Here is a 57070-nt window from a genome sequence, read left to right on the forward strand (position 1 = left end):
CACACAACCAAATGAATGGCTGACTGACCGAGTGAAGAAAACAAATGTATGAGTCGTGAGTGGAAATAAGGGCAGTGAAATGATCAGCAGAGGCGGAAAACGTCAAGAAGAGAAGCTGCCTTCACCAGCGGAATCCCCTTTATGGATCTGGAGCCCCACTTAATGGTCCCAGAGAAGGAAACGGTGTTGCTGGGGGCCTGGACCATCACGCAGGGTGATCCTGAGTCTCCCTTCTCCCACTTCTTCTCATTGCCCTAATGTTTCTTGATCCTTTTCTAGAATAAAGCTTCAGCCAAAAGGCTTGCCTTAGACGGTATCCAGATGCTGAGAACATTGGAGAAATCCCAGAGGGGAAAGAAAGTCAAAGACAATATCATATGCTATCTCTTATACACAGAATTTATATGAGAATTTGTATAAGAGACGTCTAAACTTTCATCCCTGGATGTCACTGGGGCTGCCTTGCTGAGTGAATTTTGGCATTTTGGTGGGGATGGGAGGAGCCTGAGATCCAACATGTACAGGGTCCAGACCTTCCGCAGCTGCTGTCTGCTGGGATTTGATGGGAATCTTGAGACCTGGACCCCGAGTGACCAGCCTGAGAGCTGAGAACGCCTGGGTACCCAGGAGCTTACCCTGGATCTTCTCCTCTCCCACGCCTTCTGCTGTATCAGATCCAGGCTTTCCCATGCATTCCCATGTGGACCAGGACACCTACTTACACAGAACGTCTGCCAAGCCTGAAGCAGATGGACGTGCTCTGTGGATGGCGCCTGAGGAATTGTGTGCCCTTGGAAATTTCTCCAGGGAAAGCAGGGATGTCAGATGAGGACCTGAGGGTTGGGGAGCAGTTCCCTGAGGCCCAGGGGTTAGGATTTGCTGCTTTCATTGCTGCGGCCTGGGTTCAATCCCTGCTTGGGGAACTAGGATTCTGCAAGAGGCATGGTGTAACCACAACAAAATTAAAAAGCAAGCAGCGCAGACCCGGGACCGCCATGTAATTAATGGACATGTAGGTAAACGAGCCTCTCCAGTGGCTCACTGATGAAGAATCTGCCTGCCAGTGCAGGAGATGCAGGTTCCACGCCTGGGTCAGGAAGATCCCTTGGAGATCTCTTGGAGAAGGACGTGGCAACCCACTCAGGATTCTTGCCTGAGAAATCCCATGGATAGGAGAGCCTGGTGGGCTACACTCTTTGGGTCACAAAGAGCTGGACACGACTTAGCCACTACACGACAACATATAAGTAAATATGGAAGACACTAAACTTGCTTACTTGTGTTTCTAGAGCTCCTAGCCAGTGTTTCTCACATAGCCGGTGTTCAATAGATCTTCTCTAGTGAAAAATATTTAATTAAAAGAAATACTTGCTTAATGTAATTTAAGAACCCTCTAAGCACTGTGGATACATATAAAAACAGCATAAGCAGAGTACGTTGATTTCCTTGAACAAATAACATCTTGGGAACAAGATGGTGTGCAAGCTGTACTTAAGCCAAGATGAGATTAAAAACATCCCTGCAGGTGGAACCTGGGCCCCGGGGCCTCTGGGCCAGATAGATCGCTGTGTACCCCTGGGATGTTTCAACTGTGATCAGTAAGTATTGGTTGGAAGGAACTTTCATTTATCTCTTCTGGGAAGAAGACGGTGTGTTCTATGAGTCAGAAGAAAAATGAAATGGTTTGGTAACCAAAAAAATGATAGGTTATGACAGAGACGATGATCTATGTGCACATGATTTTCTCTTTTAATTGTGGCAAAAATATTATCTCCTTTTAAAATTTTTAACTAAAACAATGGTGAGATATTACATTTCCCAGTAACTCACATAGTTAAAGAGCCTGTGATTAATTACTTGCCAACGAGGGACTTCCCTGCTGGTCCAGTGGCTAAAACTCCACCCTCCCAATGAAGAGGTCCCGGTTCCATCCTTTGTCCAAGGAACTGAATCCCACATGTGGCAAGTAAGAGCTCTCGCTGTGCAATGAAGATCCGGCACAGGCAAATAAACAAATATTAAAAAGAATAAATAAAAACAGAGGAAGCAAGAAGAGCTAGAGAGAGGCTGTGGGCAAGACACAGCTCAGTTCAGTTCAGTTCAGTTCAGCTGCTCAGTCGTGTCTGACTCTTTGTGACCCCATGAACCGCAGCATGCCAGGCCTCCCTGTACACCATCAACTCCCAGAGTTCACTCAAACTCAAGCCCATTGAGTCGGTGATGCCATCCAACCATCTCATCCTCTGTCGTCCCCTTCTCCTGTCCTCAATCTTTCTCAGCATCAGGGTCTTTTCCAATGAGTCAACTCTTCACATGAGGTGGCCAAAGTACTGGAGTTTCAGCTTCAACATCAGTCCTTCCAATGAACACCCAGCACTGATCTCCTTTAGAATGGACTGGTTGGATCTCCTTGCAGTCCAAGAGACTCTCAAGAGTCTTCTCCAACACCACAGTTCAAAAGCATCAGTTCTTCAGCACTCAGCTTTCTTCACAGTCCAACTCTCAGATCCATACATGACCCCTGGAAAAACCATAGCCTTGACTAGACGGACCTGAGTTGGCAAAGTAATGTCTCTGCTTTTGAATATGCTGTCTAGGTTGGTCATAACTTTCCTTCCAAGGAGTAAGCGTCTTTTAATTTCATGGCTGCAGTCACCATCTGCAGTGATTTTGGAGCCCCCCAAAATTGTCACTGTTTCCCCGTCTGTTTGCTGTGAAGTGATGGGACCAGATGCAGTGGTCTAGACATAAGCCCTTACCTAGTCTTGGGAGGGACTTCCTTTCGCTCTTGCCGTGTCCTGTTCCAAAGGAATGAAGAAATGTTCACTGCGTGAAATGAACACATGAACAAATTGTCACAGTGAAAAGCAAGCTATAAAATCAATAGACTTTATTTTAAAGTCCTTGTCAATGGGAACAGTAACACAAGTGATGGGTCACTGTGCTGCCAAGCAGTTCAGAGTGGATGTAAAGTTTTCCACACTCTGTCTCCACTCACATGGCTGAAAAAAAAAAAAAAAAAAAAAAACAACCCTTTGCAGGAGGTGATGGCGAGCACTGTGGCTTCTGTTCCGAGTTGGAAAATGAGAAAGTCTCCGGCTCACCAAACAGCCTGCCAAGTGGTGTCGCTTGCTGTCTGCACTGCCCTCTGCTGGTCGATGGTGCCCATGGCATGGAGGAGCACTCCAGGCTTTCAGAATGGAATCCACTGGGCCATTTATTTCATTGTCACTGACTTTTAAACACCAGGAGGGGGTGGGGAGGGAAGGTGGGGCAGGAGAGGGCGGGATATTTACCATGTTGGGTGATAGCTCAGGATTCCCGTCAGATCCCAACATATGGAAGCTGGGAGGGCAGGATCCTGTCCGTCAGAAATCTCAGGCTCTCTAGCTCAGTTTGGTTCAGTCGCCCAATCATATCTGACTCTCTGTGACCCCGTGGACTGCAGCACGTCAGGCCTCCCTGTCCATCACCAACTCCTGGAGCTTGCTCAAACTCATGTCCATTGAGTCGGTGATCGGTGATGCCATCCAACCATCTCACCCTCTGTTGTCCCCTTCTCCTCCCGCCTTCAATCTTTCCCAGCATCAATCAGGGTCTTTTCAAATGAGTCAGTTCTTTGCATCAGGTGGCCAAAGCATTGGAGTTTCAGCATCAGTCCTTCAGGACTGATGCCCTTTAGGATGGACTGGTTGGATCTCCTTGCAGTCCAAGGGACTCTCAAGAGTCTGCTCCAACATCACAGATCAAAAGCATCAGTTCTTCAGTGCTCAGCTTTCTCTCCTTCCCACCAAAATGCCAACATTCACTCACCAAGGCAGCACAGGGATATCCAGGGATGAAAGTTTAGACACACATTATATGAATTCAGCATGTGAGAGCTAGCACACGATATTTGCCTGTCTCTGTCTGACTTACTTCATTTCGTGTAATCATCTCTAGGTCTACCCGTGTTGCTGCAAATGACGTTGTCTCATACTTTCTTTATGGCTGATAAACATTCCAAACTTTATGGCTGAGAAATGCTAATCTGCTTTAGCCATCCATTTGTTGTTGGACACTTAGGTTGGAGAAGCAAGATGTTTTCTTCGGCCCTGGGGCAGTTTTTAAAGGCCATTCCTGTTGACCCCTACCAAAACTCTCGAGTTCTGGGCAGGAAAAGAATGACAGCATTACCATCTTTGAGATGGAGACGCTAGATGATGAAGATGAAGAGTGATTTGGCCTAACTCCCATAATTAATAAGTGGCAGAATCAGTCCTTAAAAGACAGAATTATTGAACGCTACTCCTGGAAAAAGCGTGCAAATCATCTGACCCACACATTTCATAATATACAGAAACAGATCTCTGGAGAAAGGAAGTAACTCTTTGTGGTCTCAGATCTAGTTTTAGAATTATTTTTTAATGGCTATTTATAGAAAATAAAATGCTACCTCCTTAGCGCCTGGCACCGAGTCTGGCTATTAGCAGGCATTGAATGAGGAGCAACTGAGCACCGATGATTCTAAAGTCTCCTCCCACGACCCCCTTAGTCCAGAGAATATTGATCGTAGCTGATGTCCGTACAGATGTTGTTTGGGAAACGCTGGTATATGATTTGGCGTGTTATTTAGATAAATACCATGCCAGTATGCACCGTGTGCTGAGTCGCTTCAGTCCTGTCCGACTCTGCGATCCTGTGGACTGTAGCCCGCCAGTCTCCTCTGTCCATGGGACTCTCCAGACAAGAACGCTGGAATGGGTTGCCATGCCCTCCTCCAGGGGAACTTCCCGACCCAGGGATCAAACCAGCTTCTCTTACGTCTCCTTTGTTGGCAGGTGGGTTCTTTACCACTAGCACTTGCCCGGGAAGCCCTACCCTATCAGCATATCTTCCCTAATATCTGAGACAATAACCAAAGCTAACGTTGGACATAAGTTTGCACACTGGTTTGACTTGAGAACCTGTAAAAATCACCACTGACTTGAAATCTCATCTGAAAGAGAGGAGACTATTTCAGAGTCAGACACATGGGAATCAGGTGAGCCTCGGCTGTCCTATTTGCCAGCCTTTGCTCATCCTTTCTAGGCCTCTGTTCCTTTGTTCATAACCACTGAATATTGGCATCTCCTTCCAGGGACATTATGAGGGTAAGGCGAGTGGACGTGACCCAGGGGGTTCTGGCCCCATGGGCTGCATTAGAGGGTGAGTTTCACACTTGCCCACAGAAGGTCGCATCTCCACCTTCATGAACTCAGGATTTTTTTGGTTTGTTTTCACACTTGGATTTCTCCTGTGTCCTCAGCATCTGGATACCATCTAAAGCAAGCATTTTGGCTGAAGCTTTATAAAGGACCAAGGAACATTAGGGAAATGAGAAGAGCCGGGAGAAGGGAGACTCGGAACCACCCTGTGTCATCACGTCCTTCCCTGGGACCATTTAGCAGGTCTCCAGATCCATAAAGGGGATTCCACTGGCGAGTGACAGCTTTTTCCTCTTGAGGTTTTCTCCTTCGGCCGGTCACTTCACTGCCCTCATTTCCCTAGCGACTCACACATTTATTTTATTGCTTCACCTCGTCATGCTCTTCTTCGCCGCCTGCAGGGCCTTTAGCTGCAGCATGCGGAGTCTATCAGTTGCGTCCTGTGGGCTCTCGCTCTCCAACCAGGGATTGAACCTGAGCCCTCTGCTTTGGGATCCTGGAGTCTTTGGCACTGGACCACTAGGAAAGTCAACACTCATGCATTTGAAAGGTTAGAACTTTATTATTATTTTTTATATCAACGTTCCTTTCATTATCCCCAGATAAGCTATTCTGAAGGAATGTTCCGGGAGGAATTTGTAACTTTGCACACGCTTAGCAGAATGGGCGGCATAAAGACCCTGAGATCCTTGAGAGAAGCCTGAAGAGACGAGGAGGAGAGAGATGAGGGACTAAGGGTAAACTGCCTGCGGTTCCCGTATGATTGCAGCGCCACGAGTCTGGCCTGGGCAACGATTCACAGCATCACAGCCTCTGCAGAGGTTCTATGCACACCCCCCTCGCTCCGCTTCTCCTGAGGATCTCAGGTCACCACTCATGAAGGCGCCCTTTCTTTTGGCCGAGCGTCTTTTGGGCCACACTTGGCCCAGATTGTGTGAGGTGTGTGTATGCAGCTTTCCAGCTTTCGTAGACATTTTCCAAGTGAAAGGCATTTCACTGATGCACAGTGAGTCTGCAGAATCTGGTGAGCTGGGCCTTGTCTGACCCTGATTCAGGACAAATAAAACATGTTTTCCTGTAAAACCTGGTTTTGCAATCTGTTCTCTTGGAGAGCTGGGCATCGACCCCTGAGCCACAAACTCAGTAGGTCTTTCTTCAGTGCGTGCACGCTCAGTCATGTCTGACTCTTCGTGACCCCACGGACTGTAGCCCGCCAGGCTCCTCCGACCGTGGAATTCTCCAGGCAAGAATGCTGGAGTGGGTAGCCATTCTCTTCTCCAGGGGATCTTCCCCACCCACAGATCAAACCCGAGTCTCCCACATTGCAGACAGATTCTTTACCGTCTGAATCACTAGGGAAGTCCTCAGTAGGTCTGAGCTGGACTAATTGCTCCAGATCAGAAATGCAGGCATTATGCAGTCAGTGTAGGTCCCCTGACACCTCAGGAGTGTGAAGATGAATTAAAGAATGCTTACTCAAAGCTGGAGTCGGGAAGCCAAGAAGGGAGGGCGTTCAGGCCCGTGCTCGTCACTGCAGCTTTCGTGGATCAGCAGGGACAAGGAGGATTTGCTCTCTCACCCAGCAAGAGCAGGCTGCCCTGGTCTGCAGCCAGTTACGGAGAAGGCACTGGCGACCCCCTCCAGTGCTCTTGCCTGGAAAATCCTGTGAATGGAGGAGCCTGGTGGGCTGCAGTCCATGGGGTCGCAAAGAGCTGGACACGACTGAATGACTTCACTTTCACTTTTCCCTTTCATGCATTGGAGAAGGAAATGGCAACCCATTCCAGTGTTCTTGCCTGGAGAATCCCAGGGATGGGGGAGCCTGGTGGGCTGCCGTCTATGGGGTCGCACAGAGTCAGACACGACTGAAATGACTTAGCAGCAGCAGCCAGTTAGGGCCTCCGCTGCTTCCAACTCTCCTTTTCTCCAGTGAATTTCTATTCAGAGCACCCCTCCTAACTGTCCCCTTTCTTCCTCTGGGTTGTCCCTGTTTTAACCGGTTTGTTCCTCCTGAAATCCCTCCCTGTATGCGCAATCAGTCGCTCAGTCATTGCGACCCCGTGGACTGTAACCTCCCAGGCTCCTCTATCCACGGGATTTCCCAGGGAAGAATACTGGGAGTGGGTTGCCATTTCTTTCATCAGGGGATCTTCCCGACCCAGGGATTGAACCCACGTCTCTTGCGTCTTCTGCGTTGGCAGGCAGATTCTTTATTTCTGAGCCGCCTGGGAGGCCTCAGTTCCTCTGTTCTTCTGGAATAAACTCTCTTGCTCTCTCTTTTTTTACAACGTAAACTTGCCCTTTGCTATGTTTAAGGCTGATATTTCGAAAAGAAAAGCAAGTGAAAGAGCAAACTGCCCTTGTCTAGTGAGCAAATAGTCAAACAGGAATGTATAATGTATTGCAAAAATATCTTTACCAGGAGAAAACTGAACAGGGACAGAAAATTTAAAACGGTGGGGGGAGGCAAGTAAATTTAGAAAGCTCCACTGGACTCACGTCAGACTTTCCTCCAGGGCACAAGTGGAGGAAACTCACATTCCTCCTGGTGGCGGACAGGGGATGAATTACTAAGCAGTGGTGTGAGTGTGGTGGGCTCACCTCCACTCCATGGTGTTCAAGACAACACGTGACCCACCCGAGGGGCAGCAGCTTGCTGAGCTCTGGCTGATTATTGCCTCGTGGGCAGAAGGTCTGCTTTGGCCAGATCTGAGATTTCAAGAGGACTGTGAATGAAATTCTGCATCAAAAGGACCTATTTTAAAATGTTAGCATCTGAACCAACTGTTTCCAGAAACACTACACGGACCTCAGTCCACAGACTCGAGAGCCTTGGAGGACGGGCTTCCTTCCTCTCCACCACCTGCTCCTTTGTTGCTAAGCACCTTCTTGCATATTTCTGCTTGGTGTGTTAGTTGCTGGTGGTGTGGCTCTGCAGGAAGCGAAGAATAGGACAGCTTGTTGACCTCAAGGAGCTCACGGTGTGGTAGTACAATAGGATAAGGGCAACAACTTTAACAAGAGTGCAACAGATGTGGAACAACATTCAGCCATAAAGAGAGGGATCTTGCTAGTTACAACATGGACGGAGGGCCTTCCCTGATGGTTCAGTGTCTGGGATTCCTCCTTCCAACGCAGGGGCTGCAGCTTGGATCCCTGGTTGGGGAGCTAGGATCCCATGTGTCTCTGGGCCAAAAAATCCAAAATATAAAGCAGAAGCAATATTGTAACAAATTCAACAAAGACTTAAAAAAAAACTTTAAAAAGGCAGATGGAATTGGAGGGTATTACACTCAGTGACACAAGTCAGACAGAGAAAGACATACTGTATGCTATCTCTTATATGTCGTTCAGCTGCTCAGTCGTGTCCGACTCTTTGCAACACCATGAACCGCAGCACGCTAGGCTTCCCGGTCCTTCACAATCTCCCGAAGCTTGCTCAAACCCATGTCCATCGAGTCGATGATGCTATCCAGCCATCTCATCCTCTGTCATCCCCTTCTCCTGCCTTCAACCTTTCCCAGCATCAGGGTCTTTTCCAATGAGTTGGCTCTTCACATCAGCTGACCAAAGTATTGGAGTTTCAGCTTCAGCATCAGTCCTTCCAGTGAACACCCAGGACTGAGCTCCTTTAGGATGGACTGGTTGGATCTCCTTGCAGTCCAGGGGACTCTCAAGAGTCTTCTCCAACACCACAGTTCGAAAGCGTCAGCTCTTCAGCTCTCAGCCTTCTTTACATCTCAGAGAGAGAGAAAGCAAATTGTCCAAAGCCCCACAGCTTGTCCAAACCCCAAAGCCCCGTGAGTTTCAGGTGAAGCAGTCTGGCTCTGGAGGCCGTGCACTTACCCACCACACTTGACTCTCCAGGGCCACAAACATTTGGCTCACAAGTACCAAAAACTGGGTAGATTTAAACACCTTTATTCTCTCACAGTTCTGGACTCTAACAGGCCAAAATCAAGGTGTGGGCAGGATGATACTTCCTCTGAAAGCTTTAGGGGAGAAGCCTTCCTTGCCTCTTCCAAGCACCTGGCTGCCCAGCCCTCAGTGTTCCTGGGTGGGTTGATGCCTCGTTCCAGTCTCTGCACCTCCACGGAGCTCTCTCTGTTTTCCCTGTGTGTCCGCATGCCCATGTGGCCCCTCCCCTCTGTTTGTCTCTCCCCTGTTATGAAGAGACTAATCAGTTCAATCCAGTATCTCTCCAGCCTAACTTACTCACCGCCAAGGACTCTGCAGGTGTACCTTCCTTAATGCCCTATGTTTTCTCATTTTATTCTATCCCTTTCCCGCGTGTCCGTATGTGCAGGAGCTATGTAACATCATGGAGCTGCACCATAGTTGACATTTCCTTCCCTATTGCTGCACCCTGGGATTTTGTTCTGTTCTTGCTTATGTTTGTGTAGCTTTATCAAAATCTGCTGAGAGCTCTTTACGTTTTTGAATTGTTTTCTTTGGATGAATTTCCTCTTCTGGGAATAATTGGGTCAAAGACTCTGAGTTTCTCCCCGAAGGCATTGCCTGTTGCTCTCTTCTGCCAGCTCACAGTGAGTCTGCCCAATGTCATGAAGAATCTCAGTCTCAATTGTTTTCAATCTACCTTTTGTTTATGAGGCCCAATGCTTGGCTATTGGCTTGAGTGGGCATCCCTGGAGGGTGCTCCGAATCCTATACGTTTCAGGAAACTCATTACTAGCACACCCCGCAGATTTATTTGGAAGGTTATTGGAGTATAGATGATTTACAGTGTTGTGTTAGTTTCTGCCGTACAGCAGAATGGTTGATATATGTGCATGAATATGCCTTTTCCTACGCTTTTGTCTTGTGGTTTACCACAGCATGCTGACTGTCTTTCCATGTGCTGCATAGTAAGGTCTTGTTCGTTCACTCTGTATAGAGTAGGTTGCCTCTGCTAATCCCAGACTCCCAGTCCTTCCGTCTCCTCCTCCTCCTAGCAAGCGAAAGTCTGTTCTCGACGCGGGTGAGTCCTAGTTCATAGCTGCGTCCATCTGTGTCGTATTTCAGGCTCCACAGGTAAGTGATGTTCACTGTGTGTGCCTTTCTCTTCCTGCCTGACTCTGCTTCTCATGATGGTTTCGAGGTCCATCCGTGCTGCTGCAAACGGCTATTTCATTCCTTTTTATGACTGAGTGATGTTCCGTTACGTGTATATTCCCCACGTCATTTTTCTGCATTCATCTCTTGGTGGACATTTCGGTTGTCTGTGTCTTAACTGTGTAAATGGTGCTGCTATGCGCACAGGAGAGCATGTATCTTTTTGAATGATAACTTTGTTTGGGTGTATGCTCAGGAGTGAGATTGTTGGGTCAAATGAAATTGAAAGTGAGAGTGAAGTCACTCAGTCGTGACCGACTCTATGCGACCCCGTGGACTGTAGCCCACCAGGCTCCCCTGTCCATGGGATTCCAGGCTCGTCTGTCCATGGGATTCTCCAGGCAAGAATACTGGAGTGGGTTGCCATTTCCTTCTCCAGGGGATCTTCCCCACCCAGGGATCGAACTCAGGTCTCCCGCATTGCAGGCAGATGCTTTACTGTCTGAGCCACCAAATCACCCATTGGGTCAAACGGCAACTCTGTTTTCAGTTTTATGAGGAACCTCCATACTGTTGTCCAGAGGAGCTTCACCAATTACATTTCCCTTCCCACCAACAGTGCAGGAGGATTCCCTTTTCTCCACACCCTCTCCAGCATTTATTATTTGCAGACTTTTTAATGATGGATATTCTGACCTCCCAGATTTGACTTGCATCTCTGCATCTTATATTTATGTAACTTTCTTGTGAACTACCCTGAGATAAAAGATAAGATCAGCCTTCATGAATTCTACATTTTTTAATAGTCTTCAGTTCAGTTCAGTTGCTCAGTTGCGTCCAACTCTTTGTGACCCCATGAACCGCAGCATGCCAGGCCTCCCTGTCCGTCACCAACTCCCAGAGTCCACCCAAACCCATGTCTATTGATCTGGTGATGCCATCCAGCCATCTCATCCTCTGTTGTCCCCTTCTCCTCCTGCCCTCAATCTTTCCCAGCATCAGGATCTTTTCAAATGAGTCAGTTCTCTACATCAGGTGGCCAAAGTATTGGAGTTTCAGCTTCAACATCAGTCCCTCCAATGAACACCCAGCACTGATCTCCTTTAGGATGGACTGGTTGGACCTCTCTGCAGTCCAAGGGACTCTCAAGAGTCTTCTCCAACACCACAGTTCAAAAGCATCAATTCTTCTGCACTCAGCTTTCTTTATAGTCCAACTCTCACATCCATACATGACCCCTGGAAAAACCATAGCCTTGACTAGATGGACCTTTGTTGGCAAAGTAATGTCTCTGCTTTTGAATATGCTGTCTAGGTTGGTCATAACTTTCCTTCCAAGGAGTAAGCGTCTTTTAATTTCATGGCTGCAGTCACCATCTGCAGTGATTTTGGAGCCCAGAAAAATAAAGTCTGACACTCTTTCCCCATCGATCTGCCGTGAAGTGATGGGACCAGATGCCATGATCTTATTTTTCTGAATGCTGAGCTTTAAGCCAACTTTTTCACTCTCCTCTTTCACTTTCATCAAGAGGCTCTTTAGTTCTTCTTCACTTTCTGCCATAAGGGTGGTGTCATCTGCATATCTGAGGTTATTGATATTTCTCCTGGCAATCTTGATTCCAGCTTGTGCTTCCTCCAGCCCAGCATTTCTCATGATGTACTCTGCATATAAGTTAAATAAGCAGGCTGACAATATACAGCCTTGACATACTCCTTTTCCTATTCCAGTCTGTTGTTCCATGTCCAGTTCTAACTGTTGCTTCCTGACCTGCATACAGATTTCTCAAGAGGCAGGTCAGGTGCTCTGGTATTCCCATCTCTTCCAGAATTTTCCACAGTTGATTGTGATCCACACAGTCAAAGGCTTTGGCATAGTCAATAAAGCAGAAATAGATGTTTTTCTGGAACTCTCTTGCTTTTTCCATGATCCAGAGGATGTTGGCAATTTGATCTCTGGTTCCTCTGCCTTTTCTAAAACCAGCTTGAACATCAGGAAGTTCACAGTTCACGTATTGCTGAAGCCTGGCTTGGAGAATTTTGAGCATTACTTTACTAGTGTGTGAGATGAGTGCAGTTGTGTGGTAGTGTGAGCATTCTTTGGCATTACCTTTCTTTGGGATTGGAACGAAAACTGACCTTTTCCAGTCCTTGTGGCCACTGCTGAGTTTTCCAAATTTGCTGGCCTATTGAGTGCAGCACTTTCACAGCATCATCTTTCAGGATTTGAAACAGCTCAACTGAAATTCCATCACCTCCACTAGCTTTGTTTGTAGTGACGCTTCCTAAGGCCCACCTGACTTCACAGTCCAGGATGTCTGGCTCTAGGTGAGTGGGAGTGATCACACCATCATGATTATCTGAGTTGTGAGGATCTATTGAGGATGCAGCTGAGGGCAGGGTGGCACAGCGCACGTTTCTGCTGGTCCTCGTGACCTTGGCACCTCCCTTCAGGATGCCCAGTTCTGCACAGGCCAGACTGTTGTCTCAGGGGAGAGTCTGGTTGCTGGTGTGCCAAGCTTTTCCTCCTGGTCAGGACGGGTTAGGGGGAGAGCTTCCTGCCCCAGCCCTGCTATAGCCTGAGCACCAGAGCCGGCAGCAAACAGCACCTGCACGAGGGTGATCACCTGGTCAAGAACCTACTTCTGCTGGTCTGTCTAAGCTTGAAATTTGGCTCTGCAATTGGAGGTTAAGGCCCCAACTCACACACACACACACACACACACACACACACACACACACACACGACTGAGATTTAATTTCTTAAGTAGTCAAGAGAGCTTGGTTTTTATATTGGGTGGCTTTTGTGTGAGAGTTGGTTTTTTATATTGGGTGAGGGCAGAGTTGTGTGCAGGGGTTGGGCGGCAGGAGTGGCTTAGGTGGTCTTGCCCAACTCTTTGGTTTTGTTGTATGAAGGGGCATGCTCAGGACCCTGCTTTGCCTCCCGACACCCTGGTCTTTTTTTTTTTTTTTTTCACTCCTGGCTCTAGGGGTAAAGAACATGCCTGCCAGTGCAGGAGACATAAGAGACACGGATTTCATCCCTGGCTCAGGAAGATCCCCTGGAGGAGGGCATGGCAACCCACTCCAGTATTCTTGCCTGGAGAATCCCCAAGGACAGAGGAGCCTGGTGGGCTGTGGTCCACAGGGACGCAAAGAGTTGGACACGACCGAGCGACTTAGAACACAGCACACTTCAGAAGCAGCAACTGAGTGTTTTTGGTCTTTTCATACCTTTTGGTCCATGCTGCTATTTAGTTGCTCAGTTGTGACTGACTCTTTGCAACCCCATGGACCCCAGCACGCCAGGCTTCCCTGTCCTTCACCATCTCCTGGAGTTTTGGCCCATGATTTGTCTCAGTTGCACATGCACACAGTTATTTTTAGTCCCTTAAAATTTGGTCCTCAAAATAGCACCATTGGCATTGCTTGAGAATTATTAGACTCCACACAGACTGCTTTTTAAAACAATATGCATTTCCTTTGCTTATTTTGGCCGATGTCAGGCCTTCATCACGGCTCTTGGACTCTCTGTTGCCACTCACAGGTGCCTCCCTAGCTGCTGTGGCCCCTTGGCACGTGGGATCTTATTTCCCTGACCAGTGATTGAACCCTTGCCCGCTGTATTGGAAGGCAGATTCATAGACAGTGGACCACCAGGGAAGTCTCAAAGAGCTGCCTGGAACCCCAGAACAAGTGCCTTCAGAATTCGTGGTCTGGGCTGAAAGAGCTATTATAACAGACTAATTTCTACCATGGTGTCATGGGGAAGAGCCAGTTCTGACTCTCCCTACTGCAGGTCCCCAAGCCCCTCTTCCCTTGCTGACTTCAGGGACTTTCTGGGGGCGATGCTTTAGCTGGTGCTCAAGTATAAAAAGCAGAGCTTTTATTTTGATGTGTTAAGAAAGCTGTGGGGTGGTGTTAAGGACCGTGGTGGTCCCAAGTCTTAAGCTGGTATCATTCTCTTTCCTTCTTTTTCCCTTCAAGTAGGTGCTCTTCCTCTGGCAGTGTTAGGACAGTCTTCCCAGAGAGACTCAGAGGTGAATTGTCTGGTGGCCTCACCAATGAGACTCCCGCAAGACCCTTAGTCATGTTACAGAGGATTCAGATATCTTGAAATAATGTACTGCTGCCAAGAGAGAGCCCAGTATCCTCCCTACACAGAGCCTCCCCGACTTCTGTCCCTGGTAAACCGAGCCCCTCTCTCTGGTCCGGGTGCACCCACCCTCTCCTCTCCCTATATTGCTTTCATGGACCACATAGATTAAGCTTCCACAGCCAAACAGAGAATCTCTTTATTACATGTGGACTGGAGGAGGGGGATTAAGAAAGCTCAGATTTCAGAAATCTCAACTAAAAACTGTCACTTGCTATCTGTTTCTAAAGGATGGTCATTAGCCACTGTAGTTGCTGATCCTAAACACACCCCTTGAAAAGATTTCAGGGTGGAGATCAAGAATGAGGCACTCATGCTCTGGGAAAGCTGGCAGAACAGGTCTTCAGAGAGTTAGACATTTTCAGGGAAAACTTCTATGAACCCCAATTCTTGCATCTTTCCATACTCATAAAATCGCTAGAATCATTCACCGAGGTATCTGTTCATCATGCCTAACAGTGATCTACCTAGAAGCGTGCTTGGTTGCAAGCGCCCCTGCTCTAAAATCACATACATGCTGACCTCCTGCTTTACCTTTTAGTTTTTTTTTTTTTAACTTTTTATTTTATTTTGGAGTATAATTGGTTGGACTGCAAGGAGATCCAACCAGTCCATCCTAAAGGAGGTCAGTCCTGAATATTCATTGGAGTACTGATACTGAAGCTGAAACTCCAATACTTTGACCACCTGATGTGAAGAACTGACTCATTTGAAAAGACCCTGCTGGGAAAGATTGAGGGCAGGAGGAGAAGGGGATGACAGAGGATGAGATGGTTGTATGGCATCACCAACTCAATGGACACGAGTTTGGGTAGGCTGCAGGAGTTGGTGATGGACAGGGAGGCCTGGCGTGCTGCAGTCCATGGGGTCACAAAGAGTCAGACACGACTGAGTAACTGAACTGAACTGAACTGATTATGTTAGTTTCAGCTATACAACAAAATGATTCAGTTAGACATACACATGTATCTCTTTTTTATCAAATTCTTTTCCCATTTAGAGTGTTACATAACATTAAGCAGAGTTCCCTATGTTGTACTGCTGCTGTTGCTGCTAAGCTGCTTCAGTCATGTCCGACTCTGTGCGACCCCATAGATGGCAGCCCACCAGGCTCCGCCATCCCTGGGATTCTCTAGGCAAGAACACTGGAGTGGGTTGCCATTTCCTTCTGCAATGAAAGTGAAGTCGCTCAGTTGTGTCCGACTCTTGTCGATCCCATGAACTGCAGTCCACCAGGCTCCTCCGCCCACGGGATTTTCCAGGCAAGAGTCCTGAAGTGGGGTGCCATCACCTTCTCCACCTATGTTGTACAGTAGGGCCTTGTTGGTTATCCATTTTAAATATAGCAATGTGTACCTGTCAATCCCAAATTCCCTATCCCTCTCCCCCTGCCTCCCCACAGTAACCATGAATTCTTTCTCTAAGCCTGTGAGTCTGTTTCTCTTTTGTAAATAAGTTCATCTGTATCATTTCCCCCACCCCAACCCCCTTACCTCTTTGGAGGAATTCCTCAGAGTTATCTGAGGGGCTGTCTCACAGGCTAGTCCTCAGCAAATCCTACGATAAATCTGAAACCCACAGCTTTCACCTTGTGCATTTTTATTGATATTTCAGTCGACAGGAACAATTTTTTCTTGGCTGAGTTGGGTCTCCTTCGTAATGTGTGGGCTCTTCCTGACGTCTGGACTCTTCGGTGGGGGCATGCAGGCTTTCTCTAACTGTAGCATGAAGGCTTAGCTGCCTCTTAGCATGTGGGATCACAGTTCCCTGACCAGGCATCAAACCCATGGCCTCTGCATTGGAAGGTGGACTCTTAATCACATGACCAGCAGGAAGGTCTTGACAGAAACAATGTTAGTATCTCTTTTCTGGCACAGTGTTGCTGAAACTCAGCCTCTGCTCCCCAGTGCCGAACAGCAATGTGCAGAGTTCCGAGTGAAGCAGAAACAAGTAGCTTTCGTTGTTTGACCAAAGGAGGCCAGAATGGGCTACTGCCTTGGAGACCATGTGGCCCACGCTGGACAGGGTAGAGAGGGGGTTTATAGTGTTCAGGGAGCAGGGTGTGGTCAGCATGGACAGTTCTTGGATCAGTTGGCATCAGAGTGAAGTTTCAAGCATCATCAACCTTCTCGTTTCAACCAGTGTAGGATCTTTGTTCTTACAGTCAGTGGTTTTCATTTGGACGGGGTCTTCTTCCTGTAAAAACTGCTTAGGAATGTGTGTCATGCCTTTGTCTATACCTTTCAGGGAACTGTGAGTTCAGTGATTCTGTTATGTGGCAGAATTTTATTCTAAATTGTTACCCATTCCCTAACCCAACAGTTACTCTTTGTTTCCAAATCCTCACATTTTCCAATCGTTAACTCTTGAGTTAGCATTTTACTTCAAAAGACAAGGACACAGGGGTTTGCACAGATTCAATAGATGTTGCAAAAAAGGATACTGATACCAGTCAATCTTTCTCTTTTAATTTTCTATACTGCATTGTGTGTGCGTGTGTGTGTGTGTGTGTGTGTGTGTAAATGGTTTCTCTGGTGGCTCAGTGGTAAAGAATCCACTTTCAATGCAGGAGACTCAGGTTTGATCCCTGGGCTGGGAAGATCCCCTGGAGAAGGCAATGGTAACCCAATCCAGTATCCTTGCTGGGAAATCCCATGAACAGAGCTACCTGGAGGGCTTCAGTCCATGGGGTCACAAAAGAGTCAGATACGACTTAGTGACTAAACAATAACAACACCTTTATAGATAGACAGAGAGATGTATAGTGTATTTGTATAACATATTTCATGTGATTATAATATAAGGCCTAAGAAATGACTTGAGAGAGGAAGGTTTTCAAAGATCTACTTAAAGGACAGGTCACTCTCCAGCCAATTAAAAAGTCATAGAAAGCCAGAGGGGGGGAAATCATCATAAACCCCGCAAAATATTACACCACTTCTGGCAAACTGGAAAGAGTTAATGAGCTAGGAGTCCCAGGAAGACCAATATAGAAAAGCATGCGACTAAGTATGAATCACGAGAAGGGTGCCGAAAGCATCCAGGTACCGGCAGCTGGGTGCCTGGTCTGTTTCCTACCGAGGAAACAAGGAAATTCTGGGACGTGTTTGAGCACAGAGACTGAGTCTGTCCTGTTCACCACCCATCGCTGCTCCCTCAGAGCTCAGGCCACCTCACCACCCTTCATTACACTGTGTTCTCTCTCTCTGTCGGCTCCTCCAGCCACATTCTGCATTCATTCAATGCTCTCTGTGTTCAGGGCTGCTTTACAGAGGCACATAGTTCCACTGGTTCCAGCCGCAGGGCAGGAGGATACTCTGCATGTTGGAGCATACTCTTTGCATGATGTGATTGGCCTTGTCTACGTGGGAATACAAGGGGAAGCCAAGCTTGTCCAGAGTCTGGACATGGACACAAGAGAGGTAGGAGATGAGCCCCTGGGCCCGGTACTCAGGCAGAGTGCCTGCCATCCGCAGCTCTCCCGTCTGGTCCATCAGCATCCAGGACACAGGAGTCCCCTCGGGCCCCAGCAGGCACGAGCTGGGGAAGGTCTGGATACAGCGCTCGATAAACCTCCGGCTCCTTTCATTGCCACCGAAATACCAGAGCTTGTTCACCAAGACAGCATGGGCAGGATCCAGGGTTGAGAGTGTCAGCATCTTTGGGTGGCTATTGGGAATTAAAGGAAAGAAGAGCCATAACATCGAAATGGTGTACAAGCCTTATGTCCCTGTCCTTTGAAGTCAAGGCTTTTACTTTAGCCCCCCAGGCTTCCCCAGAATCTCAAAAGACTATCTCAAGGGTTCATGGCCGAGGGGGCTCCCCTGGTGGCTCAGGGGTAGAGAATCCACCTGCAGGTGCAGGAGATACGGGTTTCGGTCCCTGGCCTGGAAGAGCCCATGTACATGGAACAGTGAAGGCTTTGTGCCACAAGAACAGAATCCACACTCTAGAGCTCATGGGCAGCTACTGAGTCCACACACCCTAGAGCCACGCTCTGCACAAACAGAAGCCTGTGTACTATGACGACAGAGTAGCCCCTGGTCACCGCACTGAGAGAAAACCTGCCCAGCAACAGTGACCCAGCACAGCCAAAACAAATAATCAATAAAACCTTTTTTTTTTAAAAGAGTTAATGGAGAGATCAAATCATGATGGAGGAATAGAAGGACAAGCACTCATCTCCTACCGCAAGAGCACCAAAATCGCAGCTAGCTTTTGAACGTCATTGACAAGAGAACGCTGAAACCCACCAAAAATAGGCTGCCCATGCTGAAGAAACTGAAGCTGAATGGTTCTGTGAAGACCTACAAAACCTTCTAGAATTAACACCCCAAAAAGATGTCCTTTTCTTTATAGGAGACTGGAATGCAAAAGTAGGAAGTCAAGAGCTACCTGGAGTAATAGGCAAGTTCGGCCTTGGAGTACAGAATGAAGCAGGCCAAAGGCTAAAAGAGTTTTGCCAAGAGAACGCACTGGTCACAGCAAACACCCTCTTCCAACAACACAAGAGAAGACTCTACACATGGACATCACCAGACAGTCAACACCAAAATCACACAGATTATATACTTTGCAGCCAAAGATGGAGAAGCTCTATACAGTCAGCAAAAACAAGACCAGGAGCTGACTGTGGCTCAGATCATGAACTCCTTATTGCAAAATTCAGACTTAAATTTAAGAAAGTGGGGAAGACCAGTAGGCCATTTAGGTATGAAATAAATTAAATCCCTTATGATTATACAGTGGAAGTGGTAAACAGATTCAAGGGATTAGATCTGATAGACAGAGTGCCTGAAGAACTATGGACGGAGGTTTGTAACACTGTACAGGAGGCAGTGATCAAAACCATCCCCAAGAAAGAGAAATGGAAAAAACCAAAATGGTCATCCAAGGAGGCCTTACAAATAGCTGAGAAAAGAAGAGAAGCAAAAGGCAAAAGAGAAAAGGAAAAATATACCCACCTGAATGCAGAGTTCCAAAGAATAGCAAGGAGAGACAAGAAAACCTTCCTCAGTGATCAATGCAAAGAAATAGAGGAAAATCATAGAATGGGAAAGACTAGGTATCTCTTCAATAAAATTGGAGATCCAAAGGAAACATTTCAAGCAAAGATGGGCACAATAAAGGACAGAAACTGTAAGAACCTGACAGGAGCAGAAGAGATTAACAGAAGTTGGCAAGAATACACAGAACTATACAAAAATGGTCTTCATGACCCACACAAAGGTGTGACCGCTCATCTAGAGCCAGACGTCTTGGAGTATAAAGTCAAGTGGGCCTTAGGAAGCATTACTATGAACAAAGCAAGTGGAAGTGATGGAATTCCAACTGAGTTATCTAATATCCTAAAAGATGATGCTGAGAAAGTGCTGCACTCAATATGACAGCACATTTGGAAAACTCAGGAGTGGCCACAGGACTGGAAAAGGTCAGTTTTCATTCCAATCCCAAAGAAAGGCAATGCCAAAGAATGCTCAAACTATCACAGAATTGCACTCATTTCACATGCCAGCACGGTAATGTTCAAAATCCTTCAAGCTAGGCTCCTAACAGTACGTGAACCAAGAACTTCCAGATGTACAATCAGGATTGAGAAAAGGCAGAGGAACCAGAAATCAAATGGTCAACATCTGTTGGATCATAGAAAAAGCAAGAGAATTCCAGAAAAACATATATATCTGCTTCATTGACTACACTAAAGCTTTTGACTGTGTGGATCACAACAAACTCTGGAAAATTCTTAAAGAGGTCTGAATACCAGATCACCTTACTTGCCTCCTGAGAAACCTGTATGCAGGTCAAGAAGGAACAGTTAGAACCAAACATGGAATAATAGACTGGTTCAAAGTTGGAATAAGAGTATGTCAAGACTATATATTTTCATCCTGCTTATTTAAGTTATATGTAGAGTACATCATGTGGAATGCCAGGCTGGATGAAGCACAAGCTGGAATCAAGAGTGACAGGAGAAATATCAACAACTTCAGATATACAGATGACACCACCTCAACGGCAGAAAGCGAAGAGGAACTGAAGAGCCTCTTGATGAACATGAAAGAGGAGAGTGAAAAAGCTGGGTTAAAGCTCAACATTAAAAAAACTAAGATTATGGCATCTGGTCCCATCACTTCATGGCAAATAGATGTGGGAAAAGTGGAAAAAGTGATTGACTTTGTTTTCTTGGGCTCTAAAATCACTGCAGATGGTGACTGCAGCCATGAAATTAAAAGACGCTTGTTCCTTGGAAGAAAAGCTATGATCAACCTAGACAGCATATTAAAAAGCAAAGACATCACTTTGCCAACAAAGTGATGCCTATAATCAAAGCTATGGTTTTTCCAGTAGTCACGTACAGATGTGAGAGTTAGACCATAAAGAAGGCTGAGTATTGAAGAGTTGATGCTTTTGAGCTGTGGTGCTGGAAATGACTCCCTTGGACAGCAAAGAGATCAAAACAGTCAATTCTAAAGGACATCAATCCTGACTATTCATTGGAAGGAGTGATACTGAAGCTGAAGCTCCAATACTTTGGCCACTTGATGTTAAGAGCCAACTCGCTGGAAAATACCCTGATGCCGGGAAATATTGAGGGCAGGAGGAGAAAGGGCCAACAGAGGGCTGAGATGGTTGGATGGCATCACTCGGACATGAATTAACCAAATTCTGGGAGATAATGAGGAAAGGGGAGCCTGGGGTGCTGAAGTCCATGGGGTGGCAGATAGCTGGACACCGCTTAGTGCTTGGACTGCAGCAGGAGCCTGTAGACCCCAGGACTGGCTCATCCCAGGCTGAACAGCGAATAGGGAGGACGCACAGCCCCACCCATCAGCTGAGAGTTGGACTGAAGTTTTCCTGAGAGCCAGAAGATCTAGGTTTTTCCACCTCCCATCAGCCTCATCCACCAGAGGGCGTGTAGGAGAAGTGATAAGTCAGTCCTGCAGCCACCAGAACAAAGCCATAACCACAGAGAGTCAATCAGCATGAAACGGGGGAGAATTCTCTCTCGGATGAAAGAACAAGATAAAACCCCAGGAAAATAACTAAATGAAGTGCAGATAGGCAGCCTTGCAGAAAAATAATTCAGAATAATGATAGTGCAGATGACCCACGTTCTTGGGAAACGGAAGGAGAAGATGCAAGAAGTGTTTACAAGAGACCTAGACGAACTAAAGCACAGACAGAGAGGAGCAGTACCCTGGGAGAAATCAAGAGCAGAATAACTGGGGCAGGAGAGCAGGTAAGCAGCCTGGGAGACAGAATGGTGGGATCACTGCTGTAAAATGGAATACAGGAAAAAGAGTGGAAAGAAAAACTTAAGATAGCCTGAGTCCCCTGGGACAGCACTAAACACACCAACATTTGCATTATAGAGGTCCTGGAAAGAGAAGAGAGAGAGAGATAAAGGACCTGGGAAAATATTTGAAGAGATAATAGCTGACAACTCCTCTAATATGGGAAAAGGAATAGTCAACCACGTCCAGGAAGCACTGAGCCTCAGGCAGGCTAAATCCAAGGAGGAACACACTGAGACACATAGTACTCAAACTGCTGACAAAAATTCCAGACAAAGATAAAGTATTAAAAGCAACAAGAGAAAAGAATGACAAATAACACACAAGGGAACTCCCATAAGGTTATAAGCTGATTTCTCAACAGAAACTCTGCAAGCCAGAAGGGAATGGCATGATATATGTAAATTGATGAATAGGAATAGCCTACAACCAAGAGTATGCTACCCAACATTCAGATTTCACTCATTCAGACTCTCGTTCAGATTTCACGGAGAAATCAAAAGCTTTCCAGACAAGCAAAAGTTAAGAGAATTCAGCACCAGCAAAACAGCTTCACAGCAGATGCTAAAGGAGCTTCTCTAGGCGGGAAGCCCAAGAGAAGGAAGAGACCTAAACAGTTAAGCAAATGACAATAGGGTCCTACATATCAATAATCGCATTAACTGTAAATAGATTAAATGCAGCAACAAAAAGACACAGATTGGCTGGATGCATGTAAACATGCGGCTGTGTTCACTTCCACTTACCACGTCACTCTACTTAACCCCCGAAATTGTACACAGTTATTCTATCCTGGTAGATTAATCGTGCTTCCCTTATGGCTTGCCAGTGTAATTATCTTTTATTTTCAGTCTGGCTATTACTTGTGAAAACTGATAAACATCTTTCACTACTGTGATTACGTGGCTAGTGTTCATTTTAATACCACTGCATCACGATCGGTCAACAGAAACTAACAGGCTTCTCTATCACTAAAACTACCACTTAGTAGAAAAACTTGTAATCACTTTTTAAAATCCAGCCGCATATCAGAATTATCTTGGAATTTCTTGGACAACGCAAATCTGCCCAGAGCTCCAGATGTGACTGTAACGAGCTGCCATGTTTAGAAACAGCTGGCCTATGCGGTGTTTCACTTCTATCCAGTTTGTTTCACTTTCTTCTGTTTCATAGTCAGTGATCCCATTTCGTTCAGCTGATGGTCTCCAGCTTCTCCATCTCCTTCTTTGTTGGTCCTTCTCTAGCCTTTATCGAGTGAGGTAGAAAAGCTTCTGTATACTATATATACATATATATATTAAGCATGATATACGTATTTTAGAAAACATGAAATTTTGCTTAAATATTTGACGTTTTTGGTTCCATTTGTTTGACTAGGTATGAATAGCATGTTAGATTTCTAATTCATATTCACTCAAAATTTTGACATAGTTTCATATATTCTGGCATCTAGTATTATTGCTAAAAATCTAGAAAGCTTATTATCTTTTGTTATTAAAAACTTTTGAATGAGGCTAGAAACTTCTAATTCAATTATGAAAATATAAATAGGTATTATGTTGTAAAAACCAACAGGAGATTAACATGTAATACAGTATTATTGAAGTATAGATTTTACTCAAATTTTATAAAATTTTATGCTAGTGTCTATTATTTATTTTCACGCCTTATTCAAGATTCTACATTGTGCTTAGCTGCATTGAGTAGCTTCAGCTGCACGCAGTGAATCCTGATAGATTCCCTTCTTATTCTTTCACTAATATTTTCCAGCTTTCCTCGTCATGGTTTCTTAGACACACTCATCATATAAAAGTGGACATTTTACTTCTAACTGCATGGGGTTTAAATTATCCTTGATGTTAATTTCTTACACTGATATTAATTTCTCATTTAAATGCTTTCTTCTCTGCAATCACCCTCTGTTTTTTCAGTCTTTTAACCTTCTTGAGGCTTTCAATGGCTAAGTCAAAGATCTCTCTCAGTAAATGTCCCATTGCATTTGAAAACATGTGGGTTATTTTCAAATTTCTTTTGATGTTGATTTTGAACATAATTTCACAGTGAGAAGAGAACAGGCCCCGTGTGATTTCAATACCTTTAGACCATGAAACTTTTTCACCTCGTTATGTATCCCACTGTCTCCTCATTTACAGTCTATGGGAACTTGAATAGAATTTGTACCCTGCTGCTGTGTGAAAGTCGTATAAATCTTAATTATGTTGAAATGGTTTATAGTGATTTTCATGTCTACTATATCCTTCTAATTTTGTGTCTATTCATTTATTAATTTTTGAGAGTTTGATGTTGAAACTCCAACTAAAAATCTTAGTTTATCTACTTTAAAAAATCACTTGTAATATATAGTGGAACAATAGGTAACTTTCTTCTGTACTTTCCAAGTCCCCTGTAAACATGTCATCACACTGCCATAATTTTAAAAATTAAAAAAAATTTTTTTAAGAGTTAATGATTAGGATCTGTAGCTATAGAAACAGAACAGCTGTTGACTTAGAAACTATTAACAGTTTAGACTAGAGACTGGCCACAGAGCCAAATCAGGGAAGTGACATATAGATAAAGGCCTGATGCACATTCCCAAGCCGTCTTTACAGGAAGCAGACCCCCTCCAGATGAGCGCTTCTGACCGCAGGAACATAGACCCCAGCCTGGTCAAAACCAGGAGGCTGATTTTGCTTGTAACTTTTCGCGGCGGCAACCAGAGAGCCGCGCACAAGGTGACCGTGCCCTCTGCAGCCCTCCTGCTCACGCCGCCGTGCCCTCTGCAGCCCTCCTGCTCACGCCGCCTTAAGCTCCTTCCCTGAAAACCACTGGGCGGTCGAGTCTTTTGAGCTCGAGCTGCCCATCGGACCCCTGGACACACTGCTCCCCTCACCCCATGTAAGGAGCCAGCCCCCCAGCCTCAGCAAGCAAGGGGAAACTGTTGCTTGTCTTCACCCCCACCTGCTGCAGCAGGGGCATCAGTGAAGCTCTGCTTGAATTTCTAGTCAGGCTTCTAATCTATGTCTGTTGCTTGGAGAAGGCCAAGCACCCTGGTCAGTATCAAAGTGACATGCCCAGAGCCACCAGAATGTGGAGGAAGCAAGGATGAATTCTCTCCTAGGGGCTTTGAAGGGAACACAGGCTTGCCAGCTCCTGGACTTGGGATCCTGGCCTCCACAACCAGAAGGATAGCTTTCTGCTGTTCGAATCCACCCCAGTCTATTGTGCATTTTCGTGACTGTCCTAAGAGACTAATGCGCTGGCTACTTCAGCGGTAACAGATACGACGTTTTCGGTTCGGTTTTGTTTTATCCTGCCATGTGGCTTGTGGGCGTGATCTTAACTACTTCTCAGACCAGACGGACTAAACCTTGGCAGGCAGTGAAAGTGTGGAGTCCTAACCGCTGGACCGCCAGGGGATTCCCCAGAGCAGATTCTGTCAGACTTACCTGGGTTTGTGTTTATCACCGTTGACTGATACACTTTTTGCCTCCAGCAGAGAAGCAGCCAATTTCTTTCCGGCCTCAGAGGTCATATAGAGAAAGCACTGTGTTTGCTTGACCTTGCCCGATTTAGTAGCTGCAAGATTTTTTATCACGTCATCCAAGCTGGACTGTGAGCCTAGATGGAGGAAATGAAGAATCGTATGAGATATCATTGTTCATTTAAACGTCAGGAAAAAGCCATCCAGTGACTGCAAGGTTTGTGGGTTTCGAATGATTAAAGCTCACGTTCCATCATGAAAAGACGTCTATGGGATAATAGTAAGTCACTCTCACACTTAAAAGAAATACATTTGCAAAGTTGAAATAGAGACACAGACATAGAGAACAGACATATAGATTCCAAAGGGTCAAAGTGGAGGACGGGGTGAATTGGGAGATGGGGATGCCGCATATGCAGTACTACGAGATGACTAACGAGGGCCTACCACAGCGCGCAGCGAGGTACGCGGTGCTCTGTGCTGATCTAAACGGCAAGGAAATCCAAAGAAGCGCTGATGCGTGTGCATACATATGGCCCATTCACTTTGCTGTGCAGCAGAAACTGACGCAGCAGTATAAAGCCATGAACTCCAGTTAAAAAAATAAAAATCGGGCAGACACTACAATTGCTGAACACATCACAGCACAGTTATGCTCATCAAAGGCGATGAGGTAAAGATAATCACCAACACTTGTTGAATTTATTTAACAATTCTATGCTGTAGGTTGCTGCTATAATGGTCCCAGGTTTTTCTTCGCTATCTGGACTTTTTTCTGCTGGCCTGACTTCTGGGATTGACTGTGAAACTTGTTTGGGCCAAGGGAGCGATAGCAAATGTGACGAGGAAGAAGCTTGGAAAGTGACTGTGGATGGAGTCGGCCTTTTCTCTCTGCTCTTAAGAACCTTGGGTGACTGCTGTACATACGTCACCCAGACCACTGCACGGCACAGCCAGCAGCCAGGACAGATGAAGCCAGCGTCAACAGCCGGCCTCCAGATTGTGGCTAGCTTAGTCCTGCCAGCTCACGGACAACCCCCAGCTGACTGCAGTCTCATGGGTGACCCCAGCAGAGACCAGCGGAAGAAGCATCCAGCCAAGTCTCGTACAAACTGCTGACCCACAACATGGGAGCTAATAAACAATTGTGTTTTACGGTCACTGTTTTGAGGTGGTTTCAAAACCCGACTGATAAAACCAGGCTTGGGGCCAAGCATTTCTTATTCAAGAGCTCACTTAATCTTTAAAACATACCCCTATGTTTTGGGTACTATTATAATTGCTATTTTTACTCATCAGAAGACTGATCCACAGAGCTGTTGTTCCTTGTCTTAGACCACACAACTACTAACAGGCCTAACAAGGTCACAACTTCAGCTAGTCTGACTCCAGAGAACACATTTTTTTATTTTTTTGGCTACACTATAAGGCTTGTGGGATCTTAATTCCCTCACCAGGGATCGAACCTGGGTCCCTGGCAGTGAGAGCAGAGTCCTAACCACTGACTGCCAGGGAATTCCCAAACATATTTGTGCCCACTAAATTCCTCCTCTGTAGTAAGGGTGAGATAGACTCCGTGGAGGTGAGGCAGACAGGAGTTCTGCTCCCGTATCATCGATCCTGGAATAAACCATGAATTTTTGCTGTTGTTCAGTCGCTGTCGTGTCTGACTCTTTACGACCCGTGGGCTGTAGCACGCCAGGCTCCTCTGTCCTCCACTATCTGCCAGAGTTTGATCACATCCATGTCCATTGAGTTGTGGTGCTTTCTAACTATTTCATCCTCTGCCACTGTCTTCTTTTGCCTTCAGTCTTTCCCAGCTTCAGGTCTTAATTCCAATGAGTAGAATCAGGTAGCCGTGAACTTTTAACTATTAAGAAATTCTATTGCTCATGATTTCCTGTGTAAACCCCATACCCGGCAGTCTTTAAGTTCTAATTCACTATTGTTGGAGGAGGTCATCAAGAAGACACGTCGCCCTTAACTCTGGAGGCAACTGGAGGCTTCCCCCTCTCTCCCCTGTCCTTGGAAGGGGTGTTCCACTTGCCTTCCAGAAACTGCTCCAAGGACACAGCCTTGAGACAGAAATGTGGTGTTCACATATCTGGACTGGGCACATGACTAAACCCAGATAAGGCCACTATATACTTTTTTTAAAGATTTTGGCAGGCAGATGAGGGGATCCCCTCGTCCTGCAGTCTCCCAGGACAAGCCTGGAGGTGAGTTCTCCTGCTCATTATCTTGCCGCCCGCCAGTCTGGCGTGGCCTGGCCCTTTCTTAGCCTCTCCCTGCCGTGCGCTCATAGGGGCATGGCTTCCGGTCTCCACCCAGGAAGCTCCCCAAGAGCTCTGTGAACTGGCAGCTATGGAGGTGCTGATGGCACGGCCGGCTGAGGGTCTGGGATTGCAGTAGAGATCTAGAGGGCGTGTGCGTGTGTGTGAGAGAGAGAGAGAGTGTGTGAGTGTCAGTCACTCAGTCATGTCAGACTCTTGGGACCCCAGGGACTGTAGCCCACTAGACTCCTCTGTCCCTGGAACTGTCCAGGAAGAACACTGGAGTGGGTTGCCATTTCCTGCTCCAGGGGATCTTCCTGATCCAATGATCACACCCAGGTCTCCTGCATTGCAGGCAGATTCTTTACCTTCTGAGCCCCCAGGAAGCCTGCTATAGGGGATACAGAGGTGCCACTCCAGAGGAAAAGGGACCCTGCAGATCCGACACGGGAGAGTCCGGCAGCCCACCCACATCCTGGCCACTTACTTTGAATCTGCAGATGTTGCTTCCAGTTGATGACTTCTGGTGAGCCAAGGAATTCCTGACATTTCTTTGGGTCCTTGGAGTAGACTTGATAAGTATTGGTGTAGTGATCAAGGTCATCTGTCATCTCCTGTTTGGGTCAGGAAAGTAGAATCAACCAAAATGCATCTGTGTACTGACTGCCATACTAGTTCTCAGTGTTCTATTATGATATTTTAAAAATACTAAATTATTAGCATTTTTTGTTGTATTGATTTTATTGAAGGATTATTTACATTACAAGATCAAGTTAAGAACTCCCTTATTCAATTAATAATGAAAAATGTCCTGAACAAAATTACTTCCAACTCAGTTATTGCTCTAAATTTTCAAACCTAACAAAAATAATCTGTTTAAAATTACTTTCCACCCCTCCATGACACACATGAAGAAGCTTGAAAAGCGACTGACCGCTGAATCTTGCTGTTTCCCACTGCTCTCGAGAACCCTGAGGCTTCTGTGTGTTGCCCAATCCACTTCCATAAGTGTGGTCAATAAACAGCAAAACCCAAGCTAGCAGCTATGGCCAGACTTGGGACTGCGATTTACCCAGTTCTACCAGTTCAGTAAAATAACAATTGAGAAGCAAAATATTTGCCCAAAAGAACACACCCTGCTTTAGGGCAAAGATGTTTAGATTATGTGGGCTATGAACATGTCTTTATTGAAACAGAGACAGGCAACAGGTCACACGATTCTTCCATACATTGTGAAACCAAGAAAAAGATGATGAAATCGACTTGCTTTCTTTAAAAAATATTCAAAGGCTTCCCTGGTGGTCTGGTTAAGACTCCATGTTTCCACCGCAGGAAGCACGGGTTGGGCTGGGGGACAAGCGTTCCATCCCTGGTCGCGGAACTAAGATCCCACATGCTGCACAGAACGGCCAAAATACAAAAATCATGCTGTTGTAAAACCAACAACAATCCCATCAGTAAACAAGCATACTCATTTAAGTATATCTAGTGAAATTATTAAAACTGACACAGGAGGATAAAGGAATAGATAAGAGGAGAAACTTCCTTTACCTCGTACAGAATCAGAAAGCTTTTTCCCCTATAGCTGGAAAATATGCCGCACAACTGCACTTCCTATTCAGCAAGGGTTACTTCTGATCAAACTGTATTTTTAAGAGTAATGCCACCAAAAATGTTGGTATAGGAGACCCCAGACTCTGTCCCTCACAAGGATCAAAAATTAGACAGATCAATAATTAGATCAATTTTGCCTGCTACCCACACACACACACACACAAAAGGCTATGAGAGAGCCCTGGAGTCCAGCAACACAGGAGAATTAAAAAATTGAGACTAGCTGCCCCCAAAGAGAAGAAAGACAGTCGCATTTCGCCTGCATCATCCCATTCACCATGCCAGCATTACCCAGTGCCAAGAGGGAACTCGCCAGCTAGAAAGAGCTCTCTCTCTCACCAAGAGAGGGAGCAGAGGATGAAGGAGCAGCTTCCCCAGCCTTCTAGAGCACCACACCAAGGTCCCACTCCAGTTTCATCCCACCCAGACTGGCCAAACTGAGATAAATAGAGGTGGTTAGAAACAAGAGAGAAATGCAGGGCTACCAGTAGCAGCCATGTGATGGGAGTGAGTCACAGCTCACCCTGACTTGCTCTACAGGAAAATCCAGCAGTTTTTGCCCCTGCAGAAATCAACAGTCAGCTTTGGACCACCTGCAGACATCATCAAATTTTGCGCCACCAGTATTCACATGCTCTGTGTCAGCCACCCGAGACCCTTCTCCCACCTTCCCCAACCAGCTCCTACCGGAACCAGGTCACTGAACCCACAGGCAGCTCTGCAGCTGCACCAATGCAAGCCGACATCTGCCACCGAGCACACGCTGGGGGCTGGCCCCTGCAGCTGTGTGCTTGCGTGCCACTCAGCAGGTGACTGTCGCTGGCCTCCACTGCAATTTGAGAGTGAGAGACGGACTGCAGTCACGAGAGAGTCCACCGATAGCGAGGGTCCCCACGGCTGTCTGTGGGCCTGCATCGGGCCTGCACCCCTGCACTGACCTGCAGCTGCCCCCCCCCAGCTGCCCGCCTGCATGCCTCTGTCCCCAGTCTCCAATTGCTGCGCCCTTGTGGCAAGACCCGTAGACACTGTATTGAGTGCCAACAGCTAGGCCCCCACAGCTGCCAGTGCGCCTGAGCTGGTCCTGGCCCTGCTGCCTGCCGGGGCTCCCACCATTGCGTGCCTGTTTGCAAATGGCCCAGCCACTACCCAAGAGTCTGCCGCTGGCCCCCACAGCTGTGTCTGAACACACCACCGACGGCAGCCACGACCACACCTGCCCTGGCCTGTAGCCACTGGCCTTGGAGGTGTCACTGAGGACCCCGAAAGCCTTGAAGCCACCTCTGACCCCCCGAAATACTCACTAAGGATCACACAGTTGTCAGCGTGGATCCCAGTAGCCTGAGTGGAAAAGCCATCACCCCCGAGCCCTGGAGACAGTGCCCCCACAGCCCCTGCACTCAGTGCCCTGCGCCACTAGACCTGGGGCCGCAGCACGCGCTGGAGAGCCCCAGAAAGTCACTCAGTCATGTCCGACTCTTTGTGACTCTGTGGACTACAGCCAGATCTCTTCTGTCCATGAGATTTCCCAGGCAAGAATACTGGACTGGGTAGCCATTCCCTTCTCCAGGGGATGGAACTCGAGTCTCCTGCATTGCAGGCAGATTCTTTATCATCTGAGCCACCAGGGAAGCTCCTACCCACAAGAAAATGTTCCCTTACCAAAGTCAGTCCATAACGTATGGAAGATTGTTTCTTCAAAAGTTCAGGCACCTATGCAAGGATATAGGGCTCATAAAGAACCCGATGTGAAGAATTGACTCCTTGGAAAAGACCCTGGTGCTGGGAAAGATAAAAGGTGGGAGAAGAAGGGGATGGCAGAGGATGAGATGGTTGGATGGCATCACCGACTCGATGGACATGAGTTTGAGCAAGCTCCAGGAATTGGTGATGTACAGGGAGGCCTGGCGTGCTTCAGTCCATGGGGGTCACAAAGAGTTGGACACAACTGAGTAACTGAACTGAAAAGATCAGGGAAATTTGAAACCACCAAAAGAATACAGTAAACCCCAGCAATTGGCTCCAAAGCAATGGATACCCAGGAATTTCCTAACAAAGAATTCAAAATAATTTTTCCAAAGATGCTCAGAGAGCTATAAGAGAACACAGGAAAATAATTTAACAGTATCAGGACAACAATACAAGAACCAAACGAGACGTTCAGAGATGGAAAACATAAAAAAGAACCAAAGAAAAATTTTGGAAGGGAAGAATAGTAGGAGTATACTGAAGAATTCAATAGAGCGTTTCAGCAACAAAGTAAACCAAACAGAAGAGAGAATCAGAGTCAGACCAGGTGAAATTATCCAACTGGAAGAGCAAAAAGAAGAAGAATAAAAAACAGCGAGGAAAGCCTGTGTGACCTACGAGAGTGAAGTGAAAGCCATTCACTCGTGTCTGACTCTTTGCCACCCCGTGGACTATCGAGTCCAAGGAGTTCTCCAGGCCAGACTACTGAAGTCAGTAGCCTTTCCCTTCTCCAGGGGATCTTCCCAACCCAGGGATCGAACCCAGGTCTCCTGCATTGCAGGTGGATTCTTTACCAGCTGAGCCACCAGGGAAGTCCATATGTCTTGAATACACCTAAATTAATTTCATGAAACCCTTTATCTATAGGATACCTCAAAAGAACCAATTTGTGAATTTATTAATTTCCAGAAGTAGAAGAGAGGGAGAGAGGGAAGAAAGTTTATTTAAAGAAATAATGACTGAGAACTTCCCAATTCTTGGAAGAAATTCGGATATACAAGTTTGAGAAGCTAATAGGTCACCAGACAACTTAAAGAGGACCTCACTTAGATACATTAGAATAATATTGTTGAAAATCCCTTAAGGCGGCTATTTATTAGTCGGTTTCTCAGAGACCTCGCAAGCCAGGAGAAAATAGGGCAATATATTTAAAGCGTGGAAAGAAAGAAACTGTCAACCAAAAATACTTTACCCGTCAAATTTGTTCTTCAGAGACAAGACAGACTTTCACTAACAAATAAAAACTGAAGAAATTCATCACCAAAAGGCATGCCTTATAAGAAATGCCAAAATGGGAACAGTTCTCAGAACAGTTCCAAATAATCCTCTTAAAATAGGCAGAGGAATTGAATAGACATTTTTCCAAAGAAGATATACAAACAGCCAGCAGATACATGAAAAAGTGCTCTATATCACTAGCAGGTAAATGCAAGTCAAGACCACATACATAGCAGAATGCTGCTGCTGCTGCTGAGTCACTTCAGTCGTGTCTGACTCTGTGCAACCCCATAGACGGCAGCCCACCAGGCTCCCCCGTCCCTGGGATTCTCCAGGCAAGAACACTGGAGTGGGTTGCCATTTCCTTCTCCAATGCATGAAAGTGAAAAGTGAAAGTGAAGTCGCTCCGTCGTGACCAGCTCTCTGCGACCCCATGGACTGCAGCCCACCAGGCTCCTCCATCCATTGGATTTTATAGGCAAGAGTACTGGAGTGGGGTGCCATTGCCTTCTCCGACACAGCAGAATGCTTATCATCAAAGAGACAAGAAATAACAAGCATTGGGGCGGGGGGCGGCAGTTTGGAGAAAAAGGAACTCTCGTGCACTGTTGGTGGGAATGTAAATTGGTTTAGCCACTATAGAAATGGTATGCTGGTTTTCCCCCAAATTTAAAACAGAACTGTCCTAGGAACTTGGAACCCCATTCTGGGTGTGCATCCAGAGGAAATGGAAACAGGACCTGGAAGAGACACCTGTGCTCCGTGCTCAGTAGCCACATGGAGACACGGATGAATGGACAGAGACCACGCGGCTCGTCTGTACGGTGGGATATCAGTCAGCCCGGAGAAAGACGCAAATCCTGCCGTTCGTGACACGGGGGTAGACCTTGCATGCACTGTGCTGCATGACATAAGGCAGACAGAGGAAGACGAGTGTGTGTGATGTCTTTTATGTGTGGGATTTTAAAGCACTGAATCATAGAAACAGAGTTGAACGGTGGTTCCTAGAGGCTGGGGACGCCCAGGAGGGGGCAGTGGGGAGATTTTGGTCACAGGGTACAAACTTCCAGTTATAAGACAAGTAAGTTCTGAGGATAAAAGGCACAGAATGAGGACTATAGTTAATGCTGTTTTATATGCAGTTGGGCATTGACCAGTGCAGGAGTTAGGGACAGCAGCTCTCCACACGGCTGAAAATCTGCACAGAGCTTCACAGTCAGCCTTTGCGTCTGCTGTTCTGCATCCACAGATTCAAACATCGTCAGACGGCAGAGTACTGAAGCATGTAATTATTGGCGGAAAAAATATTTAAGTGGACTTGCACAGTTCCAACCCGTGTTCTTCAAGGGTTAACTGTACTTGAAGGTTGCTGAGAGAGCAGGTTTTGAATGATTTCACTAAAAAATAGAATGGTAATTATGAGACAGGAGGGAGTGTTAGCTCAAGTTATGGAGGGAATCACGGTACTGTACGTGTATATCAAATCTGCAACGCTTTAGATCTGACAGAATCTTATATGTCGATGATCGCTCTTCAAGTTGGAAAAGTCTTATTTTTAACACTGTATTTCTGAAAGCAGCTCAGATTTCTATCAATAATTAAAAGTCTTCATTTTACATTGTTATTTAATTTGGTTTCTTGAATATTTATTACCCATTTCACTTCTATAGAAGTTATATTAAATGATAATACATTTATATTACAATTTTACCTGATATTTTAAAATATAATTCTACATTTTATTTTTGAATAAACTTAACTATTAAATAAACTCAACTATTCAATTTCACCAATTAAAAAATTATCATACAATATGTAACCAACAATTCCAACTGTGTAATTTGCTCCTTAATTTTCCTTAATTCACTCTTGTTTCAGACTTTATCTCTTGCAACTGCTTTGAATGAAGTTCTGCTCTGCCACCATGTAAAAAAATCCTATTTATATTCAACATCCAATTTCGGTAAAATTTCTAAGAATCATTCCCCTCCCTGCAGCCTCTACCACATGCTTTTCTCCCCACTGCCTGGTTTTATTTGCTTGACTGATGACCGTAGGTGATAACACGGTGCAGCATCTCAACGGGAAGAGATCATCACAATGAGAAGTTGTGAGTTAGAATGAATGCGATGGTGTGGTTTCAAAAGTGATGTTTTTACAAGGTGTGAAATATTTTCCCCCCCTTAGGTTAAGAGTTTAAAATGGGCTTGATTTGTTACATGTAGAAATCCAGCCTGGGAGATGCTTCTTTGAAGCCTTTCACAAAAGATCAAGCTCTTGTCTACACCATCAGCATAACTCTACATTAGCACCGCCTCCCACTGGTTGCCTCTATTCCCACAAACTGGATGCAAGAAATGACAAAGCGTTTGGTCCTAAGCAGTAGCGGGACCAGTAGTTTTGATTCGGCCCATTTCACACCACGGGGCCCTAGTGGTTCAGACAGTAAGGAATCCACCTGCAATGCAGGAGACATGGCTTCAATCCCTGGGTTGGGAAGATCCCCTGGAGAAGGCAATGGCAGCCCACTCCAGTATTCTTGCCTGGAGAATTCCATGGACAGAGAAGCCTGACAGGCTACAGTCCACAAGGTCGCAAAGAGTCGGACACGACTGGGCAACTAGCCATTTCACACCATGCTGTCATTTCCCTATGGATTTACCTATGATCTCCTCCATGCTGTGGACTTTTTGAAGATAAGGACACGCTGACTATGGCACCTTGGTTTATCTCTCTATTCCCAGGGTCTACCATATTGCCAAGTGCATGGAAAGTACATAGCGAATATGGACATAAATACCTATTCATTCCACATCTGGCCCCTTACCTGCTCCTGAGGGCGGATAACCACTGTATTAAAATCAGGCCACTTGTCCACCAGAGCCTTTAGCTTGAATGGGTTTCCCTGGTTTATGTGGAAGGTGGTCCCATAAACCTGCAGTATTACAAGAAAGTGAGAGGATGATCTTATTAGGAAGAGACGGCAAAGCACAGTGTTTGAGTGCTGCTGCTGCTGCTGAGTCGCTTCAGTCGTGTCCAACTCTGTGCGACCCCAGAGACGACAGCCCACCAGGCTCCCCCGTCCCTGGGATTCTCCAGGCAAGAACACTGGAGTGGGTTGCCATTTGCATAGGACAAGGTTTATTTTTGTGACATAATGGAATTTTTAATTGGAAGGTACCTAGTAAGAACTTCATCAGACCACTGGTGAGATTCTAAGTTTTCCCCCAATAAATATCTTTTAAAAATATTCATATAGAAGATATGCAAACCAATGGAATTTATGAACAGAAATCATGAACTCTCCCATTATAGAATTCAATAAGATCTTTAACAGATTTACATCTGTTCACGTATGTGTGTACATGCTAAATCCCTTCAGTCATGTCTGAATCTTTGTGACCCCATGCCCACCAGGCTCCTCTGTCCATGGGATTTTCCAGGCCGGAGTACTGAAGTGGGGTGCCATTGCCTTCTTCAATAGTTTTCTGAGGATTCATCCAAATTGTTGCAGGTATCCCTAGGTCACTTCTTCTTTATCATTTAATAGTATCCCATAGTACTCTTGCCTGGAAAATCCCATGGACGGAGGAGCCTGATAGGCTGCATTCCATGGGGTCGTGAAGAGTCGGACACGACTGAGTGACTTCACTTTGACTTTTCACTTTCATGCATTGGAGATGGAAATGTCAACCCACTCCAGTATTCTTGCCTAGAGAATCCCAGGGATGGGGGAGCCTGGTGGGCTGCTGTCTATGGGGTCGCACAGAGTCAGACACGACTGAAGCGACTTAGCAGCAGCAGCAGCAGCATAGTATGGATGTACCGCAGCTCATTTAGCCACTCAGCTATGGGAGGACATGTGAGTTGTTTCCAGCTTTTGACTATCATGGATCAGATTGTTATAGACATTAGGGTACATAGTTCTGTGTGAGCATAAACGTGCATTTCTCTAGGGCAAATGCTCAAAGTTGTCGTCGCTGGCTGCGCGCTGGTTGCACGATTGGTTAGACACTTACAAATGGTTTTTAAGAGGGGCTGTACCGTCTCACATTCCAAGCAGTGATGTATGGAGATTCAGTTCATTCTTTTAATAGGATCTGAAGTTGAGGGCCTGTTTTGCTCAAAACATACAGGTAGGCTCTGGGACTTCCCTGGTGGCTCAGATGGTAAAGCGTCTGTCTACAATGCGGGAGACCCGGGTTCAATCCCTGGGTTGGGAGGATCCCCTGGAGAAGGAAATGGCAATCCACTCCAGGACTATTGCCTGGAAAATCCCATGGGCAGAGGAGCCTGGTGGGCTACAGTCGGTGGCGTTGCAAAGAGTCGGACACGACAGAGCGACTTCACGTTCACTTTCAGGCTCTGGAGAGTTGAAACGGAATAAATGGATTATATTTCTGGCCCCAGGAGTAACCAGGGGGGAAAGTTATTAAGTTTTCCTGGCCTCAGATCCGTCTTCCACAATACAGGGAGAAGACTGACTGCCCCTCCTACGGGAGTTTCGAGGCTGACGTGGGTCCACAGATAAGTCCGGCAGCTGCGGTGAAGTGAGGGCTGGACGTGCTTTCCGTTGCCATTGACGACCACGCTGCCGCTGTTCTGGCCTTGAGGCCCCGCTGGCTGCCGCTGGTGCTGGCAGCGGTTCTGTGATTAAACTTCTATCTTTAGATGTGAAAGCAGCTCTTAAAAGCAGTTCAGGGAATTCCCTGGTGGTCCATAGTTAGGACTCATATGCTTTCTCTGTTGAGGACCTGGATTCAATCTCTAGTTAGGGAACTGAGATCTGACAAGTCATTCAGACAAAAAAGAAAAAGAAAAAAATGAAAGAAAAAGCATTTTCCTCCTTTCATCAATCCTCTGCATGTTAAAAGTGAAAATATAAATAAATCTGCATAAATCCAGCCATTCTGTAACAAATACCATTGCCTTAAAGTAATGAATAGGAGATAATTGTTTCTAAATCTCTTCCATGCACACTTGGATTTCAAAGAAATAAGATTTGACCTGTTAAATATTCCAAGAAGATACATGGTGGTTAACTTCACCTCAGGCACAGATGTTTAAAAATGAGTATGTATTTAGATCAATCTTTGAAAGAGAATTCAAGGAAATATTTTTGAGTCTTCAGAGGGTAGTGTTTTTGTAACTTAAAATTATTGGGCAAATCATATAACTGAGAACGCTTCCCTCTTCCAGGACATGAGTGTAATACACTTCCCTTGCCAAGAGACGGTGTGAACTACGTGAGATGTGGTGGGAGTGAGTTCTTACCACAGAAAGAGCACTCGGTAAGAGCTTATTCTCTTCCTGACCTCTTTGGTTCCCTAAGAATGCAGCCCTCTGCTTCCCTAAGAAAGTCCCAAGCTCACCTTTAAGGATTCAGGGATGCTCTTCCTCAAGGCTTTTTCTAGCATCTGCAGCATCTGTGGGCCTTGTAAGTGGAGCATCTTGGCAGGTACCCTAGCCTAGTGAGGACCAAGAAATATCGAGGAATGAGAAGATGCCGAACCAACAGGAAAAGATCCACACAGCTTTACCTGAGTTTTAGAAGGTAACAGGGAGGATACATTTGCCTAGAGTAACTGCCTTGCGAGAGGGAGAGGTATCTAGATCGTTTCCGTGTCTTGCTGTTCTACAATTGTGAATTTCTCCTCTTATATTTTCTTTCAGAAGTCTTATAGGTTCAGTCCCTATATTTGGGTCTACGAAAATTTCAAGTTAACTTTTTGCAAGTGGTACGACGTAAGAGTCGATATTCTTTCCTGCAGGGTAGATTTGTTGTTGATCAGTTACTAACTCGTGTGGCAACTCTTTGGAAACCTATGGACTGCAGCACGCCAGGCTTCCCTGTCCTTCACTGTCTCCTGGAGCAGAAACTGGTTATTTAATTTCTAGTTATTGCAAGGACTGTCCTTTCTCTTTTGAGCTGCTTCGATGCAATTATTGAAAAGCAATTGAGTTTCTATGTATGCATGCATCTCTCAAGTTTCTATTAGTTTAATTGCTCTATATATCTATTCTTATGATTTTTTTTTTACTACTGTTTTTGAGTACTGTGGCTTTATACTAAGCCTTGAAATCTGATAGTGTGGGTCCACCAACTTTTTTAGATGCTTTTTGCTTAGGTTTTTTGCATTTCTGTTTAAATTTTGTAATAATCTTGTGAATTTTTATTAAAAATTTTCTGACATTTATGTTGAGATTGCAGTGAATCTGTAGTTTAGTTATATAAGAAGTAATATCTGAAAAATATTGAATATTTTAGTCTATGAATGTGATGTATCTCTTCATTATTGTAAGTCTTCTTTAAATTTTTTAGCAAAGTATTTTAGTTTTTGGCTATCTTCTGTTGAACTTATCCCCATTCATTCCCTCCTTTGGATGTCATTATAAATAAATACAACACTTCCCAGGTGGCGCTAGTGGTAAAGAACCCACCTGCCAATTCAGGAGAACTAAGAGACACCAATCAGATCCCTGGGTCGGGAAGATGCCCTGGTGGAGGAAATGGCAACTGACTCCAGTATTCTTGCCTGGAAAATCCCGTGGACAGAGAAATCTGGGGGGCTACACTCCATGGGGTCGCAAAGAGTTGGACACAACTAAAGTGACTTAGCACATAAATAAACATATAACTAAATTAAGTGATATTTTGAAGTTTTAAAAAATTTGTTGCTTGTTTATAGAAGTGCAATTTTTCTATATTGGCTTTGTGTAGTGTGACCTTATTGAGTTAACTTATCACCTTTAGTTTTGTCGTTCAGTGGCTAAGTTGTGTCCCACTCTTTGTTACCACATAGACTGCAGTGCCAGGCTCCCCTGTCCTTCACTATCTCCCGGAGTTTACCCAAACCCATGTCCATCGAGTCAGTGATGCCATCCAACCATCTCATCCTCTGCCATCCCCTTCTCCTCCCACCTTCAATCTTTCCCAGCATCAGGGTCTTTTCCAGTGAGTCAACTCTTCCCATTAGGTGGCCAAAGTACTGGAGCTTCAGCATCAGTCCTTCAGTGAATATTCAGGGTTGATTTTCTTTAGGATGGACTGGTTGGATCTTGCAGTCCAAGGGACTCAAGAGTCTTTTTCAGTACCACAGTTCAAAAGCATCAGTTCTGTGGTGCTCAGCTTTCTTTTATGGTCCAACTCTCACATCCATACATGACTACAGGGAAAACCATAGTTTTGACTCTATGGACATTTGTTGGCAAAGAAATGTCTTTGCTTTTTTAATATGCTGTCGAGTTTGTTATAGCTTTCCTTCTAAGGAGCAAGTGTCTTTTAATTCCATGGCTGCAGTCACCATGTGCAGTGATTTGGGAGCCCAAGAAAAGAGAATCTGTCAATGTTCTGCTTTTTCCCCTTCTTCACACCATGAAGTGATGGACCAGATGCCATGATCTTCATTTTTTAAATGCTGAGTTTTAAGCCAGCTTTTTCACTCTCCTCTTTCACCCTCATTCAATAACTCTTTAGTCTCTCTTTGCTTTCATCCATTAAATTGATACCATCTGCCTATCTGAGGTTATTGATATTTCTCCCAGCAATCTTGAATCCAGCTTGTGATTCATCCAGCCTGGCATTTTGCACAATCTACTCTGCACAGAAGTTAACTGAGCAAGGTGACAATATACAGCCTTGACGTACTCCTTTTCCAATTCTGAACCAGTCATTGGTTCCATGTCTGGTTCTAACTGTTGCTTCTTGACTCTCACACAGGTTTCTCAGGAGATAAGTAAGGTGGTCTGATACTCCCATTTCTGTAAGTATTTTCCACAGTTTGTTTTGATCCATACAATCAAAGACTTTAGAGTAATCGATGAAGCAGAAGTAGATGTTCTGGAATTGCCTTGCTTTCTCTATGATCCTACCAATGTTGGCAATTTGATACTGGTTCCTCTGCCTTTTCTAAACCCGGCTGTACATCTGGAAACTCTGGGTTCATGTACTGCTGAAGACTAGCTTGAAGGATTTTGAGCATTACCCTCTAGCATGTGAAATGAGTGCGATTGTACAGTCTTTGGCAGTTTGAGCATTCTTTGGCATCGCCCTTCTTTGGAATGAAAACTAATCTTTCCCACAATTGCCCTCAGTAGTTGTGTATTTTTGCAATTAAAATTTTCTAGATATGTGATCAAAATTTTTTGCAAATGAAGATAATTTTATTTCTTCCATCTGTATGTGTTTTGTTCCTTTTCTTTTCTTATTGTACTGCTTAGAACTTGCAGGAAAATATTTTATAGGAGGTGCTATATGAGCATTCTTCTTGATATTGGGGAAAAGTATTTATTTTATTACTTAAGTTTAGCTGTTAATTTTTCATCGATCACCTTTGTCATGTTGAAAGAGTTGCTCTTTAAGAGGTTTTCTTAAAAATCGTAAATCAATGTTGATATTTGTCAGCCATTCTTAATACATCTATTGGGATAATTATATGATTTTTTTCTTGTTGACATGTTGAATTTTAATTATTATTTTTGAATGCTAAATGATAATATTTTTTGATATAAATCCATTATTCATAAGGTATTATTTTTATATATTGTTGGATCAATTTTATATTATTTTAAAGGATTTTTGCACCTATGTTTGTGAATGATTGATCTATGTTGATCTATATTCTTATTTTCTACTAAAGTTTTTATCTGTTTTGATATAACATTTATGTTCAGAAAATACAAATTGGGAAAAAGTTTCCTCCTCCTCTATTTTCTTAAGAGAATTGATATTTCTTCATCAAGTATTTGTTTATTTCCACAGTGAAGCCATCTGGATTTGGAAATATTTTTATTTACAATTAAATTTCTCTGTGGAAATGTTTTAACTACAAATTCAATTTCCTTTGTAAATATATGGCTTTTCTGATTTTTGAGGTAACTTCTGGTTATTTAGTAGGGTCTTCTCTGGTGGCTCAGACAGTGAAGAATCTGCTTGCAATGCAGGAGACCCAGGTTTGACCCATGGGTCGAGAAGATCCTCTGGAGAAGGGAATGGCAACCCACTCCAGTGTTCTTGCCTGGAGAATCCCATGGACAGAGGAGCCTGGCAGGCTACAGTCCATGCAGTTACAGAGTCAGACACTTCTGGCTATTTATTTAAGTCATTAAAGGAATTTTTTTTCCATTTCATCTAAGCTGTAGGATTTATTGCACAAAGTCGTCTATGTTTTCTCATCCATTAAATGTCTGTGGGATCTACAGTAGTGTTCCCTCACTCATCACTGACGGTCCTGGCAATTCATGTTCTTTTTCAAAACTTCTTGCTCAGTTTAGAGCAGGGTTCCCTAAATTTAGCACTATTTATATTTCAGTCTAGATAAGTCTTTGTTGGGGGAGGCAATTCTATGCATCACAGAACGTATAATAACATCACTAGACTCTATTAACTAGCTCTCAATAGTAACACTTCCACTCTCAGCTGTGAGAAACAAAAATGTCTCTAGGCATTTATATCATCTTCCTGACCCCAGGATTTGTTGTTGCTCAGTCACTAGGTGGTGTCCAACCCTTTGAGACCCCATGGACTGCAACACACCAGGCTCTTCTGTCCTCCACTATTTCCCAGAGTTTGCTCAAATTCATCTGCATTGAGTCAGTGATGCTATCTAACCATCTCCTCCTCTGCTGCCTTCTCCTTTTGCCTTCAATCCTTCCCAGCACCAAGGAGAAGTCCAGCGTTCCAGGAGGCAAATGTGACTTTTTGTCTGAAAGCCTCCTGTAAGAGACAAAAGGAGTTTGATGCCAAATTTCTAGGGTTGTAACACTGCCTCTTAAGAAACCTATATGCAAGTCAGGAAGCAACAGTTAGAACTGCACATGGAACAACAGACTGACTCCAAATAGGAAAAGGAGTACGTCAAGGCTGTATGTTGTCACCCTGCTTATTTAACTTCTATGTGGAGTACATCATGAGAAATGCTGGGCTGGAAGAAACACAAGCTGGAATCAAGATTGCCGGGAGAAATATCAATAGCCTCAGATATGCAGATGACACCACCCTTATGGCAGAAAGTGAAGAGGAACTCAAAAGCCTCTTGATGAAAGTGAAAGAGGAGAGTGAAAAAGTTGGCTTCAAGCTCAACATTCAGAAAACGAAGATCACGGCATCTGGTCTCATCACTTCATGGCAGATAGATGGGGAAACAGTGGAAACAGTGTCAGACTTTATTTTGGGGGGCTCCAAAATCACTGCAGATGGTGACTGCAGGCATGAAATTAAAAGACGCTTACTCCTTGGAAGGAAAGTTATGACCAACCTAGATAGCATACTGAAAAGCAGAGACATTACTTTGCCGACTAAGGTCCGTCTAGTCAAGGCTATGGTTTTTCCTGTGGTCATGTATGGATGTGAGAGTTGGCCTGTGAAGAAAACTGAGCGCTGAAGAATTGATGCTTTTGAACTGTGGTGTTGGAGAAGACTCTTGAGAGTCCCTTGGACTGCAAGGAGATCCAACCAGTCCATCCTAAAGGAGATCAGTCCTGGGTGTTCACTGGAGGGACTGATGCTGAAGCTGAAACTCCAGTACTTTGGCCACCTCATGTGAAGAGTTAACTCACTGGAAAAGACCCTGATGCTGGCAGGGACTGGGGGCAGGAGGAGAAGGGGATGACAGAGGATGAGATGGCTGGATGGTGTCCCCATTCGATGGACGTGAGCCTGAGTGAACTCCGGGAGTTGGTGATGGACAGGGAGGCCTGGAGTGCTGCAGTTCATAGGGTCGCAAAGAGTCAGACACGACTGAGCAACTGAACTGAACAGAACTGAACATTGTTACAATACTGCAAGCCATTTAATATGAGGCTGTTCTGTTAGGCAGGCACACATACACACAGCGGAAAGTACCACCATCCTCACCAGCAACAGCAAAACATGTTGCCTTGTTAATGAGTAGATTGAAAACTGAAGAGGCTCTAGAATACTGCCCAGTCATCATGAGCTTTTAGCTTTGGCAGAGGTCAAAGCCAAAACACAAAAAAATAATAAGCACTTCAGAGCCAGCCATCGTGACTGGAAATATTTGCAAAATGTTGAACAATTTAAACAAAGAAAGCAAACTCTAGTTAAATAAAACACTAACAAATAGAAACAAACAGGGCACGTCCTTGATGTCTAGCACTAGGAGAAGATTACGTAAACGATGATCTCAGTACGCTACGATTCTAGGAGCCATTGACATAATAACTATGCCACGCACGGGAGAATCCTAAAATCAAAGGAGAAAATGTAGAACACAAAACAGTACCTGATCCTTGATTACACCGTGTAAATCTCTGCTTAGACACAGTCAATATGCAACATAATATGAGAACTGGAGGGAGGTAGAAAGAGAAACTTAGAAGGGAAAACAAGACGTGAAAAGCCGCTTAATGCAAACCAAGAGAGTGGCACTGACATGCACACTCGCCCATGTGTGAATTAGATGGCTAGCTGGAAGCTGCTGTGTAACAGGGAGCTCAGCTCAGTGGTGATGACTTATGGGGGCCATGGGGTGGGTGGGGAGCCTCACGAGGGAGGGGACCTCATGAGTGAGTGAACATGGCTCAGTGTCCCACTGTTTGCGACCCGGTAGACTGCAGCCCCCCAGGCTCCTCTGTCCAAGGAATTCTCCAGGCAAGAGTACTGGAGTGGGTTGCCATTTCCTCCTCCAGGGCATCTTCCCGACCCAGGGATTGAACCCAGGACTCCTGCATTGTAGGCAGATTCTTTACCATCTGAGCCACCAGGGAAGCCCAGGGAAGGGATATATGTTGCAGATAGCTGATTCGCTTTGTTGTACAGCAGGAAGCAACTCAACGTTGTAAAGCAGTTATATTTCAACTTAAAAAAAACCTAAAAAAGCCATTTTATGGCCATAACATTATTGATAAAATATTTTACGTTAACTTTCTTTTTCACAGGATCTGAATTAATGAGCGTGCATTCTAGTCTCTGTGCTTCTGCATATTTCCTCTCTGACTTTGAAGCGACTACTTTGCTTTCTTGGTTAACCTTTATCTAAGGAACAAGCTACCTCCTGTAGAATGTTTCCTAAAAGAGTAAACAGAACCACGTCTGCGTCATGTCTCAACACTGTGGGTGTGTTAGGTGAATGCTGCCTGGCTCAGCATCCTTCCTGCACGTGTTACTACCCCTCCACTCACCCGCCAACTCCCAAACCCCCTCCGTTCTATTCATCTGCTCAGAACGGAAAGCTGGCTTCGTCCTTCCAAGAAGTCGTTTTCTTTTTTCCCCCACAGTACGTCTATCATATACACAGTAGAGGCAATGCATTATTTCCAAATCAAATAGGCTCCCTCCCCTTTGGCATAAATATCAATCAATAAGCTCGGCACTTCCTGTCTAAAACCGACAAGAGCATCTGATTTTTCCTACCCTCTTGTGGGAAGAAAAGGGAGGAGGTGAGTATCAGAGAGCAGCAATTCTCTCCGCTGAGGTGAGTCCTCACCTGGAAAGCTGTCTCCACAGAGAAGAGTCCCAAGGAGCCAATGAGAAGCAGCAGCCTTTTCCAGAACGTGAAATGCTCGTCTCCTGGCACGCCCAGCCAGGAGCTGCAAAGTGGGTTGTGGTAGTTTTTCTACAGAAACAGCTAAGCTGGAGCTGTCAGTGTGGACCCTTCCTCCTTAAAAAGGAAGGGAGATGGTTCAGGGAGCTGGTGCAGCCGCGCCTGGGCCTCTGGGCCCTCCTTCTGGGTCACATGTGCTGCTGTTTCTGCAAATCCGGGAGTCTGGTTGGAACTCAGCATTTGTAACCCTACTGTTTACCAGTCATGTCTCTATGACCAAAGCAGCTAACACCTCTTTGCCTCTGTTTCCTTATCTATAGGTGAGATCAATAACACTGCCTACACTTACTAGGTTTCTGCTTTGTTACGTTAAACAGGCTAACATTTGTGAGCTGCTTAGGGAAGTACCTGAGAAATACAAGATATGTATATTAATGTCTCTTAAATGAAAGAGAACAAAACAAAATTACGCACATATACCGTGTAAGCTGCCTGGGTAAATGCGTCTCTCAAAATATTGAGTGAAAGCCTTTTTTCCCTGTGGTTACAGATCCAGTCCCTTTGGATGTGATCATTCTAATGTGAGGCGCTGAAGAGAAGAATGTCAGGGGGAGGTGATATACTACTCCGTCCTTAACAGTCCTGCACAGTGTGAGTTTTTATTATAAACATCCCCACCAAAGCTCTCGTTTATGTTGACTCAAGGTGGCTCTTCGTAACTAGCTCATTATATATAAGTGAAGATGCTCATGTACTGGGTTAGATAAGGTTTTGCCTTCACTCGGGATTCCTGGTATTCAAGGAAAACAAATTCATGTTTAAACATTATCAAGGGATTTCCCTTGGAGTCCAGAGGTTAAGAATCCACCTTGCAAAGCAGGGGAAGCAGGTTCAATCCCAGGTTAGGGAACTAAGCCCACACAGCTGGAGAGACAGCACACTGCAATGAAGACGCTGAATAAGGCAGCCAAGATCCCTCGTGTTGCAACTAGGGCCCAGCAGGACCAAATAAGCAAATAAACATTTTTTTTAAAAAAAACCAAAACCACATAAAGAAATTTAAAAAAATTATCAGCAGTCAGATAGCTTAACACACATAATATATCTTGCAAACAGAGGTAAAGCATGGAGGCAAGTTACTTTTATGTTATCAGGGATAGTGCTTCCCTGTGGCTCAGCTGGTAAAGAATCTGCCTGCAATGCAGGAGACCTGGGTTCAATCCCTGGGTTGGGAAGACCCTCTAGAGAAAGGAAAGGCTCCCCACTCCAGTATTCTGGCCTGGAGAATTCCATGGACAGCATAGTCCATGGGGTTGCAAAGAGTTAGACACAACAGAGTGACTTTCACTTATCAGTGATCTAACTTGGGAAAAGAAACAGTTTCTTGCTGTAGAAGCATTGAAATCTGCTGTAAAAACATTGAAACATTTTATTTATCTTACATATAGATGGCTCCAGCTCATTTTTGGTGTTAGTTCTGTGAGAGTTGGACCATAAAGAAGCTGAGTGCCAAAGAATTGATGCTTCTGAACTGTGGTGTTGAAGAAGACTCATGAGAGTCCCTTGGACTGCAAGGAGATCCAACCAGTCCATCTTAAAGGAAATCAGTCCTGAATATTCAATGGCACAGACTCTTTACCAGTCAGTCAAATAAAATTCAAACTCTAGGCTAAAAAACACAAACTAATTTGACACGGTCGCATAGAATGAAGTGTGTTCTTTACAACAACCTAAGGCTAGAGGTGTCCCATTAGCTAGCAGGCGTAACTCCAGGTATACTTGACAGTTCCAGACTCTAGAAAAGACCTATAGTCCACTGAGGGAGTTAGGGAAGAAATACACGGGCATGGTCTAAGATTCCCAAAGTCCTGACTTAGAGAAGAACCTGATTCCCCCATAGGATAAGAACCCAGGAGCCTCTTGTGAGGTGTGGTTAAAATGACTAACTCGGTAGGTTCTCCATGTCTGGGTTATGTCACAAAAAACAGTTCCCGATCCTCAGGAATATGTGTATATTTGTCTTCATAGCACAAGGATATTTACTTTTTGTAGTATTGTCCCCCCAAAGAAGCGTCATTATTGGTAAAATCAATGTAACACAGTTTAGCACCATCCTTTTTATTCTATGTCTAAGAAATTTGAAATCCCATGGACAGAGGAGGCTGGCGGGCTACAGTCTATAGGGTCACAAAGAGTTGGACACGACTGAAGCGACTTAGCATGCACACACATTACTAGACAGGAAATGACTCTCAATAGTGACAAAGGGCTAGTCTGGCTGAGGATGGAGTGATTGAAATGATTAGGCTGAAAGATAATATTTTTATATTCTTGAACAAATTTAATCAAGTCTTATCAACATGACTTACCAAAAGTATTGTTCCAGGGACTTTCCTGGTGGTCCATTGGTTAAGACTTCACTCTTCCAATTCAAGGGGCACGGATTCCATCGCTGGTTAGGGAGCTACAATTCCATACACTATGGGGTGCAGTAAAAAAAAAATTGTTCCAGAAAATATTCCATGAATGTTTATTAACAGTGTCTTTCTAACATTCCTAAAATCTAGCTGTTGATCAGAATATTCTTGTTAAATTTAGTTCAGTTCAGTCGCTCAGTTGTGTCCGACTCTTTGCGACCCCATGAACCTCAGCACGCCAGGCCTCCCTGTCCATCACCAACTCCCAGAGTTCACTCAGACTCATGTCCATCAAGTCGGTGATGCCTTCCAGCCATCTCATCCTCTGTCGTCCCCATCTCCTCCTGCCCCCAATCCCTCCCAGCATCAGGGTCTTTTCCAATAAGTCAACTCTTCGCATGAGGTGGCCAAAGTACTGGAGTTTCAGCTTCAGCATCAGTCCTTCCAATGAACACCCAGGACTGATCTCCTTTGGGACGGACTGGTTGGATCTCCTTGCAGTCCAAGGTACCCTCAAGAGTCTTCTCCAACACCACAGTTGAAAAGCCTTGATTCTTTGGTGCTCAGCTTTCTTCACAGTCCAACTCTCACATCCATACATGACCACTGGAAAAACCATAGCCTTGACTAGATGGACCTTTGTAGGCAAAGTAATGTCTCTGGTTTTGAATATGCTATCTAGGTTGGTCATAACTTTCCTTCCAAGGAGTAAGCGTCTTTTAATTTCATGGCTGCAATCACCATCTGCAGTGATTTTGGAGCCCCAAAATATAAAGTCTGACACTGTTTCCACTGTTTCCCCATCTATTTCCCATGAAGTGATGGGACAGGATGCTGTGATCTTCATTTTCTGAGTGTTGAGCTTGAAGCCAACTTTTTTCACTCTCCTCTTTCACTTTCATCAAGAGGCTTTTGAGTTCCTCTTCACTTTCTGCCATAAGGGTGGTGTCATCTGCATATCTGAGGTTATTGATATTTCTCCCAGCAATCTTGATTCCAGCTTGTGCTTCTTCCAGCCCAGCATTTCTCATGATGTACTCTGTATATAAGTTAAATGAGCAGGGTGACAACATACAGCCTTGATGTACTCCTTTTCCTATTTGGAACCAGTCAGTTGTTCCATGTCCAGTTCTAACTGTTGCTTCCTGACCTGCATATAGGTTTCTCAAGAGGCAGGTCCGATTGTCTTGTACTCCCATCTCTTTCAGAATTTTCCACAGTTTATTGTGATCCACACAGTCAAAGGCTTTGGCATCGTCAATAAAGCAGAAATAGATATTTTTCTGGAACTCTCTTGCTTTTTCAATGATCAAGCAGATGTTGGCAATTTAATCTCTGGTTCCTTTGCCTTTTCTAAAGCCAGCTTGTACATCTGAATGTTCATCAGTTAAATATATGTCCATTATTTATGGATTCTTTTTTTTAGGAGCTATCAAGTGCAGAAATTCTTTAAGTTCACTGAACCAGCAATGACTTGGAAGAAGTAATTTATGGAGTCAGGATGGGATTGTTTTTAAAACCTAACCAAGGTATTATTTGTAGTTAAGCGTGGCCCACACATGGAGTTAGTGGTGAACTCGCCTGCCAATGCAGGGGACGTAAGAGATGTGGGTTCCACCCTGGGTGGGGAAGATCCCCTGGAGAAGGAAATGGCAACCCACCCCAATATTCTTGCCTGCAGAATCCCATGGATAGAGGAGCCTGGTGGGCCACAGTCCATGGGGTCACAAAGAGTTGGATACAACTAAAGTGACTTAGCACAAGGCAAGGGAAACATTTTGTGAATTAGAATTGCATAACCTTAACCTAGAAAAAAGAATACTACAATCTAAGCAACAAAGGACAAAATGTTATAAACAGAATAGAACTATTAGTAGTTGGCGACAATCTGGGAGAACTTGGTTCAGTGGGTTTTGGTGGAAGCTGACTAATTAATATAGATTTCTGGTTTGGGTTTTGTTTGTTTTGAGGCAATTTTGTGAACCATCTACTTTCAGACGCTCCCTAAAAAGTGAATTTTAAGACTTTTGATGCTTTTCTAATTCTTATTATTTGAATATTAGTCCATGGAGCCTTCCAGAGGAATTGGTCATCAGAAATACCCATAGAATCCCTTCCAGAGAGGCTCCAAGGAAGTCATTCTCAGATTTCTTTCCCAGAATCACATGCTTTATAGCTCAGGCAGGGATTGGTCATGTAATTGATGAGGAAATGTAGCCTGCTCCTATTGAAGACAGCTCAGATGGTAGTATAGATAGCTCCAGCTTTTCAACATTTACCTCGGTCAGGTTGTAAAATATTGGGATTTAGTACTGATGGAGCTATTTCCTGACATGGAGCTGCCAATGAAGGGATCAGACCCACACAGGATGAGACATTATTGAATAACATTCAGCAATAAAATGAATGAAGTATTGACACACACATCACACATTAATAACACCTTTTAAGAGAGAGAATCTGTGTATTAAATATCTTAAGTTTTTGCATGTCCAACTATTTCTTTAATTTGATCTTTTAATTAGAGCCTGTTTTCCCTGTCTTTATGATGGTGGATTTAAGACCTTTTCGGAGAATCTCCATGGTATCATTTCTCTGTTTACTAACTGTCTAGGGTTGTTAATGAGAAGTCTGAAGTCAGGAAGATTCTAATTCTTCTCATCATAACCAGGTTATCCCCTCTCTCCAAAACCTTGTAGGATCTTGTCTTCCCCTCTGGTGCTGAGAAATTTCACAGTGATATATCGGAGGAGTTCTTTTCACACTCAGTTTTAAGTGAGTTATTTCAGTCTTAAGCCATTCCTCATTTTTGGAAAGTCAGCCGCATCTTCCGGAGAAGGCGAAGGCACCCCCTCCAGTACTCTTGCCTGGAAAGTCCCATGGGCGGAGGAGCCTGGTGGGCTGCAGTCCATGGGGTCTCGAAGAGTCGGACACCACTGAGCGACTTCACTTTCACTTTTCACTTTCATGCGTTGGAGAAGGAAATGGCAACCCACTCCAGTGTTCTTGCCTGGAGAATCCCAGGGACGGGGGAGCCTGGCAGGCTGCCGTCTATGGGGTCGCACAGAGTCAGACACGACTCAGCAGCAGCCGCCGCATCTTCTGACGCTCCTGCCGCCTCTTTGTCTTCTCCCTTTTGCGCTGTTTTCGTAACACCACTCTCTGCTCTCATTTTTTGGAATGCCACTTAGATGAGTGTCCAGACTTGTCGATGTTGTTCAGTTTTCCTATGTTTTCTTTCCTATTTTCCATCCAGTGTCCGTTCTATGTGATGTTCTGACATACACCATCTACCGGAACTTCTTACCTTTCTAATTATCTATCAGCTGTGTCCACTTTGCTACTCGGAACATCTACTGAGATTTCTATTCAAAGTTCCAGTACTTAATTTCCAAAATTAGAGGTTGACTAGAGGTTGGTCCCTTCTATGAATATAATACACCAACAACTATGCTTTCCTAAAATCTCCTACCTGCCCAGTGTCTGTTTCGGCAGCTGTGAATTCACCCACAGGCTGAGTTTTATGCCTCTTTCCTTGTCAATTCTTTGGTCATTGCTGGTTTTCCTTTTATGTTTGAGTGTGAGAGTTCCTATTCACAATTTACTCCACATCCCTGGTATTTTGGGGGATGAGAGTGGAATGTTACAGACTGTGGAATCATTTGCCCTCTTTGTGTGAGGCCCTCCCCTCTTGCAAAGGTCATAGTTCTCTGTTGCTTCCAGTACCCAAAGCCCCTCCTTTACCTTCTCCGGCCCCTCAAATGCCTTCTGCTTGAGTAACACTCACATTTGCAAACTAGTCAGCAAAAAATCAGGATGGAACCAAAGGTCAACCAGCCAAGTTTACATAATCTAGCTCTGAGCAATAACAAGCCTGGGTTAGGATTATTCCAGTTTGCTGGCTGGGGGCTGATTCTGCCCTATGTGTTCTTCTGGCTGACATTTCACACATGTGTTACAGGGGGCCGTTTCTTAGACTTTCATTTCAGCCTGGTCTTGGTCCTTCTCCTTCTCCAGCTTACAGGAAATCCTCAACACATCTGGAATGTCAACAGATTACTTTTTCTCTTACTCCAAGCAGTGTTAATTTAATCACATAACGAAGCTTAGGCAAATGATTACTGGCCTCCATCTGGAATCTTGAGCCAGTTCTTTAACTTGTATTTCCACAATCCTTTTCATATCTGTTTTTACAGGTGCATGTATTTTTATCTGCATTAAAAAAAAAAAAAAGAAACAAAATTCAACAGTGTTGATGAGATTTGCCCAGTATCATCCACTGAGTGGCTGAATCTTACTTGTAATTCAGACACATTCCTGACCCCTAATCTCATGTTTTTACCACATTACCCAGGGTACGAGACTTAGGTATCCTAAGCCGATCATCTCTAAGTATATAACATGCAGCAGTCATAAAGCTCTTTCACTTGCATTCTGTTAACGCTTCCTCACAGAAGTCCTTGCTCTAGTGTTATTGCTTACTCTAGACAGGAAACGCTGCAGTTTGAGAAAGTTACATGACAATTGAGGGTTACATGACAATTGTCGTGACAAATGACAACTGGGCAAAGACTCTCAGGGTCTGGAAACCCAAAGTCTCTGGACAGGCACGGGCATAAATCTTGGGGCATCCTGCCCATTTCTTTACCACCTACCTCAAACAGTATGGCAATCAGCATGTTAAAAGAATATCCAAATAAACCCACCTAAGGCTGGACAATCTTGTTTCCATAAAATACCTTTTTATCTTTAAGGACATTGGGTTGCTCCTTCTCATTCTTTTTTCTATTCAGTGGCAGTGATTCCCACTGACTGGTCTGCTCCTTTGCATCATTTACTCTACCACTGATTCCTTCTAGTGTATTTTTCATTGCAGTTATTGTATTCCTCATCTCTGTTTGGTTGTTCCTTATATTTTTAAACTCTTTGTTAAACATTTCCAACTTCTGCTTTTGTGTGCCCACTCTCCTTCTGAGTTCCTTGATCATCTTTACGGTCACTACACTGAAGTCTTTTTTAGGGTAGATTGCCTATCTCCATGTCACTCAGTTCTTTTTCTTTTTATCTTCTTCCTTCATCTGAAACATATTCCTCCAGTGCCTCATCTTGTCTAACTTAATACTTGTATTTTTATGTATCACACAAAATGCCAGGCTGGGTGAAGCACACGCTGGAATCAAAATTGCCAGGAGAAATATCAATAACCTCAGATATGCAGATGAAACCACCCTTATGGCAGAAAGTGAAGAAGAACTAAAGAGCCTCTTGATGAAAGTGAAAGAGGAGAGTGAAAAAGTTGGCTTAAAAGTCAACATTCAAAAAACCAAGATCATGGTATCCAGTCCCATCACTTCATGGCAAATAGATGGGAAAACATTGGAAACAGTGACAGACTTTAGTTTTCAGGGCTCCAAAATCACTGCAGATGGTGACAGCACCATGAAATTAAAAGGTGCTTGCTCCTTGGAAGAAAAGCTATGACCAACCTAGACAGCATTTTCAAAAGCAGAGACATTACTTTGCTGACAAAGGTCCGTCTAGTCAAAGCTATGATTTTTCCAGTAGTCATGCATGGGTGTGAGATTTGGACCATAAAGAAGGCTGAGTGCCAAAGAATTGATACTTTTGAACTGTGGCACCAGAGAAAACTCTTGAGAGTCCCTTGGGCTGCAAGGAGATCCAACCAGTCAATCCTAAAAGAAATCAGTCCTGAACATTCATTGGAAGGACTGATGCTGAAGCTGAAACTCCAATACTTTGGCCACCAGATGCGAAGAACTGACTCATTGGAAAAGACCCTGATGCTGGGAAGCATTGAAGGCATGAAGAGAAGGGGACGACAGAGGATGAGGTGATTGGATGGCATCACTGACTCAATGGACATGAGTTTGAGCAAGCACCAGCAGATGGTGAAGGACAGGGAGGCCTGGTGTGCCACAGTCCATGGGGTCGCAGAGTCAGACGCGGCTGAACAACAAGGTTGTTTACATTTCTCAGCTTTGGAGAAGTGGCCTCTGTAGGAAGCTCCTTTCTCATGAAGGCGCTGAAGAGGTATTTTGGGTAGATGTTCTCTTAAAACCTGCCATACATGACTACCATGCTCCAGGCCAGAATTGGATAAAATGTGGTTTTCAAACAGCGAATATACATCTGCTTCTGGCCAAGACAGAGAAACAGGATGTGACTACATACCTTCCCTCCCCAGGCTACGATAAAACTCAACAAAGTAAATGAAACAGTTTTCATATGCTGGACATCAGGCACCATAGAAATATGATCCCTCAGAAAAGGGAAACAGAAAACGTGAGCCTTAGGATTGAATCAACTCACTGTGTGAAGGCTGCAGTTCACGGAAATAGAACTGACCAGAGCACAGGCTCTCACCCAGCTGTGCTTACAGAGACTGGAGGCTGGGGAGACCCGGGCGGAGCTTCAGAGAGAGACAGATGGACGGACAGACAGAGGGAGGGATATCTGGAGAATTCTTGGGGAAATCAGCCTTCTAGACTCTGGCTCAGTACTGATCTGTGGAGGGGAAACTCCCTTAGGCTTTAACCTAGGGAAAGGTAGCCGGGAAAGAGTAGGTGGGCAATTTCCCCTAGGTCCCACAAGGCTGGGAATACTTGTGTTCTTATGAGTTGACATGAAAATATCTCATAACGTAGGGCATCAGGTAAGATGCTCAGGCTTAGCAGGGGATGAAATTCAGCCTTGCCTCATTCTAGAGTCACCCTAACTCTGGTTAAATGCAAGCCTTGACATTATCCAGTTGATTCCAATAACTTCACCAGGCACCAGGACAAGAGACAGCATTGTAAATACGTGTGACAGAACCTAGCAACTAACAGCCTGTGATTCAAATTGTCTGCCATCCAATAAATGGTGAGTATGTAAAGGATCAGGAAACCAGAGAAACACACACCAGAACAGTCAGACACAGAGGAGACACCTGCAAACATATGGTGAGATGTTTTCTGTTGCAAGAGTGCTTTTCTTCTTCTTGTAATGTGTGTGTGTGCATGTGTGTGTATATGTGTGTGTGTGCATATGTGTGTGTGTGTTGCTCAGTTGTGTCTGACTTTGCAACCACATGGACTGTAACCTTCCAGGCTCCTCTGTTCATGGAATTCTCCAGGCAAGAATGCTGGAACGGGTATCTGTTTCCTTTTCTGAGGGATCTTCCTGATCCAGGGACTGCACCTGGGTCTCCAGCATTGCAGGAAGATTTTTACATCTGAGCCATCAGGGAAGCCCCTTATTGTAATAATTCTTGCCAATAAGGTTTCTCTTTGTAAGTAAGTAAATGCAGACATGTTAGAACCTGCAAACAAGAATGTTAAATAGTTATCATTTTACTCCACATGTGTAAGAGATAGAGGAACATGTGATTATAATGAGGAGGAGAATGGGAGATGCATATGAAGCCTTGAAAAGCTATATCTAAAATGAAAAATACACTGGACGTGATTAACAGTAAATGAGACGTTGCAAAGGAAGAGAAGCTAAAGACACAGCGATTGAAACTATCCATGATGTATGGAGGGAGAGAAAGAATCCCTGGAGTCATTACTGCTAATAAATCACTATTTCCCCCAAACTCATCTATAGATTCCAATTAGTCATGAAACACCGGAAGTTTCATTTTATATTTTTGAACGTCGAGTTTTAAGCCAGCCAGGTTCGCTCTGCTTTCACCCTCATCAGGAGGCTCTTTAGTTCCCCTTCGCTTTTTGCCATTAGGGTGGTATTATCTGCATATCTGAGGCTGTTGATATTTCTCCTGGTAATTTTGATTTCAGCCTGTGCTTCATCCAGCCTGGCATTTCACATGATGTACTCCGCATATAAGTTAAATAAGCAGTGGGACATGATACAGCCTTGACATATTCCTTTCCCAATTTGGAACTAGTCCATTGTTCCATGTCCAGTTCTAACTGTTGTTTCCTGACCTGTATACAGGTTCCTCAGAAGGCAGATCAGGTGCTCTGGTATTCCCATCTCTTTACGAATTGTCCATACTTTGTTGTGATCCACACAGTCAAAGGCTTTAGTGCAGTCAATGAAGCAGAAGTAGATGTTTTTCTGGAATGTCCCTGTTTTTCCTTTGATCCAATGGACGTTGGAAATTTGATATCTGGTTCTTCTGCCTTTTTTAGATCCAGATTGTGCATCTGGAAGTTCTCAGTTCACACCCTGTTGAAGCCTAGCTTGGAGAATTTTGAGTATTACTTTGCTAGCGTGTGAGATGAGTGCAATTGTACGGTAGTTTGAGCATTCTTTGGCATTGCCTTTCTTTGGGATTGGAATGAAAACTGACCTTTTCCAGTCTTGTGGCCACTGCTGAGTCTTCCAAATTTGCTGGCATATTGAGTGCAACATTTTAGCAGCACCATCTTTCAGTATTTGAAATAACAGCTAGAATTCCATCACCTCCACTAGCTTTGTTCATAGTAATGCTTCCTAAACTACTCGCTGGCTCGGATGGTAAAGAACCCACGTGCCAATGCAGGAGATATAAGAGACGCAGATTCAATCTCTGGGTTAGGACAAGCCCCTGGAGAAAGGAACGGCAACCCACTCCAGGGTTCTTGCCTGGGAAATCCCATGGGCAGAGGAGACTATAGGGCTATAGTCCACGGGGTCACAAAGAGTAGGGCATGACTAACACCTAACACTTTCACTTTACTAGAGAAGAGGATGGCAAACTGCTGCAGTGCTCTTGCCTTGAGAACTCCATGAACAGTATGAACAGGCAAGAAGATTGGGGGTGTGGAGTAACTTTAAATTTAAAACATAGTCTACTTAGTGTGAAGGCCATTTGGAAGGAAATCTCCTTCATGTGGACTTGTCATTGTAACCTAGGGCTAATCATTTAGTAATCAGCCCCTTAGGATCTGTTCATGAAATTATGTTTTGAAATTATGCCCTGTGACCAAGAGAGTTACTGAGACATCTCTATAAACTCCTAGCATTCGTTGGAAATGCTAATTTATCATCAAAATATGTGTGTGCTGCGTACTTTCATTGTACTTTCATAAGAAAGGATAGTGGACAGAATGTGGGCTTTGGAATTCAGCACGTTGGGGTTTGAATATAATAATGAAACCTCTGTGTGTGTGTGTGTGAACGTAGCCACTCTGAACCTCAGTGTCTTCATCAATAAGGTTTCAATAATAATATTCATATATGGTGCCCTGCAGTAAGAACCAGATGCGGCACAACTGACTGGTTCAAAATTGGGAAAAGAGTATGACAAGGCTGCATCTTGCCACCCTGTTTATTTAACTTATAAGCAGAGTACATCACGTGAAATGCCTGGCTGGATGAAGCACAGTTTGGAATGAAGACTGAGGGAAGAAACATCAACAGCCTCAGATATGCAGAGGGCAGCACTGTAATGGCAGAGAGCAAAGAGGGACTGAAGAGTCTCTTGATGAGGGTGAAAGAGGAGAGTGAAAAAGCTGGCTCTAAACTCAACATAGCAAAACTAAGATCATGGCATCCAGTCCCATCACTTCATGGCAAATAGATGGGCAAAGGTGGGAGCAGTGACAGATTTTCTTTTCGGAGCTCCAAACTCACCGCGGACAGTGACTGTAGCCATGAAATTTAGACTATTGCTCCTTGGAGGAAAAGCTACGTCAAACCTAGACAGCATATTAAAAGGCAGAGACATCACTTTCCTGACAAAGATCCATCTAGTCAAAGCTATGGTTTTGCCAGTAATCATGTACGGTTGTGAGAGTTGGACCATAAAGTAGGCTAAGTGCCAAAGAATTGATGCTTTCAAGCGGTGGTGTTGGAAAAGATGCAAGGAGATCAAATTAAGTCAATCCTAAAGGAGATCAGTCCTGAATATTCATTGGAAGGACTGATGCTAAAGCTGAAGCTCCAATATTTTTGGCCACCTGATGGGAAGAGCCAACTCTTTGGAAGAGACCTTCATGTTGGAAAACATTGAAGGCAAGAGGAGAAGAGGGTGGCACAGGATGAGATGGTTAGGCAGCATCACTGGCTCAACTGACATGAATTTGAGCAAATTCTGGGAGACAGTGGAGGACAGAAGGGCCTGGGGTGCAGCAGCCCATGGGGTTGCAAAGAGCTGGACATGACTTAGTGGCTGGACAACA

General features: G+C 44.7%; 1 protein-coding gene across 2 annotated transcripts; it reads right to left on the bottom strand.

Moving 5' to 3' along the window:
- Nucleotides 1-15972: 15972 nt before the first annotated feature.
- LOC138420084 (glycine N-acyltransferase-like) lies at nt 15973-50674 on the bottom strand. 2 transcript variants are annotated; one of them, XM_069553225.1, is made up of 7 exons: nt 50413-50674; nt 46893-47002; nt 37393-37488; nt 34848-34955; nt 27930-28056; nt 25135-25306; nt 15973-18059 (listed from the first exon to the last, which is right to left on the bottom strand). In XM_069553225.1, exons 3-7 carry the CDS (start codon nt 37468-37470, stop codon nt 17657-17659), a joined length of 888 nt encoding a protein of 295 aa, XP_069409326.1. In that variant the 5' UTR covers nt 37471-37488; nt 46893-47002; nt 50413-50674; the 3' UTR covers nt 15973-17656. The 2 variants fall into 2 exon arrangements, with proteins under 2 accessions (XP_069409326.1, XP_069409325.1); XM_069553224.1 differs by lacking the exons at nt 46893-47002; nt 50413-50674 and adding an exon at nt 44467-45225.
- Between the last annotated feature and the right edge of the window lie 6396 nt (nt 50675-57070).

The sequence above is a fragment of the Ovis canadensis genome, chromosome 15 (assembly GCF_042477335.2).
Source record: "Ovis canadensis isolate MfBH-ARS-UI-01 breed Bighorn chromosome 15, ARS-UI_OviCan_v2, whole genome shotgun sequence".
Classification (NCBI taxonomy): Eukaryota; Metazoa; Chordata; class Mammalia; order Artiodactyla; family Bovidae; genus Ovis; species Ovis canadensis.

Bases quoted from the DNA above. Each gene is read 5' to 3' on its own strand.
- LOC138420084 (XM_069553225.1), bottom strand. From the start codon at position 37,470: ATGCTCCACTTACAAGGCCCACAGATGCTGCAGATGCTAGAAAAAGCC. The intron at 28,057-34,847 runs GTAAGGGGCCAG...TGACCCAAACAG, and splicing joins TTATCCGCCCTCAGGAGCAG to GAGATGACAGATGACCTTGA. The intron at 18,060-25,134 runs GTAAGTCTGACA...AATTCCCAATAG, and splicing joins GGTGATAAACACAAACCCAG to CCACCCAAAGATGCTGACAC.